Raw genomic sequence first — 72,089 nt, 5'->3', positions numbered from 1 at the left:
AACCCACGCAGACACAGGGAGAACACACCACACTCCTCACAGACAGTCACCCAGAGGAAACCCACACAGACACAGGGAGAACACACCACACTCCTCACAGACAGTCACCCGGAGGAAACCCACGCAGACACAGGGAGAACACACCACACTCCTCACAGACAGTCACCCGACACAGGGAGAACACACCACACTCCTCACAGACAGTCACCCGGAGGAAACCCACGCAGACACAGAGAGAACACACCACACTCCTCACAGACAGTCACCCGGAGCGGGAATCAAACCCACAACCTCCTGGTCCCTGGAGCTACAATACACTACCTGCTGCCCCACCATGCCACCCTAATAATAAAAATAATAAAAACATTTTATTTGGAACGATATTTACATTTAAAACAAATCTCAAAGATCATTTATCTCAAAGATAAAACATTTGTATTAGAAGAAAGAAAAATATCAATAGGTTGATTAAGAGTCAAACATTCTTCTAAATTGTTTTAAGTGCTTTTTTAAAATTCTCACTTGTCTGTGGTACCCTCGGATGGCCAGGGAATATGTTCCATAGTTGAGGGGCAGCAGAAATGAAGGCCTGGTCACTCATTGTGCTAGTCACTCATGGTGTAGTTTTGGGTGATGAGGTTAGTGTGGTGAGTAGTTATTGCAGGTAGGAAGGGACATTGCTATAAATGCACTGCTGAGTAAGGAGGGGAATATTGTAGACATTCCAGGCAAAGACAGGAAGCCAGTGAAGAGAATGGAGAATGGGAGATTGTCACACTCTTACCAAAATCCTAGCAGCACTTTTCTGAATGTACTGTAATTTCTGAAAACTCCTGCTAGGAATCCCGACGAGAAGTGCATTGCAATAGTCCAATCTGGAGGAGAAAAATAAATGGACCAGCTTTGGTTCCCATTAAAACTGGTATAAACACAGGCGGGTCCACTGGAGAGCACCAGGGTTCAAACACCCTAAATGCAATCTGTTCAAAATCCAGACTCATCAAAAAGGAATGTGTGCACAATGGAACTATTTTACTTTGCAGAATATTGATACACAAAATATTCATATTGTTCTGTCCTCTTTATCTTGAAATCTAACAATAAACAGCAATAACGGAACTGTGGTATAAACGCAGTACACTCGAGGTTCATGCTATAATGTCACTTCATGTCTTACCTATTTTTCATTTAAATTACAAACTGAGACAAGGCACTATTCCATAGCAATACCATTTGAAACCAAATGAGATATTCGTTTTTGCATTTTAAATGTTCAAAGCAGGGTGTTAAGCCAAAAAGTAATCCTTCTACTGACTCAAATCTTCTTCAACCAAAAACAAGCTTATATATATTTGTAAGTAGACTTTTGTAGTTATAGATGTTTAGGTCTTTCTTGTTGTTCTAAATAAAGAATTCCTCAGCAAGGCAAGGAAGCCAAGTTGAATTTCTGCCTTCATTACTTCATCTTACACTACAACAAAATGGGAGTTTTTAAATTAGCATTTTTATGGTAAGAATTGTGGCAAATCCTTGCGAAACAAAAGGCGTCTCTGTGGATTCTCGTGCTGTGTTTGGTGTGTGTTTGGTTTGAGGACGGGTGGTGCACTGGGTGCATGGGTGATGTGGGTAGAGTAATTGTAATATGCTTAAGCATGGTCTTCTGCAGACACACCCCTGTTTAAAAAAGTGGTCTCAGGGAAAGCCAGATGGCAGTCATTTGCTTGTCTAGGAGTTTTGATTTTTTCATTGTTTTCAGCAATAAGCTTTTCACCTGAAATTTACAGGCCCATGTCTACTTTATTAACATGTTAGCTGACTTTCATGATATATGACATTTCAAACAGAACTCCTCAACATTTAAGAAGGGCATGGTCTGGGTGCTATTACAGAAATTTGATCTGTGCGCAACAATCTGTTTTATGTTTATTCATAAAGCTGAAAAAAGTTATATTGATTAACAAGTACATTTTAACAGCTTAGTAATTGTTAGCTTCTGGGAAAGATCAAAATCCTTTATTTTTGCAAAAAATATACAGCAGCCTCATGCAACTACATTTACAAAATATGTCATGTTATGAAAAAACAGACACTGAAACCAGTCATTCTGATAAGGGATAATAATAAGGGCTGTGTTTTTTGATTCTTGAAGAATTGGTATAACATTCATTCATTCATCCATTATCTGTAACCCTTATCCAATTCAGGGTCGCGGTGGGTCCAGAGCCTACCTGGAATCATTGGGCGCAAGGCAGGAATACACCCTGGAGGGGGCGTGGTATAACATGTTTCTTTTAATATTAAAAGAATTCTAAGTGCCCACCTTCACAATATTTATTTTAAGTTAGTTTAACATGTCTTGCATTATTTTTTGATCAACACCTTTATCTTTGAGACTGAATATGGATACTGACTGGACATTTACACTCATCAGGTATCATATATGTGATGCAAATAATGCACTAATGAAATATAGATAGATAGATAGATAGATAGATAGATAGATAGATTTAATATCTGCAAATACCCATTGCCACATTTTTAGCCACTACCATGCCATTGATTCATTGACTGACTGACTGACTGACTCACTCACTCACTCACTCACTCACTCACTCACTCACTCACCATTGACTGCTTTCTAAGGAATAAGCTCTTGTTGATTTTCAAAATAAAATTTTCTGGTAACCAGACGTCTGGGGAAAGATTTAAAGGATTAACGCATGAGTGATTCCATCTTATACCTGCACTCTTTTGTAGATTATACCAGCAACAGGAGGTGAACAGGGGAGCTAAGGCTAGCCTGAGTAATTCACACACACACAGACACACACACACACACAGTAATCACAGAGTATAATCACATCCCACTCACAGTGTATGTTGTGGTTTGTGATTACAGAGTGAAGGTTTATCTGAGTAGTAGTTACTTGAAGAGATATGATCCCTCATTCTCTTCAAGCAACTACTATTCTCTCTCTCTCTCTCTCTCTCTCTCTCTCTCTCTCTCTCTCTCTCTCTCTCATGTCTATCCTGTGATTTGTGACTGAGTACAAAGGGAATGTAAATCAGTGAATATAATTAGTGATGAATATTGAAGATGGAAAAAGAAGCATGAGGGAGAGAATGAAGGATAATGAGTAATTCTAATGAAGGGCTGTTGACAAATGACACTCACTAAAGCTACAGTGCAGCCTTTTGAAAATTTATGAAACACTTAAAAAACACATTTTGCTCAGAGAACAAACTTATAAATAGTATTTAATGCATTTAAGTAGTAGATCACATTTTGGATACAATACATAAGCATTAGCCTTTTTTTTTTTGCATCTAAGCTTAGGCTTTTAGCTTTTAGATGTTTAGGATTAAAACAAATACATGTATGTATAATATTATGGACAATGTTATCAGTGATAATGTCAGTATTTTAGAGATAATGCTGGGTGGGCTAATATTGAATAAATGCATATGAGAATTATGAATTATATACACTTAAGAATTATGGTTCTAAAAAGTTGTCTATAGAACTCTGAAGGATCTTAAACTTCAACCACAAACAAGCTACAGTTTCTTTTCCAAGCATAAAGTTCTACTTTAAAATATTTTTTATTGTATAATATTAGTGCAACAATGTTTTGCTGTGAGAACAGTAGTTGTCTTGAGTGGCCTATGTTGCCTTTTAAGTATAAATATGAGTTGTTTCTCATACTTAGGATATCACATTGATGACAAACTGGTTATTATTATTAATATTGCGCCTACATGGAAAGTAATAGTTTTGTATTTCCATTATTAATTCTACATTATATAGGTTCTGGTTGACTAACACGCCTCTTGTACCTCCCACTTAGATTAAGTCTGTGTTTAATAATCCATCATAACACTTTATATCATCAGCAGTTCTAGCAGCTCCTTTCACAAAGACCTATTAACTTCTGAGCAGATGATAAAAGGAAAATAATTTCACCTGTCCATGGGTCATTATGGTTCAAATGGTTAACAGGAGGCCAGTGTGGGAGTGGTGATGAAGTCATTAGTGAAGACATAACTCTCATTCATTTTATCTTTGGCTGTTCACCTTTCACTTCCTGTAAGCACCATTAATTATAATTTTGTTAAAGAGGCCATGATCTATCATGTTCAGCTGCATGAACATGCAGTTGAATTTGCACCCCGTGAATTTAATGTAGTATTTAGTGGCATTATCTCGTCTTAATCCATTATAAATTATTCTGAGATTTCACTCTGTTGTGATTTCAAATTCGTTGGTAGCATTTTCATAGAAGTAGCTGTCCTTTTATATAATTTGAAATCTAACATAGTGTTTTGTTATTCTTGGTATATGCAATCTTAAAAATACAGTTGCTAAGAAGGTTTCATTGAGCAATGCCATAGAATAACCACTTGTGTTTCTTGAAAGAACGATGTTTGTTTAAGAGAAGTGAGCGCAAACATTTTAAAGGATAAAAATACATCACTCGATCTTACGTTCCTGTATTAGCAAATATGGTTCTTTATGTAACTAGTAGTGGTTCTTCTATGGCATCGCTCAAAGAACCATTTGCAGCAGGTAATGTTTTTTTTTCTATTTGTTAAATGTCATGTTCACAGGGTTTTTTCCCTGTGGAAAGGGAATGAGATACTTTCTCTCTTGCTACTCTAACTACAGGTGTCCCTTTCACAGAGGTGTATTTATGCTTCTCATTGCATAACCCTCAGCCATTATATAACCAAGAGGACCTGAGGGGAAACAGGGAGAACTGGTCTGGAGAGAGAGTGATAATCATCAAAAACTTATTCTTGCAAACTACAGAACACTAGATTTGGTTAATTAGTTTTTTCTTTATTATTATTATTATTATTATTATTATTATTATTATTATTATTATCAGCATTATTATGTGCCCATGAGTAAGGTACATAACCCTCAAATGTTCCCTGGGTCCTATGGCTGGTTGCTCCTTGCACATGTTGGAAGATGGATGGGCAGTGTGAAATTAACCACTGGTGTATGTGTGTGAGCGGATGTGTGGTGTGTGTTCCTGCCTTGCACCCAATGATACTTTGTGGGTTCTAGGCCTCACGCAGTGCTCAGACTCAGTGCTGAGATAGTAACACTGATGTTTGTCTGAAATTGAGCTAATTGCAGAAACTCAACCATTTCTCATTCAAGTCTTTAATTTTGATTTTGTAAATAAATGATCATTCTTGTGTGTTCACACAGTTTCTAAGGAAATTTCAGAGCATCTACAAAAAAACAACAAGCTAAATCAATCAATAAATAAATAAATTAATTAAAAAATATATATATAAAAACTTTCCTGACCCATCAACAATTTTCAGGGAAACAAACAAACAAAGCCCTGGCAAAGCAAAGTCCCAGGATAGACAAGAGTCAACAGAAATGCCAAAAAGGGTGTAGAGGGAACTTAATACACTGATTTGAGATCATGGTAATAAGGGAAGGACCACATTTTTAAAGTTTTTTGACATGGTCTACCTCACCACCTGTTATTGTTTGGCATAGTCAGCATGGTGGATGTTACAGCTTATTAACCATCCTATGATGTTTGTGTGTGTGTGTGTGTGTGTGTGTTTATGAGTGGAGGGTGGACGGAAACAGGGCTTCACAGGGCTGTAAAAGCCCTGGGAAAAGGAGTTAGTGAGTACACGTTAACTCAGCCAGGTTTCCATGACAACTACACTACTGGAAGCAGGGGGATAAGTGAGAGAGTGACAGAGAGGCATGCACACGAAGAGAAGGTGAGAACGATGGTGATGGTGGTGGTGGTGGTGGTGTGTGTGTGTGTGTGTAGGAGAAGGGAGGTGTTCAGTGAAAGAGTGTGTGCTCTTAGACATGAGTCAGGCTTTTGACTCTCTGATGGATAGGGTCTGTCAGATCTGAAAATGAGACAAAAAAAGGAATTCATTTAACAAAACAACAAATCCACTTTAATTAACTGAACTCATTCATTTAGACTAGATGAAAAAAGCTGCTTCATTTATTCTGACTGCATATCCTATGATAGTCCTGCTATCCTTATTTAATTGATTTATTCTGAAATGTAATGTAAGATGAGCTTTTTGGTATGTAAATGGTGGCTTCTGGCTTATTCACTGTACTGTCATTGTACATTGGAAATTTGCTCAATACATGAAAATACAACCAAGTTCTCAAGCAATCTGTTAAGACCACCCTCCAGTTCCTGCTGAGTCAGATAACAAATAGTTGTAGAATACTCATGAATTGTCCCTGAGGTGTCAAGTCTTGAACGGGAATACAAAAAAAAAAAAAAAAAAAAACTTGGAGTCTCTGATGATCTCAAATGAAAATCTCTGCTCTAAACAATAAAACTACACATTCACTAACTTTCAGATATTTATGCAGAACACATAATGACTGACTACTCCCAGGGAAGTTAAGGTCTTAAAAAAAAGCTGTAATTGTTCATTCACAGCAGTCTGGAATGTGTTCTCTTTTTCCTTTCTACTTATTTTAAAAACTATTTTTACTGCATTTGATGTGGAGCAGTTTATTAACCCTAATGTAACGTGCTTGGCTCTGTGCAGTGTTTTGGTGATTGTGTTCTCCTTGTCATATGATCTTCCTGTCCTTGTGTTACCTTGGTCATGTGGTCACACTTTCCTTCGTTTCTAGCGTCATGTGCATTGATTACTTCCCAGTTGTATCTTGTTAGAACATGTTAGTATGTGTAACCCTGAAAAGGACTGGCGCCCCCTCCAGGGTGTGTTCCCACCTTGCACCCAGTGATTCCAGGTAGGCTTTGGACCCACCGCGACCCTGAACTGGATAAGCACTTACAGATAATAAAGGAATGAGTGTATCTTGTTACATTTTATTACATTTCTCCAGCAAGTACCTCCACCTCTTCATACTCACTTGACAAAGGGAACACAACCAGGAACCAAAATAAAACACAAAACAGAAACAAGCACGTCACACCTAAACAATACAAATAAGACAAACGAAACACTACAGTAGTATGATAACTGTAACTTCTAGCATTTTTCTTTTTCTGTTGGTTCTAATGGCTGCCAATGCAACATCATTCATAGCTGAACAGACAGAATGCTAATTGTCTAATCCTTTATGTTAGCAAAAGGATGCCTTTATTAAATATCTTAGTACTGAGCAATGGGAGAGAGGGATTTAACCCACCCAGATAAACTGAGGGAGTTCGTAATCTCTTCCAACTCTTGGCCATGGATGGTAGTGGGATCACTAGAGATCACATCAGATCTTCTCATGACAAGTCCCTAAAATTTTGAGTTCTTCTTTTTTGGAACATAATAATAACTCATGGTCCGAATGACATGCTGAGAGTTAGCATTAAAATATAGCTGCTTTTGGATAATACCAAGAATGATACAATACAGGAATAAACAGAGACTGTGTGGGTAGGTGTGAGTAAACTGGAAACCAATTCATTATAACACCATTCGAAATGGCATTTAACAAATCTAATTGCACCAAAAAATGAAGCTATCCAGGGGTTTGAGGAGAAGTTATGTGTTAAAAACAGAGGCACTGGGCTTTTTGAGTTGAGGGTGTACATGTTTGTTCACTCTGCCATTTAATAATAATCATTGCGCTGCAAAGCTTTTGAGAGATGTAGCTCTTCAAGCACACAAACCAATTTTCAATTAGCAATTTCAATGTGTCATCACCATTTTTCTAATTCTGTTTTTACATCTTTTTTATATTTTTTGATGTTTGTTGACTTCAGTTACAGTGAATAGACCTCTGAAGCTGTGAATCCTTCGTAGTTGGCATCTTGTACAGCATTAAATAAATAAATAAATAAATAAATAAATAAATAAAAACAATATATGTCCCCATGCCCTTGCCATGGGTACTCATGCACCCCCAAACTATGACAGATGTTGGCTTTGGCACCTTTCACTGATAACAGTCTGGATGGTGCCTTTCATCTGACAGAGAGCTCAAAATCTGTTTTTCTCCTCTCCTCTGACCACAACACATGTTTCCACTATCTTTAAGACCATCTGAGATGAGACTGGGCCCAGAGAACTCTGCAGTGTTTCTGCATCAACTTGATGTATGACTTTCTTCTTGAGTAATGGAGTTTCATATTGCATTTCTTGAAGTAGCAGACAGTTTTCCAAAATACACTCGGGCCTATGTGAGGCTGGTGGATTCACCTTTTATTGCTTTAATGTTCACTTGTTATGTAATGTTTGAAAATGGTGAAACTTGAATATTTTATACATTTTTCATACTTAGTTTGCTCCCCCCCCACCCCCCACTGTTTTGTTGCATTTTACAGTGTCCCAGCTTTTCTGGGAATGGGTTGGTAGAACATTCAGTTCATTTTCTTAATTAATTATACTAGTAAAGAAAGGCTATTATGTGCTTTCCTCTATGTGCTATCTTACAGCTAGCTTTTGGTTTCAGTTTTGTAGCTTAGCTTACACATGGGACATGGGAAGTAAACGTTTGCTGGTAGTCTATGGCATTTATAACAGTTATAACAACGGTCCTTATTCAACTCATTTTCTAGAGGGTCACAGCATTACCCTGTTTTGGGTCAAGTGGTCAAGTTAAATCAACTGTGTTAAGGGAGGGAAATTATTATTAGAGTGTGTGGCTGTGCCATCCATAAAAACTAGAATTTGAGAAGCCCACTTTAAACCGTCAGGTGAAATAATAACTCTGGCAATTTATTCCTGCATTGTGTTGAAATTATGCAACTCAAAGGAACTGCTTTTCTTTTGGAGGATGAGACCGGACAGAGAGCAAGGGAGAGAGAGATAGAGAAAGTGTATGTAACAGTAGTAAATAAATAATAAAGACAGCAGTGTGTAAAGACTGGAGATGGAGCAGTTCTCATATCATGTAACTGCTGCTCTTATAAAAAAACCCAATACGAACCTGCCATCCACCTCTCTGCGTGTTTTTCTGATGATTTCTGATTCAGTTGCTGAAGGAGTGACTCATCTCTCCATATGAAGTGGTGGGCCTGGAATTGAATAAGAGAACTGAATCAGTTGAAAAGATGTTCATTATCAGCCTAGCTGGCTCTGCATGCATCCAGGGCCTATTTCAGCTTCCAAAGAGACTGAAATCTTAATAGGGTCACATTACTCAACTACAGAATTGTGATACTGGGAAAATATGTCAGAGGATACATGCTCAGAGAGGCGCTCCCATGCCTTATTGTGTGGGAAGTTATGTGAGCATTGTGTTAAGGTTGCAGTTAACATAGCTTTTAAAAGCAGTAACAGCTTCACACCTGGATTGGACCCTTGTTAATGCTGGTGTGTAATAGTACACAGCCTGAGTCCCTGTAATCTGGGCCACCAGAAAACCACAGAAATTACCAGACACCAAAATAGACCTAATTATGATGTCTAGAAGAAGAGTGTTATATTATGTTAAACTGTAGGTTTTTTTTAATGGAGTAAATTTCAAATAGCAGTTTGTCCATATTAATGTCAGGCAGGATGGGAGAATGTGAATGCATTTAAATTCAGAACAAACCAATGTTGTTACAAACATTAAAGGAGATGTTTACAATTTTAATCCAATACATTTTATAAAATAAAGATTAAAATGAAGGTTTTCTCTCATTTTGCTAGCTCTCCCGTCTTTTTGCATACTGGAAAAATGACGGCATTTAACCGGTGTTCTCTCTCTCAGTTATAGCAGAGAAATGGCATCTGAAGTCGTGTGGACAGTTAAAAGACCTGCAAAACCTGAAAATCATAAAAAGCGATGAGGATCTGGCTCTGTTCCTGCTCTATAGGTGGGTTAGTTGCATTACTTAAGGAGTCATTTCTAACTCCAAATTTGGGTTACTTCTAATTTCCTGTTAACTGCAGGAAAGTAAATCCATCCATCCATCCATTATCTTAACCGCTGTAATCGCGGGGGGTCCAGAGCCTACCTGGAATCATCGGGCACAAGGCGGGAATACACCCTGGAGGGGACGCCAGTCCTTCACAGGGCGACACAGACACACACACACTCACACCTACGGACACTTTCGAGTCGCCAATCCACCTGCAACGTGTGTTTTTGGACTGTGGGAGGAAACCGGAGCACCCGGAGGAAACCCACGTGGACACGGGGAGAACACACCAACTCCTCACAGACAGTCACCCGGAGCTGGAATCGAACCCACAACCTCCAGGCCCCTGGAGCTGTGTGACTGCGACACTACCTGCTGCGCCACCGTGCCGCCCCGGAAAGTAAATGCTGACCAAATATTCTTCAAAACTAAACAGCTAGAGCAGAAAATGAGCTTCTGTGGTAACTGTGAATAATAATTTACAGGAAAGTTCATCTTCAACCATAAACAATCTAAAATCAATTTTTAACTCAAATAAAACTTTCAAATGAAACATTAAAAGAGATGCACCAGATTACTTAAGTTGGAATTGTCTCCAATTCATGAGACTGTTAACTGCATAATATTACATGCAGAACTAAACAGCTACCGAAGAAATGACTTTCTGTGCCAATTCAAACACTGAATAAAATTTACAGGCAAGTTATACCAAAACACTACAAACGGCTTCTTACTCAAACATACCTTTCCACCTTAAGAGAGGCAGAGCTTCTGAATTACCACAAATATTAGAGGGAGTTTGGTTTGATTTGACATACGTTCTCCAGGATAAGTTACTTTGCCTTTAAGATCTATACAAATAATTTGATTAGCACTGTTTAAATGTATTTATTTATTTATTGTAGCTTTCATACTGCCCTTCTACTAGAATTTAATACTTCTTAATTCAAGTACTGTGGAGGCTAATAAATACAGCGCTTATTAGCAGCACTGTTAGATATCTGTCTTTCTTCTGCATTTCAAACAACCTACTTTAACTGGCTCCCACTTTCAAAATAGATTATCAGACTGAGCCCCTATATTTAAAAAGTTATTGTAGCACAATGATTAATGTAGAATGTACATATGTATTTTAGTACTAATACATATGGATTTTATAGGTTTATTAGCTGTAAGAGTACCTAACTGGCATCCATTTCAAACAGAACCCCCTCCAGATATTTGCCATAAAGTTGCATGACTAGTTTTCCTAATCTTAAAAACAGATATTAAATATTAAATATTTCAGACAGTTTCCCAGAACAAGCATGTATGAACATAAAAGGCATATGAATTCAGTTTGTGAACAAAAGTCTGCAGAATGTAACTGACAGATCTGAATCCCAAATATCTGAAAATAAAGCCTAAACTTAGTCTAAAAGGAATAAATGCTACATTTTTTACTAATTGTGTGCTATTTAGTACAAGACTAAGTTTTTATCTGCCCTTTGTATATATAGTCGATTTACTCAAGTACATGTACACTTCAATACTGATCCATTTGTACTTTCCAACATTTTCAAAACATTTACTTTTACTCATACCTAATACCTGGCAAAAAATGAATAAATACATACATTGCTTACTGTAATATTTTGTTGAACTGTTTTTAGCACTGATTGCAGGGGCATTCACAGTTAGTGCGGTTGTTTCAACAACTTTATGCCATCTCACATCATTTATTTCCATCCACAGATGCATTTTAGCCTACATCATTTCAAAAACGTTCACTGAAATTCAGGATCCTGTGGTGTTTATTTCATGTGTAAAAGTGATTCCTCGTGCACCCAGAACCACTGTTTCACAATTTAAGCCTAATGAATTTTGGCATTGCTTTCTTGTAATATGCCTGTGCTACCAGAGTGGGAAAAAATGCAGTAGGCACTATGCCCCACTTCATTTGCTTCCTTTCTCAACCTGATGTGACCTTTCTCTTGAATAGGGTAAATCTAGACTCATCAGCCTACATGACCTTTTTCCATTGCTCCAGAGTTCAATGTTTATTCTCCTTAGCAAACTGAAGCCTTTTTTCTGATTAGCCTCAACAACAAATAGCGTTTGTTAGTGAGGTTAATCAGAGCAGAGACTCAGTTTTGTATCAGTCAGAACTGCTGCATGCTGAAATATATTAATCACTGCAAAAATGATCCAATCATAGGCTCTTAAGGGTTTGCATATTTAAATGCCTATACCAACAATTTTGGCCAGGCAGTGTAAATAATCAAAATAAAAGACATTATTCAGTAAATAATCAAACATACTTTTTGATTCAGTTATATTTTAGCAATTAATATTATGCTACAAATTGCTTTTTATGTATTAAATTAATTTGTGTTTTGTTAGTGACAGCATGATGTTGCTTTGTGATCCACCAAATTTCTGACTTTGGAGCCAAACTAATCAAAAAGAGAGAAAAATATTCAGTTCCTATTCTGACAGCTGCTGCATGTAATCGGAATTTCAAGTATGTTAAAAAGTACAAATGTTTTAGATGCTATTTTTCAAAAATGTTTTCACTTTCATTCAGAATTACTCTGACTAATGCTCTTTTGGCTAAATGATGTCAAATCATCACAGAAAAATTCCAACATCTAAAGCCTTCTCAGTAGAGTAGAAGTTTTTACTGCTGCAACGGGGAACATACGTTTTTGTCCAATGAAAAACACATTTTTGTACATGTAGTTTACTATATTACTTAAATACAACAGCTGTGTTTCACATTGTGTTAAATTTTCAGGGTGAATGAACCAAGAGAAAGCTTTAAAATTACTTGAAATAATTTTTTTCCTTCTCCTATAAACACACACACACACACATTATATATATATATTAATAATTTTAATTTCAGAAGACATCCTCTATGATCAGGTATCCACAACCATTTACCTACATAGTGAATGTCGAAAGCTTATTGGAGGTAAACCACTCACAAAATATGCTCCTGTCATTTTAAAGGGAGAGTAATGTGGGCGGAAACGTGAGGGCGACATAAAAAACCGAGTATGGGCGGAGTCTAATTGAATATTCATGTGCCTGCCTGCTGCCTGGAGACGCTGATGAATGAAACAGATTGAGGAGCGTGTAGCTTTAATCCAAGTCGAAGCGATATCTGCAGAGAGCAGGAGGTTGCACTCTCAGAGGCTCGGATGAAGGCGACAACACAGAGCTGACCAGATTAGGCAGCTTAGGTTTTATATATGTATATATCTGTGTGTGTTTCTCTTAGCTTTTGGTGTCATATTTAATATTTGAGGTATTTTGAGACTTTTTTCGAGTCCAACTCGAATCCACCACCAGCATGGACACCATATTGGACAGTTTCGCCTCGGACAAACTTTTCCCGAATTCCAACCTGTTGGACCTCGAGGATCTGAACGAGAGCGACTTCCTCACAAATGTGGTACGTTATCCGTCCATTTTCTCTGAGAACTCAACGGCAGGGACGTGTTGTCATTGCCCACCATATGGAACAGCTGTTTTGTACGCAGGGCCTCACTCTCTCTTTATTTCTGAAAGAAAGTGGTATATTTTGCTAAACCTGGAGCTAATGCTTGTGTTAGGATGTGTATGTTTGCCTGTTGGCCTATATTATATTAAACCTTCTCAAATATCTATATAGGCGATATTTATACGATAAGGGCTCTAACGCTCTCTACCTCCCACATTCAGCTCGTCATCGTTCACTGACGCACACTTGTGTTTGCCCTACGTTTATCTGTCTAATGTCGTGTAAATGAAATCTAAACACACTCAGGACTTTCTCTAGCGGTGAAGTTTACTCAGCTGTGTGAGTACAAGCAGTAAGCAACAGCGCGAAGGGGCGGAGCGAATACATGAATGCCACGCCCACACCACACGCCCCCATCCTGCTCTATACTCGCATGCATCCGGCTGAGACTTGTATTGAAATGAAAGTCCACCGCTTTTCGAAATTTCATCATAACTCAGTTGTTAACTTGTAGACAAAAGTAATTCAGCTTGTACTGAGGGGGTTTGTTCCAGAGAAACATTCTCACTCTAACTCTTTCACAACCGCGAAGACATTTTTACCTAAAATAAGGTAGCAATGATATCTAAAACTAACTTTGAAACTCCATCAGCACTTTCAGGGTTTGTAGTACTGGTAATGGTAAAATAGTGTTAAATCAGCAACAATATGTTGTTTTTTATGAATATATTTGCCTTATTATGCTTAGCATATACCTCTCAGCCATGAGATAAATTTTCTGCAGTGGCCCTACAACAGCATGCAAAACAATCACAAAGTGTAGCAATGTAATCATTTTTTGGGGGATATTCATTACGCAGGTCATTCTGGAAAAACTGCATATTACATTAACATTAACATATGAATGTGTTTATTCTACAGAAATCACAAAATAATTATTTGTATGTGTTGTGGTTGGAATGATTGGAAATCTGAGAGTTGTTTTTGAAAACAAAAAGTAATTATCAGTGTCCAATTCACCAGTAAATGGGCTGGCAAGATTATTGCTGTACATGGCTACATTTAAAATTTGACTTGAACCAAAATGAACACAGAATATCCAAATATGTTTCTCTTTCAGCACTTTTTCACTGGGATGTATAGTACAGCTTAGCAGGTTTTAAATTCATGACCCCCCCCCCCCCCCCCCCCCCCCACCACCAACCCTTTTTTTTCTAATGCCAAGAGGTGTATACTGTACCAGAGTACACAAGCTGACTTCTATTATACAATGGGAAATAGACATAGATATTCAAACCTGCTGTGGATTCTGCGTTCAAATTACAGAACTGTGCCGCACTGCCCAGTGGAAAAATGCCATTTTTTGGCCTCTCTTTTTCCTATCTGTCTGTCTGTCTCCCTCTTTGTCCTTCCTAAATATTTGCGGGTCTCCATCCCAGCTGGTATAACAGTAATTAGCTGGGTTATGTTACAAGGCTGTTATTATTATGGAGTCTGGAATGGTTAAAAAAGTGAAGCATTGCAATGGAGTCTGGGTTTATGAGCAATGGAGAAGTTTAGTGACACCGTCCCATCTGCAAGAAATACATTAGGAACACGCCTAACCCCCCCTTCCCCCGTCTGGGTTTGGAACGTGACTCAGTCTCTCCTGCAGCAGCAGCTTTAATTCATGCAGGAGACTTTAAATTTGAATCTTCATGATGTTGTGAGCACAAAAACAAAGCAAATTATTTGCAGTATTGTGAGCTGATACCAAAAATATTGTGGATATCAGAGAGAGACAGAAAAGACAGAAAGTGAATAGCAGCCCATTTAAAATTACAGCGTCCCTCTGGCCTGCTACAATATGAGGTGAGTGTGTGAGATTCTTGCCCTGACAGGTTCAATGAATGACTGACTTTGTTCCCTCAGGGAGGAAGCAGCACTCAGTAACCCTGGTCTGCACACACACACACACACACACACACACACCCCACACCCTCCAGCATGGATAATAGAGTACATTTGTTTTACTCTGCCATTATGGGGTATAAGTGTAGGTGGGTCATTTCAGAGATTTATTTATAACCAGGAATTTCTCCGTACTGTGGTTGCGCGTGTCTGTATGTGTATGTGTGCAGATCCTGAGTCTAGGGTAATTGCATGGCTTGTGTTTATGGGTGGAAGTCATAGCCTAGCGTTTGTATAAGATCCCACAGGACTACACGGAACTTCGCACAGAGATTCTGTCCACAATTTAAAGGGTCCTGCTCTTTTCTGCCTAATATGTCATTTACTAAGCGGAGGGCCGTGCTCCTGCCATTCACTCCTACACTTTTAAGTTTATAATGCAGCACCCTCTAAGCCTAGACATATAAACTAAGAGTAATGAAGGAGAGATGGAAATAATACCAGCACACCTCCAAAACAGGCTATAACACTCTACTGACAGTTTCCTACTTTTGTAGTGGAGTTATGTTGATTGATATGAGGAGAGAGAGACACTTCATTATACATAATTCCAAAGTGGTTTCAGATGGAGGGTATTCATTTTTGGCCTTAAAATTTATCCTCTCCTTCATGATTATTTCACTGAACAGACATTGGTATTAGTCGTGGGTGTTAAATATGTATGCATCATTGATTCTCATATTTTACCACAGTTTGAATTTGGTTGGTTAATTTGATTGACATTTTATTTCCTTTCTCCCAAATTTCTCCTCACTTTTATTCTTGGTAAATTCCACCCTCTGGCTAAGACTCTCCCAGTCAAACAATGCCACCCAGTCTTGAGGGAGAATATTTCCTCCAAGATGCGAGAAGCCTGTCCCTGCTTTTTTTTCTCGATTAATAACAATAGACAGCTCAACACATTTAAAGGAGACCATAATTTCCAAGTTCTGTTATGGTGACTAACAGACACACATAAGGGAAGGCCATCCAGCCCATCAAGAGAGAGTGAGGTGAATTATTTTCAATGATAGGGCCAACTTTCAGACCCCTCTCAATTGCCTGAGAACTTTACTTAGGACCGGGCTGCTCAATTCTGGTCCTGGAGCAGTGGCGATTGCTCTAAGACTGCAAGGGAAGCTCAGCTTCCCCTAAAATGTAAAAAAATAAGTGATCAAATATATTCTGTTGTGTGTTCATTGAATAAATATACACTACAACACGCTCAACTTTTGTTCAGAATCAGCTTCTTATCTCTGGTAAAGATTCGGCTTTCCTCTCAGTCATTCCCGCAGCTTCACAGTGCTTTAAACAGTGAGGACACTGAGCGTCCACAGAGTTCAATAGCGAAGCAGCGAAACGAGACGAGTCATTGGATAAATGCTGGGCTTTGTCCCGCCCATCGGACGCTCAGCGTCTCTGGGGGTCTATGGGGCAGTGGGCTGGCCTCGGCTGGCCCGGACGCTCAGCTTCTGCATGATGATTGGATGATCTGTCTGAGGCTGAATCCCTTTTTGATTGACAGCGAAATGAGCGAATCAGCGATCCTTTGGTGTAAAGACGCCTTGTTGGTACGACAGGGTCACAGATCATTTTCTTGAAAAGGAACGGAGGGTAGAATTTACGTATAAATAAATCGACACATTTTATGATGTAGACCGAAAGTGAGCTTCCCCTCCTTGAAAGACCAGTATCGCCACTGTCCTGGAGATATATCACCCCCCGACAACGCAGGCCTGTGTTGGACCTGAGACCTCCAGGGTGGAAGATTCAAAATTCAGATTGATTCAACATATTTTTCACCCCTAATGTTAGTCATCTTGCTTCTGAAGGCTGTCGCTAGTCTTTGCTCCAGCGATGAAGAGTAAAGATTATCATTTTCAAAACTCGTTTGAATCCTTTTGAAACATAGAAAGGATGGAATCTACAGGTCGGGCCTGTCTCACCTGTCTTGAGCAGTACTTAGGCATTATAAGGTGTGTTCCTGATGTTCTGGGACAGATTCTGCCACTACATTATTATACTGAAAGGAAGGGCTTGGTGGTATGACAGCTTTTTTTCACACTGTCAATCTTACAACATTTTTCTCCATACCATTTTAATGCTACATGCCCCCCAAGACAAAAGCTCTGTGCTTTCATTTTTTTCAAATTTGTTATGATATTTAAATATAACCAGTCAACAATGATCTTTTTATACTGAATTTTCAATTGCTTTAATTTACATAGGAATATACCTATGTATAAATCGGTGATTTGATATGAATTTTTGAATGTGCTGGTGTATATAATAAGAAACTACCATCGTGCATCCTACAATAAAGGCAGTATCATGTTTTGTTCATTTAGTGGCAGAAAACAAACTAGCTTTTTGGTTCTTCTATGGCATCACCCCTAAGAACCTGTGGCAGGGATTGTACAAATGATGGCATCATGATGGATTGGCTTTTTTAAACTGAGAAATTGTAATGTTGTTGTGCAAGGAAAACTTGATCTACAAGTATAACAGGTCAAAAGTCACCAAGTGTTATTGTATCCATCAGTTAACATTAAGAGATTAAAGAGAATGCTAGTCTTAAAATAAGGGAGAGAGTCTGAAGGATCAGGGCTTTAGCCAGAGCTTCTTAGGGAGTGACAGTGAGAAGGATGAGGGGAAATGAATGGAGGAAAAGAGGATAGTCTGGATAAAGGAGAGGGGTGGAGGAAAGGAAGGACAAGTGCATTCTTTCACACCAGACTAGACCGAGACTCGACTGAGGACTGTAGAGTGATTAGACTGTGTCCAATATACACAGAGAGAGAAAGGAGTGTTAGGCCTCCATTATTCTTATGAATAAAAATATTATTGAGCTGAACTTTGTGGATGTAAATGAACACTGAGATTGAACTTAGGAAAATAGTGCAATACTGAAAAATGTAATTCTGTCAGACTCTGAAGCATATTCCCTTCACATCCATTCATTCACGTTCTATGAGGCTAGCTATGACATGAGTACAATTTTCCATCAATCTGGTCCAGTTTAGTGAGAGTGGCAAGAACGATGAACTTTAGCCAAAAGAAAACATGTCCACTATTTCACATGTGTTTTTTTTTTATAAACCAGAATGAGTTAATTTGGTTCTGGCTTTAAAAACGTTCTGCCTTATGATAGATTTGGGGAAAAGTTATTGATTAAGGTATAAATCAGTTATATGACACAATCCTGTACTGTTGAAGAAATAAATGACTGAATACACAAATGGGGCAGCACTTTGGCACAACAGTGTCGCTGTCACACAGCTCCAGGGTCCTGGAGTTGTGGGTTCGGACACTGCCTGTGAGGACTTTAGTGTTCTACCCATGTCAGTGTGGGTTTCCTCCGGGAGCTCTGGTTTACTTCCACAATCCAAAAACACATGCTGCTAGGTGGATTGGCTACTCAGAACTGTCCATAAATACGTCTGTCTGTGTGAGTGTGTGGTGCCCTGTAATAGACTGGCACCCTATCCATAATGGCTTCCTGAACAGAATAAACACAGAGAACCAGAACCAGGATTAAACAAGTCCTTGGAAATATAGAGCAGCTATCAGGTACTGCTAATGTGGTGAGCAGCTGCATTGTGTTTGTTGCTCTGGTCAAATTGTGCACTGTCCACCTTCATGCAAGGCTTTTGCTTTTATCACAATTTAAATTCTGTTTCACTTTATTGATAACAAAAGGGGGCAATCATGACAGGCCTTCGTATATAGACCTTATATATGTCCTTGAAATATTTGCAATAAACAATATTATTAATCATTTTATGCCACTGATATCATGATAATAATAAGGGCATAAATATGCAGTTACAGCCCTTTAAAGAGCAATGAAATTTTAGCAATATTTGGACAATAATGGCTCCAGAACTCAGAGACCAGTGGAAACCATAGAACAGAACACAGTGAGTGGCGAAAATACATGATGTTAATTCTCATGTAAACAAACACACCAGTAAACACAATGATATTGATATTGAGGTCAGCAAATATGATTGAAAAAGTGTCCATATATTGATCGATAAGGTATGTGACAGGCCTCTCTATATACCATTACTGGTTAGGGATAATTTTGTCTCAAAGCAAATCTACATAGACAATAAGTTATTAATGGCTGCTTCCATAGAATTCATGCATAGTTTGGAGGTGACTGCGATTTCACTGGTGATAAACATCTCTGTAGTGAGCTCAGTGCTGGCGTCAGAATTATCCTCTACACAATTCTTCCATCACGTTGCCATGGATTTACTCTTCAAAGGTTAAATATGCATATCAGTGTCGTCCTGCCTGCCATTCATGCTCCACCATATTAGTAGCAACAACAAAGGTGTGGACAGAGTGCGTAGTGAGGTGTGTTCACACACACACACCCCGTGTGCTCACAGCAGCATGTACAGCTACGTAATGGTTGGGGTGTGTTAATGTTACTTTAAAAACTCCTTTCATTTCATTCACTGCCTCTGGCTCTTTCTAATCTGTGGATGTTTCAAATAGTTCCATGATCATTTGTGAAATAGACAAGCACATGCTGAAGTCATTGCCCCAAACAGTAAAAAGTGCCAGTAACTGGTTAAACACCTGCTGGAAATGCATGCACCTTCTTATTGTAGAGTTATTCTAAAGTCAGTGATGTGAAGTTATGAAATAGAGAGACCACAGGTCAGTTAATAAGTAATGGTATCAGGATAATAGCAACAAAAAACCATAGTGAGTGTGATCCTGTAACAAATCTTGCCCAAATAGTATATACTCTTGCTGTGTGATGTCTTCTTGGCACACTCTCAGAAAAAAGGTACGATAGGGGTGCATTTATTAATCACTAAAGATACAAACAGTGGCAATGCACCTTTAAAAGTACATATTTGTTCATTAAAGGTATTTTACATTCTCTTGACCAGAAGAAGAGGTGAATATTTGTAAGCTTTCATTATAGAACTGTGTAAAATAAAATAATACATGTCCTGGAGATGAAATTTGCCATATGAAATCAACACAATTTTTAATTAATAATAGCACTTATTTCCTCTTGCTTTTTGTTACTGAAATATTTCCTATATTGCTTGTATCTTGAAATATTATAGTCTTAATCTCAAACAATTATAACTTTATCCAAATTGTCTTTATGCTTGAAATCTGTTTTTAACAATGTCCCAATAAGTCCATTTTCATACTGTAAAGAAAAAGTTTTGTAACTTCCAGATCTCCCTATTCCAGCGATTCCTGAGTGGATTGGGAAAAGTCTCTTTATTCAAGTCTGCTATTCCACTGCTGGGTTACGTAACATAGCCTACTAAGGGCTTTTTTGGGGCTTGGGGTGGGGCTTTAAATGCATTGCTCCCAGGCAGATTTAGAGTCAGATAAAGGCAATCTGCGTATCTCCAGCGGGTTCGGGCAGATCCAGTCACCTGCATCAAGGTGCTCTTTTGCTTTCAGACCCTGGAGGTGAAAGCTAAGGTTATTTTGGAGTTTTTGAGTGGGGTAGAAAGGGATGTTGTGGTACATTTGTATAGTGTGTAACCACATAGCTGGTACCCTAAAACCCCTATTCTGGTACTCTTAAAATGTCCCACAAAAGCATATTAATAAAAATGAGTAAATATCAGAAAAACGTCAGTATTACTGTACAGTTCTTAAATGTTTTTTCATAAACTTTTTCTATAGAAGGGAACACAAACTGCAGAGAAATGTGACAGAGGTGCAGTTCCAGTACGTAGTAGACGGTGCTGGATTTATAAGACCCTTTCTACTTAAATCACATACACACACACACACACACGTCTCTCTGATTCAGACTTCTCAGCCAAACACTTGGGGGGTGGGGAGAGGGAGGGGGTTGAAACTGGAGCACACTGATAGGATGGTGCAGGCTCTACAGCACACTGGGCTTAAGAGAACGTAGACCTACTGAAATTTTAGTTCAGTCAGACAACATTCCAGCTGCTCAATTATGTGTTTAGCTCTGGAGAATACACTAAGTGGCTTTTACTTTTATAACTGCTGAAGCTCTCCCACTGCACTGGGCTTTGTAAAAGCAATTACGGACACTTCACTGATCTGGAGCTCTTGCTGTCATAATACGTAAAGGCCTGCAGAGACAGACAGTTTCCTTTCTCTGCTGGATCGCATTCAGTTCCCTCAGTGCCCTCGGTGCTCTACTGCATTATAAGGGAGAGCCTGCTAAACTATCGCATAGAACAGCAGAGCCAATCGACTGGGATGCTGAAGCAGCTACACATGAGCCTAAGGTCACCATGCTCAATGCCATGTGTTGGCTACAGAGGTCTAAAGCACTCCAGCACTGAGCAGTCGAGCAGTAATTCAAAGGCATTCAGTGAATTTGGGATGATCATCCATCACCAATACCTTACCTCACTTATGATCTTGTGGGTAAACACCATCAATCCTCACCTCAGTGATTCAACATCAACGTTAAAGACTTTCCAGAGGCTGGTATCAACTGCAACAAGGGGCTCCCTATTAATAGCCTTAATCTGAGTTTTGAACATGTTAAAACATGGTGATCAAAAGATGTTTTACTTGCAGACTAAAGTCATTACACTGGTTATTTTCTGGAAATGAATGATAATTTGGTTTTTTTTTAACTTTAATGACCGAACACAAATTTCACTGCTGCAAGATATGGATTATATGTGTTTATGCCACTTCTATAACAATAGGGCTCATAGAATGCTATGGAGAATATTAAATGAGAAGAATTTGTCTGTACTTAATGGAACACTATATGAGATTTGGTATTTTAGCACAACCCTGAAATCAAGGTGAATGGAGGAAGGAAGGTGGTGGTTTTCTACCCTCCTCCAAAGAAACAAAGTGAAGTTTCTGCAGTGATGAGCCCAGAGTAACAATGACAGAGGCTCTGTTCTCTCTATTCCAGGTCAGTGAAGCATCACAATAATTCTGAATCTGTAATTTTAAGGTAAAAATACAACCTACTGTTTCTTTAATACAAGCCATACCAATCAGTTAAAATGAGCCTTGATCTGCTCTGCTATCTTTCAAATCAGATCAGGGCATCCTTAGGAAGTTTAAAATTCCCTGTTCTCTCACAGCTGTCTCTTTGAGCCTTGTGGGTGTTCAAGCCCAGAGTAAACATGGTAGGCAGGTGCCATCGTTTGCAGAAGTGTGTCTGCAGTTTTCTTTGAGGTCATACACAAACAGATCCCCGTTTTCCCATGCATTCCGGCCTTCCCTGAGAAACATGCATAGGGCACTTAAAGTCTTTGTATGCATTGTATGTCCAAAAGTTTGAGGACACTAAGGATCATTTTTGAACAACATTCCTTGATGGTAACTGAGGCGTTTCATTGATTTAATTGTGCATATTTCTTTTATTATAAGTCCAAATAGGTTATAAAGCTTTTTTTTTTTTTTTTTTTTTTTTGCTGCATAATATAATAGATATTCAGAATCTTTTGTCATGTAACCATAAGTGTTGAATAGTATTTAAAAATGACAATTGTCATTATATTCAACAAAAACATTATCTAAAAATTACGTAGTTTGAAAATGGCAAGGAAGAAGGATTTATTCATCACTGCATTTGTTATAAGTGCCATCAAGGAAAAAGTCCTGCAAAGCATGTGCATTGATCTGTTCTGGTATTGGGGATAATATTGTGTCCAAAAGTACCTGTGAGATTTGGTTTAGATGATTTAAAGATGATTCTGTGTCAGCAGTCATGAACACAGCATATTAATATTTAATTAAGTATATTTTTATTTATTTATTTAATAAATTGACAAATGTCATGTTTAATACTATGCAACATTTATCATAAAATGTCAGAATTGCAGGGGAATATTTGAATTTTGGATTGCAATTATACCTTACACAAAAATGCTTTAAAACTTTATTTGTACATGTGATATATAGTGGGGTATGTGTTTGAGGGATATAGAGTCCCCCCAGCATCGCCTCTGGAACAGTTGAATAGGGCTCCATCCAAAAGTGAGAAGAATTGGAGTGTTGTTCATGATACAGAATACAGAACTATTTCTCTAACATCACCTGACCTCACTGATGTTGTTGTGGCTGGATGCATTGAAATCCTCATAGCAATGTTCCAGCATTGGATTTAAGGGACGTTAGTGCAGCAAAGGGAGAACTAACGTCCTATTAATACTCTGTCTCAAAAGTGAATATGGTTGATTAGGTCTCTGCAGATGGGTACGTTGAGGAAAGTTAGTGATGTTCCATGCGATGTTCATTATAGAACATATTTGATGTGTGAATATCCAATTCCTAACAAACTGCATTTTTCTCAGTAGGGATAATATATCACAACCGTTATAGGAATGTAGAATATGACAATCAAATATTTATTGTCTACTAACCAAGCTTTTGGTTCTTCCTGGAGGGGCCTGTTCAGACTGCATTAAAGAGTAGAAAAGAGAAGGCAAGAGGAGCACATCTGGCAACCACTTGGAAATAATCACCCCTAGTCTTTCTTGACCGCACATTGTAAAACAGTAGCAAGCAGAAGATATGGAGGTCCATAGGAAACCTTAAATATTAATTTCAGACACAAAACCTAATATTGAATGAAAGATAACAGTCGTTAACTGCTGGAATAGGTCATTTATTTTTGGGATAGTTTTGTTATATTTGTTATAAAACCAATCAATACCAATAAATTAAATGCTCTTACAATAAAAAGAAGAAGAAAAAAATGCTAATTGTGGAAGCCGCAGAACTATTAAAACTTTTTGAACCATTTGAAATGACTGGATGATTATGTCTGTCTGTATAACTACCTCATGGCCTGCCCATATGCATGCATCCTGCCTGTACTCATCCGTGCATGCGCAGAGTTCTTCACAGAGCTCTACACACACAGGATCAAGCTTAAAAACTTTGAGCTAGTTGCACAAGAGTGGCACAGAGTTAAACCACAAGCAACAACAGTGTATAGAGAGTGCATAAACGGCATAACAAGTAGCTGATTGAATGTCAACAGATTACACCATTCTATTTCTGTTTTCAGTGTTATTTGATTTTTCCTTCAGATTTTTTATTTTTTTTTTGTGGCCAAGGATATTTTAATGCACAGCTGATTCTTCCGATTAAGACATTACCATAAAAATAATAACTTTGCAAAGCTTATGCAATATTTTCTATACATTTTATTTAGTTAGTTTTTTTGCAATGTATTAATCCAGCTAATTATTAGAAAATGTAAAATGTAAATATTTAAATTTGTTCCTTGTGTAACTTGGCTTAACCAGGTTTGCCTTTCATTTTCATATGACTATATGTATTTAGTGCACATCAAGAAAATTCCTTCACTATTGTGGCATTATATTTCCACTATATCTGATCATCTTAGTTCAAAGTGTGACTGTGCATGATGCTGCTGGGCCTTGGTGGTTGGTGTGTGTGTGTGTGTGTGTTTGGGGTGGGGGGTGGGGGGGGAGGAAGCAGCGGCCCATGACACTGTCTGCCTAACTGTTTCGCTGCCTTACTGTCTGCTGTGGTTGTGGTTCTCCTGCTCTGTGGCTGACTGCAGAACTAAAGAAAGACCAAAAGTTGGAATTAGAAAACCAGCAGCAGAGCAACAGGAGCAAGGGAAGGAGGAGGCGAGAATGAGTGAGTGAGTAAGTGACTGAGCGGAATCCTAGGAGGTACAGCTTCGGCTCAGAAGGGAGAGCCAGGACTCCAGAATAAACGATTAGCCCTAGCACTGCTTGGTGTAACTAAATGCTGATTCTTCCACACAGACCTGTGCTCACCTGTTGACTCTGCCTCATTGCTAACACAACATTAATCATAAGGAGCGTGCCTTTATAACGAGGCATCACCCTCAATGAACTGGAGCCCTGACAGTGAGTTTGATCTCTCTCAGCTGGGCCTGTTGCCATGACAACAGTAATATGACTCTCTGACTGTGGAGTGCCTTTAAAAGCACAGATGTGCGAGTCTGGAATGAAGAGTGCGAGACAAGAGATTGAGAGTCAGTCACATATTCTGCAAGCATTCCCGCAAAGGAAAGAATGTGTCTGATTTTTAGGTCAAAGCTAAACACTCTAGCTGACTGGAAAGACATTGATTCCAGTCTTGAGAACATAAGATCTTGTGATTGGGGGGGGCAATATTTTTAAGAATATTCTAGTATTATTTACACTTGTGGGATTTTGCATTAAGTCTTGCAACATTTAACAGTTTGTTCTAATGGGTGTAATATAACATTCATTCATTCATTCATTATCTGTAACCGTTTATCCAGTACAGGGTGTCAATATTACAAAAATAATCATTTTCAAGATATTCAGAAGATGGAAAAATTCCTTCTGAGTATATAACTATAAATATATTTCAGAAAGATGAATGAGTTATATTTTTAAAAGTTTATATTTCAGAGTATAGTGTGGGTTGAATTTCAAAAGTTATTGTAGACAACCTTTTTTTAAGAACTAAGTTTTTGGAATAGATTTTAAACAAGAAATATCAATGCTGTATTATGATTAATAACTTTCATAAGTCTTTTACTTGAGCTGTTATTCTTTTAAAATATTCAGATAAAGCACTGGAATGGTATGAAACAAGCAAAAACCTGTTGTCTATGTGATACATACTTATATTAAGGTTCTAACCTGAAACAGAAGCTCAAGGTGTTGTGAAGTACAGTTTATCTGAGTTGAAGGTGTCTTTTACCTTTATTTACACATTTGGGGCATAATTAAGAACATTTCCTTGCCATGTATTCATGAATGAACATAAAACCATCTGACCTGAGTCACCTTCATATTTGTTTTCTGCACACATTGTTGGCCTTTTATCTGAACACCACCTCATCCCCTGTTCAGACTAGAAGGTGGCAATTTGTAGCTGTGATTTGGTGGCAGGTGGCAAATGACAGTGAGGGAGCTACAAGTGACAATATGAGTTGAGAGATTATGCCCATGAGTTATGATGCAGTGACGTGACAAAACAAAATGATTGGTTCTGAGAAATTCCTTTGACCGAGAAACACTGAAACACTGGCCAAGGTCTCTAACGACATCACGTCTGGCTCTGAACTACAATAGACAAACGTGGGCCATCATGAGTGTTTAGTCACCTTCTACTGTGAATGCAGGGTCAGACTTTGTCTGAAATTGTGTCTATTTTGTAGCAGTGTCCGAAAGAGTGGTGTGGAATATTCAGTGCACTGTAACAATGTGGACAAGTATGGCATCAAATTCAGCTTCCCTTCAAATTTGCATTTCTTTTAAGAAGTCAAATCCTCAGGGGTTCATGCGTGTTCACGACAAAGAAATTAGTGCTGGGACTAAAAGGAAGAGGTTCAAGATTTTAAGATTTTATGGCTGCATTTGTCAAGCCTTTCGGCATGGAACAGAATAAAAAATGGATGAGGAATATGGTTTATTTTAAAAAATTTATTCAGTTTTTAAATTTTTTTTTTTTTTACCTGAAATATTTGCTGTGCCACATTTAACTTAGCATCCTATCCCATAAAATATCAGCACTCAAATTGTTTTGATTTTGTCATAAGAAATTAACAATAAAAGTTGTTTTATTGACTGAAAGAAGCTGATTATTTCTGGCCAAAACACTGGACAGGTAACTGCTGCAAGCTGGTAAATGAGATGGTTACAGGGAGTACTTTTTAAAAAGTGGAGGGGACAAAATCAGGAAGTTCAGTAATTTGCACTGTATAGTGATCCACACTTTCAGATAGGACATGGTGAATGTGACACAGCCCAACCTCAGAGTCTAAAAAAATCTCCCGTTCCCATTTTTTTCTCAGAGAAATGAGTTTTCTCTCACTTGTCTGACTGAAGTACTCAGGGAAGACTTGACCGTCTCTGTTGTCTCCCTCTCCGAGTCTTCTCGCTGTTTATCGGCCGTTTACTATGATTTTTTCCCTTCTTTAGTGAATCATTCTCCTCTGACTCCATCTTCTTCTTCTCGATTCTCCATGCGCGCCCTGCACTCCTGCTCGCTACAGGGGAAAAAAAGAATCCCCGCCTCATTTGCATGACGCGCTCTGATTGGCCGCGACGCCGGCACGTGTCGGAGGCGTGCCTCAGAGAGCAAGCGCGAGGAAAGTAGGACAGGGGCGTGTATACTCGTGCGGCCATTTCCACTCAGAAAGGGAAAAGGCCGCAGAGGCTTTTACAGGAAAAAAACAAGCCCACAAATGCTTTAAATTACATTAATTGCAGGGAATGTCTGCAAACCGGCCGTGTTTAGGAGGAAAACAAAATGTTCTTTTTTTATTATTTAACAGGGTCTAGTGCACAGGAGCCCAAACCTTTGTCCATGGTGACAGTGTGGTGTAGTCTATGGCCAGTGAAAACAGTGAAAAATACTGAATGTAGATGTGTTTTAGAATATTTACACTATTTACTTACAAATGCAGTTTGAAAAGGGCAATATTAAATACAATATTTAAAACATCCTTTATGTATAGGAATACATTTGTTTATTCATTGAGGAAAGGGTTAAGTTATGGTGAATTTGTGCCAGGCCAAATCAGGGGCCAAGATTGGTCTCTCACTATCTCTAAAATGTGTATAAAAATGATATTCAGAGACATTCTAATAATATATTGCTTTTAAACCTATTGATCATAAGTATAACGAGGACATTTTGGCCTGGACCACGTTCAGATTCATTCACTTCAGACCTCTGCACTCACCTTTAGCTAAGACTAAGATATAAGTGAGGGACAATTTGTCACAGTAGATATTTTATGAAAAAGTGACTTTTAGGCCATGGGCCTAAGTAAACTGGAGGAGCAAGCCTGAATAATTATTTTGTTTAATCAAACAAAACTCTAGAGGATCTTCCTGATAGTTCTAAATTCATTCTCTCTCTCTCTCTCTCTCGCTCTCGCTCTCTCGCTCTCTCACTCACACACACACACGCACACGTTACAGTTTAGATAAAATCAAAGGTTACACAAAGCTAAACCACAACTATAGCCATGAGCAAACATGCTGGGGGAAGAGTGAGAAAGCACCAACTGTGTACCACTGCACTTCTTGGACCAAGTGGAGGTTGCACATGTGCATAAAAGATGCTTTCTCCTTGTCTACACTGCTTGTGGTCTTTTGTTTTTTCATAAATTCACATAAAATATGTATAAAAAGAATGGTAAATTGGGGAAAAAAGAATGTGCATTTACATGCATCTTTAAACAGTGACTGAAAACATAGTAAAACATTGGAAGGTCGGATGTAAACATTGAATCAAATGATTTTACTTTTGTCAATGGGTGCATACATGTGGGGAAATGTGTTAGGCTGACATTTTTGAGTACTGGCAATGTTCACAATTTTCTCAGAAAAGTATTTTAGAACATCAAAGTAAATAACTCCGTATTTCCCACACCAATATTCTGAGCATTGCTTCTATTGTACTGGCAGATTGTTTTGTGTTTAGTATGTGTTTTTGCATGTGTGTGTGTGTGTGTGTGTGCATGTGTGTTATCTGCATGTGTTGTGTGTTTGTGAGATACTGATTATCTCTAAGACAGCCAGGTGCCCCATCTGCACACACACTGAACATGCTGTGAGCAGAACCAGCTGGAAAACACACACACACACACAAACACTCAGATATCACTGCCATCCTTGGAGCACAGTGGAGTATTGGAGCGCCAGTGTCTCATCCTGGTCAGACAACCCATTATTTTCCCAAAGCATGTAATGCAGGTAATACTGCAATTCACTGCCTCGCTCTGTCTCCTTTGAACGGATCTTACCTGGAAATACAGCAGTCTCCATTTGATCAGCATTCTCAGACAGCTAGTCGCTCACGCTAACCACGTAATTTCGTGTTAGATTTAATTGTATGTAAAATATTTTACTTTGTGTTTTGAACTAATGCACCAAAAATTACTATGATTCTTTATACTTCAAACATAGTTCAATGCCTCTCTGCTGATAGTTACAGCAACACCATAATCAGTGAAGTTAAAGCAGATATTTTCTTGTGATGTAACACTGGAGAGAGAGAGAGAGAGAGAGAGAGAGAGAGAGACAGAGAGACTCTTATTTTAACTTCTTGACCTGAACTGTGGAAGACGATGCTAAGGCCATCGGAAGGTTACACACACACACACATCTTGCACCCTTGGGACAATCATTACTGTTTGTGCCAACTTGGAATCTCTCTCGCTCTTTCTCTCTTTCTCCTCTCTTTCTGTTTTTCTCTCTCTAAACTCCAGATGTGGAATTTCAGAGCTCTTGCATCAGCAGTTTTGCTCTTGCATCATCTAGGCCAGACTGAGGCCAGAGAGAGGAGTTTAAGGGACACTGGACATCAGGCCTCTGTAGAAGACTTCTTAGGCCCTTCCACTTTCTTTGCACTATGTATTGAATCTCCAATAACAACCAAAAGTGTTCTGAAGATGCATTTGTCTGAGCAGACTGCAAGTAATGAATATTATACCTACTTATAGTGAACAACTGATAGTACACACATAGAACACAAGACAATCTGTATATGCAAAAGTTAGTAAACAACACTTAAAAGTAGTGAAAACGGCTACTTTCAGCTGCACCATTGTGGGTGCAGATCATTTGTGCAACCACAGCTTATATAAGCTCTACAGAATTTCATGAAACAAAACCCTTAGGAGCAGCTGCACATGAGCCTAACCAAGGGAGAGGTTTAGGCTGCTGGAGTGTAATGTAATGCTACCCATGTAATGAAGTTACATAAAGCTTTTCTTTAAGTGTCTGATCTGTTGCTTCATTTTATTAGACCACAAGAAAAAATGATTCAGTTTTATTCCTCTGATTGATGCTTACCATTTAATAACAATGTCCGCATTGCTCATTTAGATGAAGCACTATAAACTGCAGTTCTGCTCCTCTAGTTAAGTCTGGATTACCGAGGTCCATGGACATATCCGCCCCACAAACCAGCAACAGGAAGCTCCTGTCGCACATCAAAGCTGCAGGGCGGGCCTGTTTACAGTCAAGCACTCAGCCATAGTGATTAGTCTATGCTTCTGACGACAGAGGCACTTGTGTCGATAAAAGCCCCCCATGCTCAGGGTTTTCCCAGGGTGGCTTTTTTAAAATGCTCCTTTATGTTGAGAGTTAGTTTGCTGATTGTCTGTCTCAAAGATTTGCATGTTTTCCAGGAAAGTAGATAAATCCTAGTTTAGAATTTAGCAAACCTGCCATGGAAATGATCCTGGTATTACCTATAAATGAGCCTATGGTTATGATACTTAATACCAAGCATCAGCTTGAGTGTTTAATGCATTTAAGTATTGGTAAGGGCAGTGATGGAACTACATTCTTTGGAGTAATGAGTTTGAGTGGCATTAGTAATACAGAGCTTATCATCCAACACCAGTACCTGACTAATATTCATGTGGCTGGATGTTACCAGATCTTCACAGCAGTGTTCATATATACAATGTAGCACCATGCTAAAGCCATTTGAACATATGCACTTGTGGTCCTTTCACATATGTAGAGAACAGAGGGAAATTTTCTGTCAACTGGAAATGTTCCGAATACTTTAGGCATTGTGCAGCATCTGTGCAGCGCATGCAGGAGTTACAGAGCAATTCCCCTGAATATTAGCGGCTCTATTCACATATGCACTAACTTGGACAATACTCAAACTTTGTGCTAGGGGGCGCAGAGAGGATAATTCTGGGTTATGTCCAGGACAAATGTTACAATTTTCTGGGTTACTGTGCATGTGTGAATGTGCTTTCAAAGTGTAAAGGCTGTTACTGTAGTGAAGAAGGGTCAACAACAAAATTGATCTCCAACGACTTTTGGTTTTAGAGTGCATTTTACTTGTCTAAAATATAGAGGAAGAAATTAAGTCCCGGTCACTTGCAATGAGAGGGGAAAATACGGGGGAAATATTTTCACAGGTCAGCCCTACAATTATGACAACCTCCTTGTTTCTACACTCACTTTCCGTTCTCACACCCCCACTGACCATATAGGTGCATTTTATAGTTCTACAATTACAGTCCATCTGTTTCTCTGCATACATTTCTATCCTTCTTTCATCCTATTCTTCAATGGTCAGGACTCCAACAGGGCAGGATTTGTTTAGCTGGTGGATCCAAAATATCCAGCCAACAGCCTCCTGTGGGCAGCATCGTTTGACCTGTGATGAAGAACTAGAGAATGACCAACACAAACTGTGCAGCATCAGATTGCTGTCTCTGGATTCACCACTACAAAGTGGAAACAATATTAAGGAATAAAAGGTGTACACATACACATAGGATGGATATACAAAACGTTAAAATGGCAGGATTTTACAATGTAAAAAACAAGATAAATAATGTGACCAAATTTAATGTGACATATGTGTGCAATTCAATTGAAACACAAACTGAAATCAGTTAGGATTTTCCTGACACTTAGCTGCATCTTACAGCAAAAGCCAAGGGCCACAGAGTTTGCAAAGCATCAGAGGGATATCACTTGAAAGTATCAGAAGACGAGATGGTTACGATAAAATTTCCAAAGCATTAGACATATCATGGAACACATATTTATTATACACACTTACTATACACATACACTGGGTTGTACTTAGCAGTTTGCTGTTACACTCTGAAGAAATTTAGATTGAATTTCACAATGGACCTTTTTGTTTGACTAATTTATCCCAGATTTTGATGAATCAATAAGGTAATTATTAAGGCCAGCATATGGAGTCCAGTTTAGTCCTCATTTGTTACCCAGCCCCTGACATCATGTCATATTTGCCCTCAAATAAAAGGTGTGTTATAATAAAAATAGAATCTGTGTGTGTAAATGATGAAAGTGTGTGCACTTGGATGTGTGGGTAATAGTGAGAAAGGCATTTAAGCAAATGTGCGTATTTGCTAAGAAAGGGTGTAACGAAGGTGTATGAGGACCTGACAGTGTTTACATCCTGGTGAACAGGTGTGTGAGTGACGCACCTGTAGAGTGCTGAGAACACAGAAAATATACAATTGTCACACTAACACACACCATAGTTACACATTTTCACCAGATACAAAACACAAACTTCCCATCTGTGTGTTCCCACAGAAACTCTTGACCTTAGGAAGCCAAAGGAAAAGTAAGAGAAGTTGGGCAAATATCGCTATAGTAATGTCAAACAAGAGTTGATAGTTACTGATATTATGACATATTATTTCACAGTAACGATTAGAATATATATGCAATCAAATATCAGTCTAATCTGCAAGTTTTGCTGTTTGCGAATGATGGAGTAATGTATGATCCATGCTATTAGCCTTTTCAATTGAGGAGTTAAGACCTTGAATGCCTAGTATTATTCTGCTGCTGTTAAATAAATTACATAGTTTTCAGACACAGCAATATATTTATAATGCTCTGATTAACATTAGTAAACAGAAGTGATAAAAGCCAGAATGAGCAATGTAAAACTTTTGAAATGCCTGATTCTTTTTTTAAACATTTCTTTTTTTGTGTCCCTTAGCATTTCACAGAACAGATGGAGGACTTCTCCAATGAACTATTTAGCAGCTTTTTTGATGAGCACCTGCTGGCAGAGAGGACGCCGCTGCTGGATGTAGAGCTAGAGTCCCCCAACCCTGACATCCAGCAAGAACACAGTTATTCCCTCAGTGGAGATTCTGCTCCTCAGAGCCCTTCCATGCCCATCAAATCAGACGATGATGAAGGTGAAAGTCTTTTGCAGTACCACATAAAACACACGCAAACATATAGAACTCACAATGATTCAATTTGATCAAGATTCCTTAGGAATGGATTGTGAAATATCACGTCAAAATCATTAGAATATTTTGGTATGATAACAAATAGTTTTGGACTTAATATGCAAATGAAAGTGGAGGAATTATTTGCACAGTGGAATTGATGCTAAATTCATCATGGAACGAACTAACTAACTCACTCACTCACTCACTCACAAGTTAATAAGGCACTTTAACAGAATATTCCACAATGAGTGTTTCGCGTGACATTTGCTTTCTTGGTAATAAACAAACCAGGGCCGTCATGATTAGGGGGCTAAGCTTTAATCAGGGGGGGGTCTAATTGTAATTGCCTCATAGCAGAATTTTTTTTTGATGAAGTACAGATGAAGCAAAGCCGCAATATTACTTACAGTAACAGATCCCACATATGCTCAGATACTGAGAAAATAGATTGGTAAAATCAGTGTGCATTTGTCCTATAGTTGTAGTTCAGTTTAATTACCTGGATGCCTGAATGTGACATTTGACCGCAGAAATAGTTTCTTAATTTAATTTTTATTTATTTTCACATAAGGAAATATTACAAATCATTTTTTAAAATCAATTTTATTTTTTATTATCTTAGTTTTATTATTAGGTTTTTCTTTTTTAAATAAGAGCCAATTAAAACTAATTTGAATGATTTCTTTAAACTTTAAAAAATCCTCTCATCTGACTGGCCATTGGAAGAAAATGTTCAGAATATCCACCTACAGGTAGAAGAACAAAACTGAGTTGTAAACTATTAGATCATATTATATTTTACATTATATACAGGTACATAAACATCAATTCTGTCTGCCCTAAATACTGCAGTGTTTAATGCATGAACATTGTAGCTGGCTTTATTTTTCAGCAGCTGTTGCTATGTGCATCAGTGGCTTTACATTTTGGTTAATTAAAGATTGTAACAGACATTCAATTAATGTTTTTTCTTTACTTTTGTCTTGAAATTACCAAAAAAAAAATGCTGAATAGTTAATAGAATATTCCAATGTGGCCTACAGTGCCCTTTGGGAGGACACACAAAATGGCAAATCAGTAGTACACAAATAGTGTGAAGCACTTTACATAAGTCTGCATCACGTATGTGCAAGGAGCACCCAAACAGAAATGAATGCTAAGTAAGAAAATATACAATTCTGGGAAAAAGACAGACACACAGACTGGAATTAAATATGTAATTCCCTGAGCTTTTATATTCTTCTATCCTTCTGCTGTATCCACGTGGTCTGTAATGAACTCTTTGTATCTCTGTCAAAGTAGAACACATAGCAGAAGTAAAACTCATCCTCATGGATTGCACTAGCTCCCCTATTTCTTTCTGTCTCTCTTTCACTCCATCTGCCCTTTCTCCTGGAGCTCCCGTGCAGCACAGGGTTCCCTGATGGAGTCGCAGCCAAACCCTCAGAAAGCAGAGCTGGGGATTCCAGGCAGACAGCCAATACACACATTTCCCTGTCTCTCTCTCTCTCTCTCTCTCTCTCTCTCTCTCTCTCTCTGAGGCCAAGGAAAAAGCAGCCATCAACAAACTAAAGACAAAATCTGCTTTCCAGATTTTTTTTCAGCTGCCGAGCAGAGAAAGGTGAAAGTGAGCTGAGGGCAGGCTTTTCGTGGGGGATGGTGGGGGTGAGATGGGGGATGTAGGCCTGTGGAAAAAATGTTCTGGCTGGTCTGGAGTGTTGCATCATCCTTATAAGTTGAGTTGTGTGTGAGTAACCTCAGTGTCTTGGGCCGTAGTATAATCATGGAGCTTCAGGGAGGCCCATCAGGCAGCACCTAAACTATTAACTCTTTCGGATCCAGCTATAGCTTCAAGGGAAGTGGCGTTTATATTTTAATGCCTGTTGTTTACAGAAAAACAACTACACAACTAAACCTCTCACTCCCATAAGGAATGGTAAAATCCAAAGCAAATGCGAAAAAATATTTGTAATGTTGTAATTAAAATTTGTAATGTTGTAAAAATGTTTTAAACATTTCAAAGATTAAAAAAAACTGCAAAAGACCAAGAGACCACCAAACCTGTTCAGACAATGCAAGCAACGTCTAAAGTTTATAGAATATTCCTTTTAAAAATCTGAAAGGAGATTGTCCTGAAAATAAGTTGCAATAAATATGGCGTGAATTTGGGAAAAATATTAAAAAACACTACCAAAATAATTTTTGAATTCAAAGAATGTATGGGACAGGGCTTAGGACAGAGAATGCACATTTATTTTCTTTACCAATGTACAGTGTTCCAAATATAAATAATTTAAATACAGTCATTCCAGATTCATATTTAACACAGCAGTCTTTCCTGTCATATCTAACTTCTGCTGGGTTGTAGTAGCAGGCTGTTAAACATTGTTTTTATTGCTCCCATTCTGCCTGCTTCTAAACAGCTAATGAGCATCTCCCCCCATCTCTGCCACAGTGGATTGTGCTCAGTATAATACCTGGTGCAGCTTGAACTTCAAAGCCTATCTGATGTTCCCTCATGCCCCAGGTAGTAAAGCCTTAGGAGGTGGGGCATTTTTTTTATATAGGGATGGAAATTTTGTCAGCATATCCATTGGGGGTCTGAGTGTTTTTGCATGCTAAATTGGCATAATTATAGGCTGATTTAGTAAATCTGTGGTGTAGGGTGCTAAAAGACACACCCGAGTTGGCACATGGGGTTCAACTGAGGACAGCTCAAAGTGGATCTCAGCAAGCTCTTTTCCTCATGCTTTCCTGTGGTGGAGTGTGTATTTTGGGATCCAGTTATGTTTTCATGGTGACTCATTCAATTTTTTTGTGCAGGTACTGAAAGAGGAATATTTAGTACTCCATTATGGAACCAGCGATTAGAGTGGACTCGCATTGGCTTTTGAGTCACTTTCATCTAGCCTGATTAGCCCTGAACAAGTTAAGTGGGTCCAGGATTGACCCCTGATGCACAGTAGCAGTACCATTCAAGAGCTTGTTTTCTTAGGGGTTCTGTTTGATTCAGAAGGGCTCACAGGAATTAATCCACTGTATAAATGACTTTCCCCAGGGCTTCCCTGCAGGAGCCTGAAGCTGAGGCTGCTCCTCAGAGTTGGAGAAACCAGAGAGAAAGCTTTCCTCTCCCGCTGTAATCACACTCCTGCTGCTTGCCTTCCCTTACAGAGGCCAACATCAAAAACAGCTTTCCTGCTTTTACAAGGCCGCATAATGTTTTATCGATCCTGCCATTGAGGGTACAAACAAATGCTCTAGAGGTAACGAGCACCCCTGGTTCGGAGCGTGCGCATTTCCTCTTTAAGGGCTCCACAGAGGCAGCGTTTCCCTCAAACCCCCTGCCTGCTCTATTCTGCTTATGAGGGGAAATGGCCACTATGATCACGCTCCTCCTGCCTGGGACTCATTTGGGCAGAATAAAGAGGAACTGTTTTGCATTAGCCTCCAGGTCATAAACACAAGTTGCAGTGGGCATGCGCCTCTCCAGGTACCAACGCACTGTGGGTTTTCAGAGTTTTAGTCTAGCTATAGTCTGTTGCTTATTGTATTTTTAGTAACCCTTTAATTTACAGTTTCCACCCACAGACTTAAACGCTTCAAACTTCCCAAGTCTTATACAGATGTTTGCTAACACCTGTGTAAACAAGCATAGGCAATATTACATTTGGATGTTGTCATAGGCATACATACATAGGGCTTATGGGCAATTTCTTTTACAAAGCCTTTACAGAATTATTTTACCATGCTAGCAAGTGTCTTTAGACTAATACAGTAATGGTTGAAAGTGTTGGCATCCCTGAATTTTTTTTCCAGAAAATGATTGCAATTACACGTTTTGTTGTACACATGTTTATTTCCTTTGTGTGTATTGGAACAACACAAAAAGAAAACAAAAAGAAAAAAAGGAAAAAGCAAAAGGAAGAGGAAAAAAAAGCCAAAATTGATATAATTTCATGAAAAACTCAACAAAAAGTGGCTGGACAGAATTATTGGCACCTTTTTAAATCTGTGTAAGTAACTTTTAATCATTTCAAGCATGTGATGCTTGTTTAAACTCACCTGTGGCAAGTAACACGTGTGGGCAATATAAAAATCACACCTGAAACCAGATAAAAATGAGTTGACTCAATCTTTGCATTGTGTGTCTCTGTGTGCCACACTAAGCCTAGAGAACAGAAAGAGGAGAAGTGAACTGTCTGATAAGCTGGGGATAAGCAGCCCCAATCAAGTTCCAAAGAAATTCAAGCTGTCCTGCAGGCACTGGGTGCATCAGTGTCAGGGTGAACTATCCGTCGACATTTGAATGAAAAGAAACGCTATGGCAGGAGACCCAGGAGGACCCCACTGTTGACACAGGGACATAAAAAAGCTAGACTGCAGTTTGCCAAAATGTACTTGAGTAAGCCAAAATCCTTCTGGGAAAACGTCTTGTGGACAGATGAGACCAAGATAGAGCTTTTTGGTAAAGCACATCATTCTACTGTTTACCGAAAATGGAATGAGGCCTACAAAGACAAGAACACAGTACCTACAGTCAAATATGGTGGAGGTTCAAAGATGTTTTGGGGTTGTTTTGCTGCCTCTGGCACTGGGTGCCTTGACTGTGTGCACGGCATCATGAAATTGGGAGATTACCAAAGAATTTTGCGTCAAAATGTAGGGCCCAATGTCAGAAAGCTGGGTTGTTGTCCTAGGTCATGGGTCTTACAGCAGGACAATGACCCCAAACATACTTCAAAAAGCACCCAGAATTGGATGGAGACAATGCACTGGAAATTTCTGAAGTAGCCAGCAATGAGTCCGGATCTAAAGCCCATTGAATGCCTGTGGAGATCTTAAAATTGTTGTTAGGAGAAGGCACCCTTCAAATATGGAGCAGTTTGCAAAAGAAGGGTGGTCCAAAAATCCAGTTGAGAGGTATAAGGAGCTTGTTAATGGTTATAGGAAGCGACTGTTATTTTTTTCCAAAGGTTGTACAACCAAATATTAAGTTAAGGGTGCCAATCATTTTGCCTGGTGTTGTTCCAATACACACAACGGAAATAAACATGTATTTATCTGAAAAAGATTCTTCACTGAAGGTTTTCCACTGTCCTGTTTCTTGGCTCTTCATCACTGTATTTGTTTCTCCTGATCCAGAGGGCATGTGGGCATTCAGTCAGGACTTGACAGCCATCCTGGTGAAACAAGAACCAAACCTGTTGTCTGAACCATCCCCTGTCACAGCACCACCCCTGGCCACCACCAGCACTGCCACTCAGCCCCTCACTCTCGCAGCACCTCCACAGAGACACCACAGTCATGAAAAGGTAAGAGTTGATGCATTACACTGAAGTGCCAGGAATGAGAAATAGTGTTCAAATATGGCTAGGTTTCTTATATTTAGGTGTAGTTGACTGAATTACAATGTGAGAGACTTTCAGCATAAAAATCTTCAAAGAAGCAGTAAAATATTTTTACTCAAATAATTAGAGATAGCTCCCTCCAGGGTGTATTCCCTTGTGCCCAATGATTCCAGGTAGGCTCTGGACCCACCGCGACCCTGAATTGGATAAGGGTTACAGATAATGAATGAATGAATGAATGAATGATAATTAGAGATAACTCTGCAGAGCTGTATGCCTTCTTTTTAAAAATGTTTTTTTTTTTGGTTAATCTGAGTTGTGCACTGTCCTGGTATTGAATATACTGAATTAGCTTGAATAACATGTGAAAATCATTTTCACATGAATTGGATGAAACAACACAACCTGGCAATGGCTGTGTTGATGTACGACTCCAAATTAGAAATAACTGGAAAGTGCAAACATAAAGACAATGAGTGATTTCTAAATTCACTTTGATTTGTAATTCATCACAGACACTGTAAGAAGTGTGAGGAATTTCATGTTTTCCTTGGTCAGCATTATAGCGTTTGTAAATCTGCATCCATTCTGTGGTGGCAAGGTGTAATTTTGCACTGATAATGATGTAAAACCGAGAAATAATTATGTAATTTGGAACTGGTGATGTTGCGGTTTTAATCATAATTTGGTACAAAAGCAGCATCCAGGAACGGCGTAGTCCTTTAGGAGCACAAACGGGCTGAGGATCACCCCTTTGCCAGCACATTTGTGGAAATTACAGAAACAGTGTTGCTCAAATAAATTCAGGAAGGGATTTGGATATTTTACTGTCTACTGTGCAAAACATAATCAAGATGTTCAAGGATTCTAGAGGAAATTCAGTGTGTAAAGAGTCAGAATGCAATCCTACACTGAATAACCATGATCTCCGATCCCTCAGATAGCACTGTATAAAATCATCATTCATTTTGTATTCAGTATAAGCATATGGACTCAGGATTACTTTGGCAATCATTTCTCAAGCACTACAATATGTAGTTACATCCACAAAAGCCAGTTAAAACATTACTATGCCAAAAGGAACACTTATGTTCAGCACTATTTAGTTCTCTGGGCTCTAAAGCATCTGGGATGGACAATTGTGCAGCGGTTACATGAATCAATATTTTTTAAAAAATGTTTTTGGTTTTTTTTTAATTAAAGACAATGACTCTCTGTGCGTATGACCACAGAATGAAGATGTAGATGAACATTCAGACTAGCAACAAGTCTGAAAGTCAGAGGTTTTTTTTTGGGTTTGTGTGGGTAGCGTCAAAAAATGTTACAATTCCGTGATGGGAACTTTAAGGCTTAAAGCTTAAATATAAATAAACCGCACGTGCCACATTCAGGGTGATGTCTTTTCCAGGATGTTAATAATTCAACAAGACAATGGAAATGACATATTTTGCAAATACTAGAAAGGGATGGTTGTGGAAATAGATGGTGCAAGTTCAGGGCTGACCTGCCTGTAGATACTGTCCCCAACAGTGAATGTGCAGCACCTTGTGAAACGCAAAATGTGACAACTAAGACCCTGCACTGTTTTGTTTTACACCTTAGGACTTATTTGGAAGAAGAATAAGACAAAACTACTCATTATTTTATGTCTCAGTTTTGAAACGTATTTACGCTGCTGTGGTGAAACATAACGGCAACATTACAACGTGGTAATTTTTTACTCTTTACGTTTTTTTTTAAATATGTTGCAAGAATTATAATGTAACACTGAGCAAATAAAATTTGTAGCTTTCGATTTATTTGTATTTTTGGGGTTATAATACGTTTTATTGATGTGGAAGTGACGTAGTGATATACAGTAATACCTTCGTTCTGTGACCGAATTCGTAACTCAATTTGCTCGTATATCAAATTATTTGAAATACAATTAATCCGTTCCAGCCCCCACCAATCACAACACTTTTTTGTTACGTGTTTTTCAATAAGAAAAAAGATATGTATAAAAATAATAATATATAATAAAAGATAATGTAAAGAAATAAACTGGTTCTATTAAGTGTATTTACCCTGAAGATCAAATGAAACTGCTGGCGGAGGAAGTTAGGAGTTTTTATTTTCTTGCTCTGTAGCTTAACTTAACTTATTCGCTACACACTTAATGCTACAATGCTACAAAGAAACGGTGATACGACAGAGATGCACGGCAAGGTAACCAAGTGAACTGAACGCTCGATGTGCTAGTGGTGGGTGGCGTGAGCTCGCTCTCAGATCTCGGAAAATTCGGAAAATTGATTCACTCGTAGGTCAAGGTTTCACTGTACTTTACATCATCCATCCATCCATTATCTGTAACCCTTATCCAATTTAGGGTCGCGGGGGGTCCAGAGCCTACCTGGAATCATCGGGCGCAAGGCGGGAATACACCCTGGAGGGGACGCCAGTCCTTCACAGGGCAAGGACACTTTCGAGTCGCCAATCCACCTGCAACGTGTGTTTTTGGACTGTGGGAGGAAACCGGAGCACCCGGAGGAAACCCACGCGGACACGGGGAGAACACACCAACTCCTCACAGACAGTCACCCGGAGCGGGAATCGAACCCACAACCTCCAGGCCCCTGGAGCTATGTGACTGCGACACTACCTGCTGCGCCACCGTGCCGCCCGTACTTTACATCAGATAAACTCATTATCTTTTTTCAGTGCATCGGGTTCCTAAAATCTTTGCTTAATAGACTATTGTCAGTCACAGAAGTAAAGTTTGTAGTATTTAGGGTGATCATATTTGAGTTTTTTTAAAAAGAGGACACCTGGGGCAGGTTGGCAGCACAAATGCTTCCATAACCATGCAACTCTGCTACATAAACTCTAATACATAAACAGATACTCTTTAACAAGATTAAAAACAAATGCCTTTTTGAACAAATTCCTTTCCATTCAACATTTGGCCCTAAGCAAAAATAATAAAATAATATTTTTTTGTCATTTCTTGACAGTTTATTATCATTGAAACCTGTTATTTTCTGTTTAAACCAAACTTTAGAACTGAAGCCCTGTATTAAAGCGAATTGTTTACATCAGAAAATTCATGATCATAACAGAAACGGACAAGTTTGCCTTGTGCGATGTGTGAACTGTGTTTTTTAATCGTTACTAAAAGCAAGCACCACATTTTATCAACCAGAAGTAATATAGACTTGATAAATAAAAACTGTGGGGAAAACTGTGAACTGCAAAATCCCAGACAGTTTTGGAACCCCGACCAGACGCATTTTTAGGTTCCGAAATGAGGACATGTCCGGCGAAAAGAAGACGTGTGGTCACCCTAGTAGTATTAGATCTAGGGGTGGTTTCCTTGACAGGGATTTAGCCTAGTCCTGCACTGTATCCCTGTATCACAAATCAAAATGCTATGGAGTCCAGGACTAGGCTTAATCTCTGTCTGGGAAACCACCCCCTAGAGTTGCAGTGGATGAAAGCTGAATGAATAGAAAAGCTGATAAACCTTACACACACTGAGAACCAGAGGGACCGCCACTGCATTTGGAAGGGAATGAAACGCACACACACACACACACACAGAATTGTTCTCATAGTCAACTGGCAGCTTGTTCTACAGCTCTGCCCCGGGAACATGTTCTCTTGCTCTGTGTATGTGTTAGGAGTTGAGCTCAGTGAAATCAAGGCCTGAACTCCAGCTGTTACAGTGTTGGGTCTGGTTCCATTGAGGCTGGCTGTGTGATCCTGCATCAGTGTTTGCTGAAAAAAAAAACACCTCTGCTTGTTCTGAATACTCACACACCCAGACCAGTATCCTCATCTGTGCCTAATAAAAGTCTGCTCTTTCTTGCTTGCTGACTCGCTTGCTCACACACACACACACACACATGCACTTTCTCTCACTGTCTCTCTGGAGCACTACGTTAGCAGGTGTTTGCTGCTTGCCTGCCAATATATACAAACACACAGTACAAGAGCACTGACATTCTTGGCGTCCTCTTTACTGCGTAGCTTCTGGCTCTGTTAGTAGCTGTGGCTGATGTTGCTCTTTATTCCAGTAGAAGAAGCAGAGTTTCAGCACTTCAGAAATAGATGGTCATTAAGACAAGAAAGCAAAGGTGTGTGTGTGTGGTGGGGGGATTAGGATGAATCAAAGTGTTCTGGAGAGACAGCAGTCCAAGATATTTTTCCACTTTTTTTTTTTTTTTTTTTTTTTTGCTATATATTGATGCCCAAAAATGCTTTTTTCTTTTTAAACAGCCATATCATTTGCTTACCAGTTTCTACTAGTTGTAATACGTCTAAAGAAAAAGACGCAACATATTGTATTGATTGTATTCAATTTTACAAAGTTTACTCTGAATTTCCAACCACAGTACATATGTAACCTCAGCAAAGGTCACTTCTGGCTGTTTGAGGCAATATATGTTCATTCACATGTAAAGGATGTACATATTTGAAGTACTTTCAGTGCATTACATCTGTCAGTCTGCTGAGATAAAAAGAGTCAGAGAGAGAAAGACATAGGCACAATCACAGACAGAGACTTAGGAAAATGACAGGACATTATAAAATGACATCCAGTAATTACTATAATTCAGAAGCAGCTTTATATAATTGTTGATGTCCGTAAGAGAAGTTTCTGTCCTGAAAAGTTCTGTGGGAAGTCTAGATTCAGCTCACATGTCAATCAAAAAACAGCTCAATTCATTATACTCTTTTATTTCCCTTACATTTAATAAAGCACGTTATTGCTGTAAAATAATTTAATCAGATGCAGAATTTTGATCTACAAACCAGTGGAGGGTCTCTGATTTGAGTGCATAGCGAACTTTAAACATTTGCCAAACATAAATGAAAAGATTCAGAACAATACATTTGGGTGTAAAAGGAACATCCAAGAAAGGCTCCATCTTTGTAAGCAAAGCTGTGTCCTGACTCAGCACTTTGTGCCAAACTTCCTGAGAGTATTACGAAAGGGTTCAAAAAGAACATTTCTTGGCACAAGATTACAAAGGATATAGGTAATTTCCCATCTCCTGTACAAAATGTGAAAAGATTGAGGGAATCCAGTGAAAGCTCAGCCTGTGTGTGCTGTCAGATGGCATTGCAACCATAGTGGTATCATTTCATGGTATTTATATTGATAAATACGTCAGTGTGGACTCATGAGTACTACGGAAAATTGTTGTCACTTAAATGTCTGTTGCTGCATGAGGAAATATAATACCATCCAGGCTTATTCTTTTTCTCGTAAGTCCATGGTTATTTCAGCCAGAGAGTACCAGGCCTCATTCTGCATGTGCTACAACAGCGTGGCTTTGAAGACAGTGTGTGTGTGTGATTGACTGGCTTGCTACAGTTCAGATCTGTCTCCTATTGAATATGTATTGGGACATGAAAAGAGGAGAATTAGTAATCCGTGTGACCACGGACTGTGGAGCAACCGCCATGTGTCAAGCAAAAATGGGCAGAAATTCCATATGCAAAAGTACAATAATTAGAATCAAGTGCTCCACAACAGGGACGGCACAGTGGAGCAGCAGGTAGTGTCACAGTCACACAGCTCCAGGGTCCTGGAGGTTGTGGGTTTGAAACCCGCTGAGGGTGACTGTCCATGTGGGTTTCCTCCGGGTGCTCTGGTTTCCTCCCACGGTCCGAAACCACACATGTTGGTAGATCTTTTTTTTGTATGTTCATCGGTTAAGTAAATGTTCAAGAGAATAAAGAAATCACAAATTCTTATTTTAAATATATATTATGCAATTTTCCAAATTTGTGTGATTAAAATTAAACAAAAAACACACGATGAGGGCAAATCATTCCTGATATAAACATTTCTGAGTACAGTTCTAATACAGGCTGCAACTAATGATTATTGTGATTTTCGATTAATCGATTATTAATCGGATAAAAAGGAAGACAAAGCCAAATTTGGTTTCCTGTCTGTTACTCGCATATTCAGGATACCATCAGTGAGAACAGCTGCTTGCTGTGGTGTGTAGATCTTCTTCAAAACATAGTCAGCAATGCTGGGCTGTTTTTATCTGAGGTGAGAGAGAAAGTGTAGATATGAACACACACCTTTTTTAAGTTAATAATTACTGATCTAAAATGCAGACAACAATGCAGGCAAATTGAAATTACAGAAATGGATATTGGGTGATGATGCCATGTGCTAAGAATAAAAGGGAAATTAATCTAAAACATATGATCAGCACCGCGACCCTGAAATGGAGAAGCGGAAAAGAAAATGATGATGATGATGATGACAAATGATCAGATATGGTTAAGATATTTAAGATTTTAGAGAACTAATATTGTAATTGTATAAGGAACACACAACCTACTATTATTAAAAATTAGTGTTTACATGAAGAATTAACCCAACCGTTACATTAATTTTATTTTTGTCCATATTTAACACAGTGTATGTAACGTAATATACACTTATAATGTAAAAAAAACTTGGCCAGTCAGAAAAGACCTTGAAAAAGGCTTTAATTATATTATGTAAAAATGTTTGGATTTTTTTTAAACTCTGACTGTAACTGCCGCCACATTTAAGGTGGATCGGAAAACTCGCTGAATACAAGAGTGATATAAATTTACTAAAAATGAGACATCTTGTTTAACTACTCTAGCAGGCTCTAGTGACATTGAGTGAGAGAAAAAACTAACATTGCTAACGTTAGCTTGACTAAAACTACGGCTTGTTGTGGAACTGCTGGTCAAGCATTGACACATTTAATGTGGAAGAGAAAACTCGGGGGGAAGCTAAGGCTTGTTCGCTAAACGCGAGTGTAATATCAATGTACTAACAAAAACAAATGTTGTTTAACTACTCTAGCAGGCTCTAGTAACATTTTAGTGAGAGAAAAAGTATAATTAACTTACTATACCTAATCTCTTTCACACATAGCTCCAACAGGCTTCATTTTCAGATGCTCATGCAGTGATGTTGTGCTGCCGTGCCATGCGAGATCAGCTGTGCACATTTTGCACCTAACGCTGTTCCTTGAAGGCGTTAATTTAAAGTGTTCCCATACTTTTGATGACTTGGGTCGTACATTTTTCTCTCTGCTTGTGCTAACATTATCCTCTGCTGTGACCGCCTCCGCCATTTTTCAAACGCTTCTTCCACAGTCCGTCACGTGAGTTGTGCAAGGCATGGCATTGGTTCCCTGCTTTTATGGCGGTCGGCATCCAGCTTAATGGTGCTTTACTGCCACGACTTTGGTTGGCTTACTGCCACATATTAGGGTGTAGCAACTGTACCTATGTGTATAATAACTTAGACCCAACTAATCGATTATTAAATTAGTTGCCAACTATTTTAACACTGGATTTTAATCAATTTAATCGATTAGTTATTGCAGCCCTAGTTCTATTGAATTCTGTATTAATGCAGTCAGTTTAAGCAGGTATGTGTAATACATCCTAATCAAGAACCCAGCTTTGTTTACATTTATATACTAACTAAAAAAAGAATATGAAAACTTATATACATGACATATACACACACTGCTTTTATAATTATTAAAAACACAAAACAAAAGGTAAAGCTTTACATGAAAATAAGGTCACCATGCTCAATGCCAAATATTATTTTCTATGTAAAAGTTACGTACACATTTAAATGAATGAATTCAGTGAATGAAATTATGTTTGTGTGTGTACTTCCATCTTCATTTCTGTTTACTGTCTGACTCCTTTATATCTGAGCACTTTTAAAGATATGCTACTGACAACAGGCAAATGCCATTTGCCATAGTTTGCACATCACATACAGCCACTCACAGTTAGGGACCATTAAGGGATTCTGCTTTACAAACTGAAGTAATAATTAATGCAAAGTTATTCAAATGTCACAGAAACTGACGAAGTCTTATGGTTAAAAAGATAAATTAGATTGCTAACTAAATTCCACTGTCTGCCGTAGCTAGATGACAGATTGTGGAAACTATCCTGGGGCTTTCTGGAAAATGCTTGTTTCTGTACTCCCAGCCATCTGATTCGACCCATAAAGCATAATTAGCTGATGACTTGAGTCAGGTCTTTTAAAGCGAAGAAATGACTATAAGTGTGGCGTACGGTCTGTAGCTCACTGGGGAGTTTCAGAATCTTGCTCTGATTGTTTTTTCCAAGCTTCCAGAAATCTTACTACATTTGGTTCCATTCGGTTTATTTGTACAACACTTTTTATCAGCAGCCCTCATCCCAAGGCAGCCATACAGCAGTCTAGGTCCAGACTTGTAATGATGATGAAGAGGCACATGGATCATAGATAGGAACCATCTGAGAAAATGATGAAAGTCTGTCAGATACAGTCGTGTGCAGATGGTCAATTTGCATTTTAGTTGATCTTGTGGAAATACATTCATCTTCATGGGGAGCAAACTTAAATATTGTACATTTTTATGCATACAGATCAGTCTGGTTTTCCTAAAAATAATGATAATTCTGAATTAAATGTTTACTTAATTTCATGTAGAAAATGTACCAAATATATCAAAATAAATATTTTGCTTATGCATTTGCATATTGCACATATGTGCTTGACTACAGATTTTCTCAGTCACAATTGGATGTTTATGAGAATATATTAGGTGAAAAAATTCTGTGTAAATGCAAGGAAATAATTAGTTCATTAGTTCTAAGGGTTGGCAGTAATGACGCTGATTAAAAATCATAACTTAAATGAAATGTAGCCAGATTCCCACCTAGGTATATTTAATTTTGTTATTAATTTTATTTCTGTCTAAAATCCATTTAAAAAAAGTTGCAAAGTTGAGTTCAGTAGCGGAGGCAGTATGAAATCAGATTTTTTTATTATAAGAATAGAATGAAAATGTTTAATTTTACAGATACATTAATCTTAGAATTTATACCTGAGTAATGCGAAATTTATTTTACTCTGTCTTTTGTTTTTTGTTTTTCAGGGAAGCCGAGAACAGAATGCTAACACAGTACCCACTATCAAAGCAGAACCAAGAGACGCTAACCAATTCTTGAGTGTCCCTACAGGTGAACACACACCCACACACACAAAATTAAACAGGAATAAATATAAAACAGTGTAATAGTTTAGGCTTTTAAGTTTTATCATGGGATAGCTTCCAGCATTTGCTGTCTGCTAGAGAAAAGACCCTTTGTCATTAAGCTTAAGTCTTCATGAATGATGTTTTTTCTGTAATTAAGATCATTAGCACTTTCTTACACCTAGCTGTGTAATGTATCTTGAGTAGCATCTACATGATTGTCTACAAAAAATGAAGACTTAAGTGCATACAATATTGAAATCTGATTTCTCAGACCATTTCAAAGTGGGCTGTGAAGCATATTTTGACCACATGATGACTTATATTAATGTCCGCAATGTTTATTCACTAATACAAAATGCAAAAATAGAGTTTTAGTGATCTAACATTGCACAGTACAATGAAAGCCAAGCAAAAATGGTGAAAATGAGAACAGAGAAATAAGTTTGCTGTATGTTGAACAAAGCATGCCACAGGTATTTCTTAATGGCCCCAGGTAACTGTGTTAATTGTAGATATGGGGTATAATAGGTCTCCTTTGATACTTTGATTCAGACCTCCATTGAAATTCTGAACCCTTCCAAAGCCAAAGCCAAAGTTACAAACTTGGTGGTCCATCGCTCTTTTAAATATAATGGTTATAAAGTATATTAAGTATATTTACGTAAACTTTTCATTTTGCCCACTTTTAATGCAACCAACAGTTGTAAACCAGGTCTTTGTGGCTTTTATGTACTTCTTATTTCTGAGTAAATGATAACGCAATAATTATAAAAATTTAAACATAAACCTGAAACATTCAGCTGTGAATGGCTGCATTCAGAGCTCCAGCAAGAAGACATTCTTTATAACTGGGCCACTGTGTCTCACTCTCTGTGCTCATTTCTGTCTTCCTGTTTCTCCTCTTTTTCTCCCACACCAATCTGCTTCACTCCTTGGTTATAAATACACCCTTTCTGGGGTTTGTGAAGGGTTCCGATTAAATGTGGCATGTGCTACCTGTAAGATCACTCCAATCTCGCTCTGCTTCAGTTCATTGTGAATGGCTCATTGATGGTAACAGTGTCTAATTTTAATTCATAAACAGTGCATTGTGCGTGTGTTTGAGTCTAGGGTGAGCAGTACCACCTGTACACTTCTCATGAAGCTTTTTTTTTTCCTAACAAGTGGTATGTTAAAGGGCTCTGAGCCTTTTCACATCTGGCTACATTCATGCAATTATATTTATATAAAAAATTACAAGATGACGAATACCTCACAGAAGGAAAATAAAGTCCTAATCGACTAATTATAACAGGACTTTGTGCGTGACTCTGTGGCATGAAATCTGAATTTCCAGTGGTTTAAGTCATTAAATTTAATCCTGCATAATGAGCTCAGAATCAAGTTAGGGCAGCTGGCCTGTGTTCTCTGGATTTATGAATATATGCTGTCATATAACATTAAAGGACCCATACCATTCATTCATTCATTATCTGTAACAGCCTCTCCAGTTCAGGGTCGCAGTGGGTCCGGAGCCTACTCGGAATCACTGGGCACAAGCCAGGAACACACCCTGGAGGGGGCACCAGTCCTTCCCAAGGCGACACACACTCACACCTATGGACACTTTTGACTCGCCAATCCACCTACCAACGTGTGTTTTTGGACTGTGGGAGGAAACCGGAGCACCCGGAGGAAACCCATGCAGACACAGGGAGAACACAACAAACTCCTCACAGACAGTCACCCGGAGTGGGACTCAAACCCACAACCTCCAGCATCCTGGAGCTGTGTGACTGCGACACTATCTGCTGCGACATTTTATTAATGTTTATTCAACTACTTCAATATTTACTCACTGTGGGCATATTCAGCACATTACATCTTTCTAGACTCACAATGCCTAATGGCCGGCGTTAGCTAGCATTATGCTGTGAAGTAGTAGAAATGTGTTATTATTCTATCCCAGTGGTTTTCAAACTTCAAACACTCAACAGATAAATATAATATTGTACCTACTAGACTCTTGCCAATAACACAGTAGTTATTACCTTCATTTGGAAGAACTGTTAAGTTAATGATAAACAACTCCTGTTGATTGGAACGTTTGACAGTGTATTGACAATGAAGATCTAGTATCTGATGGGCTGTAGTTGAAAAATGATCAATATATATCTCAGTCACTGCCCCCTCCCAGTGGTGCAACATATTGTTGCTGTCCAATGAAAAACATGATCTCTAAAATGTATCTGTAACTTCACAGAAGGAAAATGAAGTTCATGTTCCAAGCTAATTTAGGAGCATTTTACAATGTGAAGGAGAGCTGTGTTCAAATAATGTAGTAAATTGATTGTCAAAAACAGAGATACACGTTTTTCAATGGGCAACAACAATATATATCCATATGCTATTATCCAGCTCACAGTATTAAACATGGACCAGTGGCTCGCAAATTTGAAAAATTACGTTCTGAAAAATATATGGGCTAAGAAAGGTTTTTTTGAGCGATGCCACAGAAGAACCACTTTTGTTCCCAAAAGTAAGAATTCTTTTGTTTAAATGTGTAAAAAACATTAAGATCAAGTGATGGATTTGATTCTTTATGGAGCTAAAGTAGTTTTTCTCTGACATCGCTCAAGGAACCTTTTTCAGCACCTTTATTTTTAAGAGTGCTAAAAGTGAATATAAATTGGTTGAAGTGAGTGGCAGAAAGACTGTATTATTTTTGTGTGGGGGTCATTGTAAAGGGGTACACTCTGTAAAAATGAACCCACAGCAAAGAGTGTGTCATGCATGCCACAGTGAAAAATGTCTCAAGCAATGTTTCTGTACAGCACAGAGCTGTGGCTCAAGACAGTTTCACAGTGGCACTGCCCCGTTGCTGCCCGACAGTGCCTCCTGACACTAGGAACTGATGTACAACCCAGTCTTTCCTGTGGGTTAGTGAGACATGACAGTAGCAACAGTGGCTTTCTGCCCACACTGACCGGGCTCATTCGGGCATTCAGGCTTTAACGCTCAGAGTTTTATATACAGAATAGAAGTTCCACTTGATTTTTCAAGCTTGTGTATCTTATTGTATAAACTCTCTACTGATATCCTTAAGATCAAAATGAATTTTGGATGAACAGGTATAATAGCTTCTCTAACAATGACATTCTTTAGGCTCACTGTCATTTGTTTTATCATTATAATTAATATTGTCCTATTATATTTCACCAGAGGAGCATCTGCAGCTCCCACCCACTCCTCCTAGCAGCCATGGCAGTGACAGTGACGGATCACAGAGTCCTCGTTCACTGCCTCCATCCAGCCCTGCTCGTATGCAGAGTCCTCATTCACTGCCCCCTTCGAGCCCTGCCCGCCTTCAGGCTCGCTCCTCTGTGGCCATCTCCTCTTCTCCATTGCTGACTGCTCCACATGTGAGTTGGCAGATAAAATGCAATGCTACAAACATGAATACATATACATCTATATATACTTCTTTATGTTTATGTGAATTACGTTCTCTATCAGAGCCATACGTTGTAGGGTTTAGTATATTCATTCATTCATTCATAGTCTGTAACTGCTTATCCAGTTCAGGGTCGCTGTGGGTCCAGAGCCCACCCAGAATCACTAGGCACAAGGTGGGAACACACCCTGGAGGGTGCGCCAGTCCTACACAGGGTGACACACACCCATACATTCACTCGCTCACTCACACCTACCAATTTTTGAATCACCAATCCACCTACCAACGTGTGTTTTTGGACCATGGGAGGAAACCGGAGCACCTGGAGGAAAGCCACGTAGACACAGGGAGAACACACCACACTCCTCACAGACAGTCACCCGGAGCGGGACTTGAACCCACAACCTCCAGGTCCCTGGAGCTGTGTGACAGTGACACTACTCATCAATCTTTAAAAAAGATATGAAGACATGGAAAAGCCCCAGGCAGACTTCTAATATGCTCAAAAATGACCTCCAATTACAAAGTATACACAAAAGCACAATGACCAAACAACAATACTCAACAAAATATCGCATTTTACTGGTGGTGCAGGGCATGTTGGTTTGCATGCTTGCAACCATGAATAGTCTCTTATGGACCAGGGACCATATGGTGTCAGCACACTATTAACACAAAGAAAAATGGCTCTTACCATCTACTTGAATGTCTAGTTGTAGCCATTTTTTATTAAGTCCAGGGACAATTCATTCGTGGTCAGCTTCACCTACAAATATCTTTCCAAAAGCAGGTCTGTGGTCAGAAAACAGTACAAAAGCACACTGTCAGTATACCCTCATATGTACTGCAATGATCTTATGGTGTCTTAAAATATACTATATACACTGTTTCTGTGGAAATGTGCATATTAGTACATGTACATAGCATGCCATTTTATATGGGAAAAAAATAAAAACAAAGAAGAAAACAACAACAAAAAAAATAAGCCTGTAGGGAATATGGACATTGGGGTGTTGGGATACCACCCATCAACTGTTTAGTAAATTTTCCTTCCTTCTGAGGAAGGGTTAGCCGTTTCTAATACAGTGCCTGTCCACCATTTTTGCTGAACATGGTAAAAACCTGCTGATTCACTTAAGAGGTCTCAGAAGTTAAGGTCAAAATAACGAAAAGCATATTAAGACAGAAAAATGAAGAATACCACAAATCCCAAAAAAAACCAAATCTCAACATTTATTTGGTTTACTGTTTCATCTTGAGCTTCATTCTGCTGAGCTGGCACTCTCCTGTTTTTGGTTAAATCGCTGATGTGTGCTATTTGCTAACTGTGTTTGTTTTGTTTATTGTGCACAGAAGTTGCAGGGGACATCAGGCCCACTGATGCTGACAGAAGAAGAGAAGCGGACGCTGATGGCCGAGGGCTATCCTGTCCCCAACAAATTGCCCCTGACCAAGACAGAGGAAAAAGCTCTTAAACGAGTGCGCAGAAAAATCAAGAACAAGGTAGTTGGAATGGCCGAACCTACAAAATCTTGACACATACCAGATTTAAACCTGCCTCTTGTTTATATTAAACATCTGATGTGTTACATCACATTGACATCCAGCTTTAGGAAAATTAAAACCATTTTAATAACTTAACTGGAGCTTTTTCTGACATAATTTCTATGACTATCGTATCGTATTAATTTTTTATTATTTATTTATTAAAAAAAAAATTATTTCTTTGCTCCTCTTCAGATCTCTGCACAAGAGAGCCGTCGTAAAAAGAAGGAGTATGTGGAGTGTCTGGAGAAAAAGTATGACTTACATCTCTCTCTCTCTCTCTCTCTCTCTCACACATATTACACCGTTTTTTTCAGTGTTCATCCTTCACTCTGTCCTCTCTTTGCTCCTCATCATTCTCTCCCTTCTCTCCACCTCAAGCATTTATTCTCTTCTCTCATCCTGGCACACACATCACTGTCTCTCTCTCTCTCACACACACACACTCACACACACACACACTTTTCACACATGTCCTGTTCATTGTTTTTATGTTTATTTTTCTGGCTGATTGTTTCTGTGTGGAGGCCAGTGGCAGTAGTTCACAAGTTTCTTTTAAGTGTGTGTGTCTGTGTGTCTCTGTGAGTCATTTTAGCCCATTGCTGCTTTTTTAGGCTCTCAGGGTTTAGAGAATACACTGGAGAGACTGGAATTACATTGAACACACACACGTGCACTCACATACAATATACTATGCATTACACATTTATCCGCAATAATCATTAAAGTCACCTCCATGTTTTTACACTGTTTGTGCATTTTATCAGCTCCACAAAGGTGTCCATTTTAGTTCCGCAATTACAGACTGTAGTCCATCTGTTGCTCTGCATACTTTGCTAGCCATGGCATTTGCACCCTGTTCTTCAATGGTCATGATCCAAACAGGACCACCATAGAGCAGGTACTACAGGGCAGTGGATGATTCTCAGCACTGCAGTAACACTGACATGGTGGTAGTGTGTTAGCGTGTGTTAGGTTAGTATGTTCCAATCGTAACAGACACAGCAGTGCTGCTGTGTTTTTAAACACCCTCTTTTTGCACCCTCTTGTTGGCCACTGTTTTAGACACACCTACCTTGGACACACAGGACCTTATAGATGCAAAGTCACAGAAAATAGATTGACTGATGCACAAAAATCAAATGTGGAAATCAAATCTTTCTTTAGCTGTCAAATTATGCTCCCCACTGGATGCAAAGTTACTTAAAGCGTTGAGCAACACTGCTTTGTAAGATCCATGTGTACCAGTGATACACTTTTAATGCACTTCCACCACTTCAATGTTACTGCATTCTGTGTTGAGAGTGAACCAATACCTAAATAAGTCCACACCAATGATATGTGGAGCTGAAAAATGGACTATTAATGTAGTGACTGATCTTTGTATGTCTAAAGGTTTATGGACACCCTTTATAATAAGTTAAGTTGGCTACATTAAGCTAAACTTTGTGGACACAAACGTTCAACAGTTCACATACAGCATAAATAATCTCTGTAGATAAATTTAGTCGTGCTCTGGAGTAGCAGTGCACAAGCCTAATGTCAGCACATGCAATGGGCAAGAGGAGAGTAAAACCCACCAGCACTGGCCTGGAGGAAATGTGGTTGGAATGATGCCACTCAATTCAGTAGATTTGAGATCAGTTTCTGTGCTCTGTGTTACAAAATGAATCATAAAACCTGACCTTAGCTACTGAATACCATCTAAGCTTATCTAGGGTTAATCCTTCATACTTCAGTGAACATATTCCAAAGAAATGAGTAGATGTCCATAAACATTTGGCCATTTAGTGTACATGCTAGAGTTTGTTTCATAAACAAGGCATTGAATATGTTATGTAATATTTTATTCTTAAAGTGTCTTATCTGCTGAATCATTTAATAACTTTTTTCTTTGCAAAGTCCTAAGTACTGCTGTTGTCAGTGTCAATGAAGGCTGTAGTAGGGTGTATAATATGCATTTGCATAATCAGTATGTATCTGTGTGTGTGTGTGTGTGTGTGCGTGTGCGCATGAAGGGTGGAGAACTACACTTCTGAGAATAACGAACTGTGGAAGAAGGTGGAGACTCTTGAAAGTGCCAACAGGTGAGAAATAAGTGTGTAAGTGTGTGTGTGTGTGTGTGTTTACATCTTGTTTTGAGTGGCATCCTACAGATGTAAAATATATTTTATTACTATTACTCATACTATATAAAATAATTCTAGAATTATATGAACGAGGGAGATCGTTCTAGAACAATGTGTATGTGGGAGAAAGGTTCTATAATAGTGTAAATATAGGAGACAATTTAAGAAAATTGGGAGTGGTAGAGAAAATTCTAGAACATTGTGAATGAGGTAGAAGATTCTTGGTTAGTGTGATTAAGGAAGAACATCCTACAACACTGAATGGGAAGAAGATTTTACAGCAATGTGAATGAAGTACAAGATTATAGAACCATTATAATGGGGAGAACATGTTACACACTGAAAAACAATGGTTCTACAAGGGTACTTTTATAAAGAAAATGGCAGTGTATAGAACCCTGTACTCTTGAATATCCTTTTGCATGATTAAAGCTTTGTGCTATTGAGGATGTGCTATAGATGGTTATATATAGCAACTTTCCGAAAACAATTCCTCTATTGTCACAAGCTTAACATCGTAACAATATTTTTCGGTAAATGTGCTATATAGATCCATCTGTAGCACATTCTCCATCAAGCTGAAGAACCTCTTTTAATCAGGGAAAGAGCTCTTTAAGTGCTCATGGTTCTATCCTAGTTCGAGAAATGTTTCATTTTATAATGGATGAATGGAGGATACGTTTCTAGAGCAGTGTGAATGCAGGACATTAGACGTTTGTTAATACAGCAAATGTCCCTAGATGAATGAGATTGAGAGAGAAGATTCTAAAATAGTGTGAAAGAAGGAGACAATTCTAGTGCAGTCTTAAAGATAGAGATTTTGTGGAGACTCTTGTTCATATATATTGGTGTTTATTTAAAGACTTTGGGCTGAAGTGCTTTGATTTCAGAACAGGCCCTCCAAGTTCTGGGTTTCTGTACTCTACAGGAGTTCATGGTGCAGTTTAGACCCATGGCACCATCCTACCATTATAACAGTTCACACCTTCATCAACGCTCAGCATGGAGCCTGCTTACTCCTCATTATACTGTACAATAAAGAACATGTGTATGTGTGTGTATATGTTGGCTCTGGAATGAGGAGAGATCCTTCTGACTCACCTACTGAAGTTCAAAGAAACCATGCTGTGTGAGGGGGCTAAGATTGTGTGTGTGTATATGTGTGTGTGTGTGTGTGTGTGTGTCTGTAAGTGAGTCAGATTACTGACCATCAAATATCAACTGTACTCTAGATGTGAAAGCTGAACTAATTGTTTTTTCTGAGCCATGAGTGTGTTGGTGTGATTCCGCTGTCTTTCGTTCCATGTTGTAGACTTTTTTTTTGTAACCACGTGTCACTGTTTACAGGGGTTTCTTTAGTTTTGAGCATTTCTGCTTTAAACTTAGTGTGTCTGGAGCCCCTGGATCACACGGGGACACTGGCCTGACTGAACTGGACTTTTTGTTAAAGAGTGAAGGATTGAGATTTGGACTGAGTTAAGATATGAGTGAAGCAGTGAGGGAAGAAATGAGGGAATTAACAAAGGACCGAAAGACTAAGCAGCAGTGACTGGTAGAGGGAGGGAGTGAGTTAGTGACACGGTGAGTGAGGAGAAGGAAAAAAAGTAAGTTAGAAGAGAGTGAGGAAGTGCGTGAAATACTAGTGCATAGGGTCAAGGAAGTGACAGACTGGGTGAAGGATGGGCTGTTAGCGAGGGAGGGAGTGAAGGAAGCAGTTAATTAGGAATTGAAGGAAAAGGGTGATGATTCATTATGAAGGGTGTGAATGAAAGTGATTAAGGCGATAAGTGAAAGAGTAAATAAGGGAATGAAAGGATTAAAAAATGTTACTCGTAGGAGAGAATATGGTAATGAGTCAGGCGAGAGAGCGACAGAAAAAATGAAGAACTAATAAAGAATGAATGAATGGATGAACTGATAGATGTTCCGACGAATTGAGTCTGAGAAGCAGCGAGTGACCTCTAGTGGCCAAGACGCGTTACTAAGAGTATATCGCATAATGTTTGTTGATGAGACGTAAGGCGAACTAAAATTAAGAGAAGAACAAGAATATTTTTATTTATTTAAAAAGAATTAACCAGAGATTTATGTAAAAAAAAACAACAACAAATTTGTTTACAATGTGAATTGTGGATATTATTATTGGACAATTCAAATATCTCTCTCCTAATATTGGAGATGCAGAAAAATAAAATGAATGTGCAACTAAGCATATGTTTACACTCAACCCCCATCCCCAACAGATTTTTAAAAAATCAATATGTAAATAACAAAAGGAAGCAAGGGGAACAGGGCAGACTGATTTTTTATTATTAAATGGTACAGTAAAATTTACCAAAGCACTTACCACAGTCACTACTGTCCCACATTGTCTTTGCTGAGTCCTAATGCTCCTTTTGCAAAGCCATTTGTCTTACGATGGTGAAAGAATGAAACTAGTCTCCTCTTAGCACAACGAACACTTATCCCCTTCAGACAATATAGGAGGGGGTGAGGGGGTATATGGATTCTTCTTCATTTGGTCATTTACTCCTTAACCATGATGGAGTGGTGTGGACACTAGAGAGTGCTGATACTCTGTGTGCACTTGGAATGGTTTTCAGACTGAAATAATGGGCACAGATTTTGTTCTGGGGCTGTAAAATTACAGGTAAGAGAATGATGTGCCAGTTGATGCAAGCTAGTCTCTGTAGGTGTGTATATATATGTGTGTGTGTGTGTGTGTGTGTGTGTTTGTGCATCTGTGCATGTGTATGAGTAGGTGGGTGGATGTGGGCATCTGCAGAGTGGATAAACTCAAAGAGGGGTTGGATATAAAAAGTTTGGCTTATGCAATGCACCACTTTTCCAGCAGTGTTCTCCTCATTTGATCTCAGCAACTCCGAGAAGTTCCTAAAGAGTCTGTATCATTTCAGATTTGATCTTATAGATGAACTAGACTAATAACATTCAGGACTTGCAACATTATACACAATATGTACAAAGGATCCCTTATAACTGGTTAATTCAACTACTTCGAGGTGCAGATTCTCCATTGTGTACACACATATTGGGTTAAACTCCGTAGATAAACACGAAACCCGAAAGCTTTAGCGTGGCTGTACATGAGCCTAAGGACTCTCAATACCAAGTATAGGCTAGAAATAAAGTCCCCAGAACTGAGCTGCCCAACTGAACTGTTTTGGGATCAAAAACTAATCATGCAACTTTAGTACCTGACTTCATTCTCTCTTTTGTCTTTCTGTAGGTCTTTGCTGCAGCAGTTGCAGAAACTTCAGGCTCTAGTTAGTGGTAAAGTGCCTCGCTCCTGCAAGATGGCCTCCACACAGACTGGTACCTGCCTCATGGTATGCCCTCTCGCTCCTTTTCTCCATCCTTCTCTCTGTTTCTAACTCTGTCTATGTTCCTATCTCAGACACATACACACACACACAAGTTTACACTAACTAGTAATTAATCCCTTAAACACAATTGCTCATTATGTTGCACATAAACAAGCATATTATATGAATGAAATGGGTAGACTCAAACAATAATAATAGTACACAGAGATACCAGCTTTTAGGAATTAGGTTACTAGAGTCTCTGTAGTGTATCTGTTTGTACTGTAGAGAGAGCGTCTATGGGTTAATTGACCACATACTGGCATATATGTGTTTCAGCACTGATTTTTATATGCCCCAGCTAAATTGTCCTAGACATATTCCTCTTTAAGGCCATCCTAATACTGTATTGGTTCAAGTGAAGTTTGAAAGCCTCTTGAAGGGGTGAGTGATCAACCCAATTTAAATGTAGACAGAAGCGTATCTATGTCCCCTGGGTCCTATGTCCTTAGTGTTCTATGTTCCCTTGCTTAGTATTCTATAAACACCCATATGTGGTATTAATTTATTCATTTATTTTTTCATGAACCAGTTAAAAGAAGTATAAATGATTTAAATTGTATTGTTGGAGCATCTTCACAGGTCTTAAATAACAGCAAAATAAACGCAAAAACATTCCTTTCTAGTCAAACCTTTCTTAGTCAAAAACAGGGCAAAATAGTGTGCGTCATTCTAGTATAAAATTTTAGACAAAAATAATAATTTTATCATGCAAGTTAAATAAATGACAAGGCATGAAGGTGTCTGTTGTTACAGGTCTGTTACAATAGACTGGTGATTACAGCAGCCTACCCCGTGCCTTTCATCTTTTTTGTTTTGTGGCGCAAACTCCAGAATGTGTATACGACTAGTAGTTTCTGTCATATAAGAAATAAAACAGAAGGTGGGTGGTGGTGGGGGGGTGGGGTGGAATATTTAGTTGCATGAATGGTTGGCAAGGGGAGCTAAGACAACTTGGTGAGCTTTATAAGCTATGCCCAATTAGAGAGCCTTGCCTGGGAGCACTGTGAGTGTTGTGACATGTTGAAGTGGAGCTAGTGCACAGGGATGCAGGCTAGACCAAAGGCTAACTCAAGGAAACTGGCTGTTCCAATGGTTGTGCTAGTTTTCATATCCTTTATAAATTAACTGGATTATATCAGACGTTAAGCATCTCGGTGAAGTTATGTGTCTTTGTATTCCCTTATGTAAACAATTTCCAGGGTTTTTCTCACTTCTGCTCACCGTAGGTAAAGTGTATAATTGTTAAAAGCCAATCCACCTTTTTGCCATGGGGTAGTGTGCAATAACAATAAAAGACATCAAGAAAAAGGTACAATGATACCTAAGTTCATGTTAAAACCTGATCTTATTCCCCCATTGTCTAAGTCACACGCACTGTGAACCTGAAACATAGGCTGCCGGGTTGGAATCAGGCCTATTGGTTCAAGTCTGTTATATAAATACAAGCATGCTCATACACAATAGCTCATGGTCGTATAAGCAAATATAGAGTTGGAGAACATATTTCTCAGGTTCAAATTGTATGCTGTAAAAACTGGGGAGTATAGGACCTTTTGTCATGTTCCTATTCTGTGCCATATAGCGGGAGAACGTTGGTCCCTTTCAACATAGGAATGCCCCCAACGCAGAAATCCGCAGCAGCAATTAACATGAACATGCTTTTATTGTCTTTGCACAGCTGTACAATGAAAGTGTGTCTCCGCATTTAACCCATTTTGGCATTAAGCACACACACACTGCCATTAGGGGCAGTGAGCACACAAACACACACCTGGAGTAGTGAACAGCCAACCACAAGCAAAACGTAAAAACAATAAAATAGAATAAAATAAGTAACGATAATAATTACATGGCAGAAGCAGACATGAAGCAGACTAGGTGACTGGGAAATTGGTTAAACTAGCTAACCTTGGTGTGAGCAAAATTGGATAAGTTATCTTAGCTCACTGAGGGTAGAACTGTATAGTTAATATACCCATGTACTGCATTAAAATAGTTGTCTAATATATTTATTGTGCAAAGATGCGTTTAATGTGGGTGTGTTGTTGTGCAAACTGTGCATTTGCTTTGAAAAAATATCATATCAGAATCATATGTGTTATATTTGACCAGTGCTTTAAAACATTATTTGATGATGTGTATATTGTAGCGCAGAATGTTTAAACAATGCAGGACTGTGCAGGACAGGAATGTGTATTTAAATTTTTCCTCACCTTTCTAAACCTATATAGATGTTGTTAATCCACATAGATAAAGGCCCAATTTTTACTTTTTATATGCATACGTATTCGCATCTGCAATTATGCACATAAAAATTTTGGATATCACCATAGATTAACTTGGTTGACAAGGGCACGTTATACGCAGTAATAAAACAGGATACCAATTTATTTAACACATGTTAAACTACAGCATATGGAAACTTATTTAAAGGTGGAGGTAAGACTGTTTTATATGTGCATGCTGTCAAACTGGCTCCACATCAGTTCGTGCGGCAGAGCGGTGGTCTCACCGTGTGTGTGTGGTTCCTCCTCCCGGCCAGGTGGTGGCGCTGTGTTTTGTGCTGGTTTTGGGCTCACTGGCTCCCTGCATGCCCGAGCTCTCCCTCTACTCTTCCTCATCATCCTCACCCTCACACACGGTGAAGTCCACCCCGCTTCCCTCGGCTGACCTCTACACCACCAGCCAGGGTATGTCTCTCATGTGCTCCCTGAGCTTTAATCTTTTCCCTGTCAACAGTGTGATGCAGCATTCAGACAGATTTATTAAAGGAATTCTTCAGTTTAAAAAAAAAATCACATTTATCATCATTTTTCTAATATGCTCGTTTCACTCGGCTGCGATCTTAAAATTGCAAACAAGGCTGAATTTTGAAAAAGCTACAAAAAGATGATATGCTGGACTATGAATAATAGACTACTGACTGTTGCAAAACTGTACAATAAGTAAGGTAGAAAAATTGGCATAAAACACACACATATATATATATATATATATAATAGTATATTTTAGTTTTGTAGATAAGGGGGCACAAATCGTCTGTCACATTTGCATAATCTTCTAACTGTTGCAAAGAAAGTATATAAAATTTTGTTTGCTAAGAATTTTTTTAAAATAGGTTTTTCCTGCAGGTTTCTTCTGGAATTTTATAATAGATGACATTAGGTCTTGCCAAAGAATCGCCAGAGTTGACACTTTACGTCAGTGCTGTAGACACTGGGTTGCGACATTGTTGTCAACGTGATGATACACCTTTAAAGCTCTGATACTGTGTTGGAAATTGCGTCAGAATAGCAGAAAATGTTGTATTTACCACTGTTAAATTCAGAATTCTAGATGATATACAAGTTTACGAGACGTGACCTCACGACCTTCTCCTGGAGAAAACAGCCAGTTTGCTTCTGAAATATTTCTTTATATCATCGTTGTCCAATTAAAAACATGTATCACCATGTTTGTGAATTTTTAGTTTTCTACATCATTTAAAAACAGCAGCTGTCCTTCACACTCTGAAAAATTCATTATGAATAGACCATTAGAAATGCTCCAAATTTACTGTTTTATTTTTCAGCAGTGCTTTTGCTGTTCTCTCTTTATATGATTCTGATTCTGTTCACTCCTCAGCCTCGCTTTTGATTTGAAAATGGCAGCCATCTTGAAGCAGTTGCCGCTTCAAGTACTCATGTTTTCTGCCTAATTAGCGTTGTAGCTCATGGCCAGAAAAGTCAAAGAGAACAAAATATGCAAAACTTGGGGAACTAATTTGAGAGATAAAAGGGTAAACAAGTGTAAATGTGATTTTTCACTGAGTTATTCCTTAATTGTCTGTATGACTACGTTGTTTATTTTAACCTACAGACTTATCTTACAACATTATTCTGAATGTCTGTTCGAATCAGTGTCAATCAGGCTAATTATGCAACCCACTGATGAAGCAATTGTATGAATCAACCTAATCCACCTAGAAAGCTACACTCTTTCTATTTCTGTAGAAACTGATGAAGCATGAGCTACTTGTTCTCTCTTCCTGTTCCTCTTTTCTTTTCTCTGGACATATATTGCTGAGGTATTAAGACGTCTTGGTAGAATAGGACTCTTTTTTCACTCTCTGATTGCTGTTAGATAGCTCACACAGCCTGAGATATCATATCATTATTCCCACCTGCACAGACCTCGCAGCCTCCTCTGTCACCTATCTAGCTTACACAGGCACACACGCATATCTGAACATTGTCTGTATCCCCTCTTCTAAAAATCATTCCTTTTCCATTTTGAGGAGGGCCCTATGGAGGCTGCCATTGGCTGAGCTAGCTAGGTTGCCATAGTAACCCTAGATCATTGCAGCTTGAGTTAATGCATTCTAGTTCCCAAGAGATGGTCTAGACTCACATCCAGAACTATAAATAACACATTAATACATATCAATTTGATAAGTCATGATTACTGCGTGATCAGTAGTCAGTCAGGTCTTGAATTATGAATTGTTTTCTAAGCCCATAAATAGTGTAGGCGGGTTAAAAAAAAACATACTAGTTCTAAAAGTTTTTTTTTACAAAGGCTTCACATCAGAGCTCATAATAGTAACAGCAGCTCTACTATTGTGTTTGTGTTTGTGCAGTCCGCTCCCGTAGCCTGCTCTTCTATGAGGAGGGTTCCCCGCTGGAGGCCAGCCACGGGAGCATGCTGAGTGTGGAGAGGGGTGAGGGGGCACCACGCAGATACACACAGGACCTGAAAGAGACCCGTGCTGCCCATCTCAGCAGGTACCTGAGTCCAGCCCAGCCAGACAGCAACAGCAGTGCAGCCCCCCTCCTCCCCCGAGAGCAACACTACCACACACGGTGAGTGAAAACAGACATTCAGGTTTCTGTTACAGAGCCTTTTATTAGAAGTTACACAAAAATTTACAAATAAACAATGATTCATTTTGGCTTGGCTATCAGTCTCACCTCTTTTTTTTTTTTTTACCTTTGTGTTTTTTTTGTTCTTAAATAATTAGCCCCCTGGAACATAAAATAAATTATGGAAATTATTTGTAATAGAAAAAACATTCTTTAAAAATGACAAAATCTGAGAATTCGTGTGTGGCCTTAATATTCCAGTGTGTATGTTTGAATGACAGCCCGAAGCATTTAGTTTATAATGTGGCAAACGAGAGCATTTTTAGAAAGCTTTTAAAGCTATAAAAAACTCTGTTTTATTTACACACGTGTGTACATTTAAATGTATGTAAAGTGTACAAAAGTACAAAAGAGTGGGCCTGTCATTATTACTTTCATTGCTCATGCACAAATCTTTTGGATAACTTTGCCATTGCAGTGCATACTAGTCTAGTGGGATGGTGAGGTGAGCCATGTCAACCTTGTGATTGGTCTGCGTTATCATGTAATAGGAATTTTTTATTATTAACTGTAGCAACTTTTGAATGTTACCATGCAATCCTAGAATCTGCATGAATTTATGATATCATATATCCATGGAGATTTTAGTTAGAACTGATCATTAAAATGAATGAATGTATCTTTTCTTTTTACTGTAGTGCTAATCATACATAGTGGCATTAATTGTCTCTCTCTGTTCTTTTAGAGAGCGTGATCCTGATGAAGGGTCAGAGTATTTCTAACCCCTCTTAGCGGAGCTGCCTACAACTTGCAGGCCTCCGCTGACCCCTGGACCCTGAGGTCATCCTATGCTCAGTGGCACCCCCTAGTGTTACCACTCCCCACCTTACAGAACCCACACATGATCACCACTCTCAGATGTGCTCTTCTTCAGAGGATGGACAGAAAAATGCAGAAGTGAGGAGAAGAGTGGGAGAGAAAGCATCCACCATATGTTATAGACTCTGAATGAATGAATGAGTGTATGAATGAAAGAGTCAGTGCTGTTTTAACATGTTATTTTGATATGCAGAATCTGCAGCATGCCACACATAGATGGGTATGGGGATTTTTTATTTTTTTGCTTTCTTTCTCTGATACCACACCACTGTCACACCAATCTGGTTTTCTTCCTCCTTCAAATATTTCTCTTTATTCTCACTATTTTTTACAGTGTTTTCCAATACTGGTGTAATCACAGGTGCCTGATATTCCTAGCATTTTCCTTTTTTTAGCTTTAGTTCAATACATTCAATAGCATTTTTATTCTTCCTTTTCAAGATACCATATGAACTCTCTCTAATTTGTTAAAGCTGGACTGCACTTGTTTTGCACTAGGAAAACAAATTGATTTAAGTGCCTTCAAATATTTTTTTCCCTCCCTATGTAGTCATATTTAAAACAAGCTAGTTTTTGTAGATTGTTCTCCTCTCTTGTATGTTCTTTTTTGCTTACACTTAGTGAGAACTCAGAATTTTTTTTGTTTTTGTACTATTTTAAATTTTAAAAAAGTAGATGCATTTGTACTGAATTTAAAAGTATCCATAATATATTATAGTATTGTCAGCATTCCAAAAAGAGCATATTTATTTTATGCACAAAAAAAGAAAAGAATTGTTCTTTTTTATATATAATTGCTAAGGATGATGTAAAGTTTACATGATCTTGTTCATAACTGTTAAACAGTTTTTGTGTTATCTTTATTCTGTATAAAGAAAAGAACGTTTTGTATATAGGGGGGTTTAAACCAGGACAATCAGCTGTAAGACCTACAAAAATATCTGGCCGAAAAATTGCAAAAAAATATGTTGGAAATATCATTTTTATTATAACTATTCTTAACATAAAAATTACACTGCACAAGATAAAGTCTGAAAATCTGGATGCTACAGATGTGAAGATATATTAATGCAATGTTTTAAATTATATGGAAAGTAAAATCCAATATATTCACTTTAACATTTCACATATCTTTTACTAATGTTTACCTTTGAACCATATATTCAGAAGAAATAGATCATCTTCATTCCAGTAAATTGAAACATTGTCTTAGCAGTACAGTGTAATTCTTAACTCTTACTGTGAAAGTTTCTTATTGGTTGATATTTGGTTTTAGAACCACATCAAACTGAAGGTGGGCAGAATGGAGGAAATTAAGTAAAATCACAAGATTTCAAAAAATGTTCACAATACATATTCACATACAATAGTTATTCACTTATTCATGGACATATTTCCACAATGCTTACTTAGAACTGGTCGCATTAGAGTTTAGCGTTGATGGACACACTTGTTCTCACAAAGCAATGCAAAATGGGAAGAGAAATTTTGCTCAACTATTTTATAAAATGGCAGAAAACACTATTACTATACTATTATAATGTGTTATATTTCACCACTTTACAAAGAAAAACACATATCTCCAGTTCTGTGGATTTTAGTTTACCACATCATTTGAACACAGCAGCTGTCCTTCACATTGAGCGAAAAGTCCATGATGAATGGACCAATAGAAATGCTCCAAAATTACTTGGAATAAATTTTTTTACCTTGACTTCCATTGAAAGTTAAGAAGGTTATTTTCTTTCTCCTATATAAAGTTACTATTTTGGACATATGTTTTTCTTTGTTGAGCGATTAAATACATTACAATATCTGTGTATAGTACTCAAGTGGGAAGCACCCAAGGTCCAGTTTTGCTCCCTTTGCAATGAAACATGTTGATGATGTGTCCTTGCAGGTCAGAGAAGAGCATACTCTAATGTAATTTAACACAACAACAGTGAACGTTGTCATATTGCCCAGGTCTACATCAAGCTACTCATTTAAGACATAATTTGTTGTGCTGTGCTGCATTTTCAACACATTATGAATCACAGGATTGTAAATCACCCTGTGTCTAATGGTTCAAAATTGGATTATGAGCCCTATGTGTAAAGTTATGACCTGAGACTTTGTAACGACCAAGTGAAGCCCCTCGAGACGAAAGCCTGGTCATTCAGCTCTGTCCTGTGTTCTGGAACTTGATTCAGAATTCTAGAATTGGCTTGGAGTTCTAAATGTTGTCTCCAGTTTTTACAATTTGAGCCAAGTCAGTCTCAACTGGTGCAGAATGCAGACTGTAGCAATGATGTATCTGCTGTATTCTGCATTTTGGAATAAAGTTAGCTGGAGAGAAATTGCTTTTGATGTTAAACTCCTGATGTAATTTGTTATTGGTGCCGCCTGTGTTCTTGTCCATTTTGTGGCCTTTTGTATATATGACATTAATGCTCAGTGCTAGCTGTAAATATGGAGGATGTATTTTTATATTTCTGATGCATTTTCGTATTCACTTTGCGCCTTTGGGGGAGGTGGTGGGGTGGGGGTGGGGGGGGGGGGGGGGGTTGTGGACCTCATTGTGGACCTCTGGCACTGTTTTGGTATCTCTCTGCATGTTCTTCTGTGCTTGGAACTTCTCTGCCAGCCTCTCTATTTCTGTCCGTATTATTAAAGTAGAGTTAGAATGAAGCAAAATACAAAAATTTGCAGAAGCAAACCATTGTCTCTGTGGTATTTTCTCCCTCTCACATGTAATAGCACCGTATCAGCAAAATACACCTCATTCAGCATCACCTCTTCCAACACTCCTTATGAAATTAATAATCAGTCTGTCCCCACAGGCTTCTGGGAGACTTTAGAATAGATAATGTTACATTTCTGTGAGAATTGATTGCATTCAGCCACCAGAATGCAGCAAGATCAGATGCTCATATTGGATCATGATATTTGTACTATAACTGCATTGCAAGTCCAACACTCCAACCCATCTAAAAGGAGTTTTCCAGAGCTTCAGTACCCTAGCAAACAAAGCTTCCTGGCTCCAAATGATGAGGGATTTTATAACTCTCTAGCCCATGATTGCTATTGGGCATGGTGACCTTAACTTGGTTTGCCGCTGCTTCAAACTGAACTCATTCATTTCAGTTTTTTCTCTAGATTTTATAGGAGCTGAGTGTGCACAATTTAATGTATGTGTCTTCCATAGATGAACTCACTAATTATGAACATTTGGATGTATAATTAATTCATATTTTTATGTCAGACCACAGAGAAAAACATCTACAGTTTAGAATTTGATTATTATAATGACTGAAATAACTTACAATATCCCTTTCTACTCCATGGATTTTTTGCTGGACCTGGAATTCTAAATAGTAAGATATGCAGACTCATTATTAAGAAAATGAAAAATCAAACTCAGCATTAATCAAGGAGAGCATGGACTTTCGTAAAATTGAAAATTTGAAATTATATTCTTCAGGAAATTTCTAAAAATGTATTTCACAAAAGGCCTTCAAAACAAGACTCAACACAAAACAGCCCCTCTGTTGTGTCAAGGTAAAATTTGACCATATTTATTAAACTTTAATCCAGTTTTCATTTATTGGAAAAAACGTATAAAAACAGCCACTATATGTGAATCAGTAGTTATAATGTTATTTGGTTTTGAAGGTCTCTTAAGTATGTTTTGCCCGCAGGTAACATAATGCAGTTTCTACAGAGTTGAGCCTGGAGTAGAAACAAAGATCTGTTTTCCCAGTCAGTGGAGCACCACAATGATTGTGAAGCTGCAACTGAAATAAAAATATAATTTTAAATATTTTACATAGCTTTAAAAGAACACTAGGTAAGATTTGGGATTTATTTACAGGGCCACTAGTGTAGTTCAGTTTTACAGCACTGTACTGAAATCAGTTGGCAGGTGGAAGGAGGGGGTTTTATCCTCATCACAATGATTTTTAAGCTAAAAAAATAGTGTTCCTGACTCACCCTTTGTAGTGCACTGAAAAATTTGTAGTGAACATTTTGTGCTTAAAAGCCATATTTCATGCCAAAATTACAAGATATAGCAGCGAGGGAGTCATTTTATGGCAGTTATCCACTTCACTACTTGATTCTTCTCAGCTTTGGTATGTATTTGGTATGTAGTACCTGGAACCGCTTACTTATTCAATACCTTCTCACTGGTGGTTCCATGTCCCTGGTGAGCTAGGGACTAATCTGTGATGTGCAGAGCCCTGATTGACCAGAGGGATTCATCATTGTACAAGGCACAATGCAAAACCCCAGACTACTAAAGAGACCACATTTGTTTTTTTCCGACTCACAACGGCAGCTCATAAAATAATGCGGTCTTTTTGACCACATTTGGTCTTTTTGGTCATACCTGGGATTGATGGTCAAAGAAAGAGCTGAGCAAGAGCTGGACAGAGCAACAACAAAAACTACACTGATCTGTCTGAACTGAGGTGCAGTGCCAAACAACAACAACCACAACAACATGTAAATACACAATGAACAAACAACGCTTAACGTGACCACAACCGTTGCTGTGTTGCCCACTGTTCCTGTTAGAGACGGTGTTTTGCGATGTCACTGGTTAAACTGTTGGGGAGGATGTGGTAGAGTAAATCGAACCATGTGAAAAATAGTGAGGAGAGCCGAGTAGAATAGTATCATGCAGTTTTTTTTCCTCAGCTGTTTCCAGTTTAGTTGATGACAGTTATATTTAAGATCTGTCCTCACAAGTTAATTTGGTTACTTCGCTACCATTGAGAATGTTTTTTAAGTCTTCTCTAATGGCCTAAGAGATATATATACTGTCGAAAACAAAATCTAACACAAAATAGTGTAGGCCTACTCAAGCTTATTTTCACACAATGTAGTATTGTTGTATCGTCACCAGGGGGCGTCATTGTCATTAGAGACCAACAACACAAGTTATCAAAGCCATAAGACTTATTTAAATATTTAAGTTTTTAAACTCACATAAACCTGTAAACATACTCTAAAATACCACCTCAAATAACATGGACCTTTTTAAATGAAACAAGCTTTTTGGCAGGTTTGGTTTGATCAAATTATTTTTTATGGCGAGATCAATGCTCCAGGCTAAGGAGAGTTCACATTTATGGTGCTCTTGTTTGTTCCCGCATGGTGCCTATGACTCAGAAGCAATAATAAAACCCCTTCCCAAACACGCGCTATCAGACCCTGCACTCTTCACCCGGCATTGACCCTGTGAAAACATTACTGCTGATTCTAAATCCAGCTCCAGCTCCAGCTCCAGCTTCATCTTCATCTAGGCCTGCAGGCAGTACTTCAGCCAGACTCTACATCAGCATCATGCTGAAGAAAAAAATCATTACACTCACTTCCTGTAAAATCAGAGCGAGCATGGCAGACTCATTCAAACGGTTTAGACTCTGGTGGAGCTGGGGCATATGAGGTTTCTGCACCTGATTAAAAAAAACAGAAAAACGATTGATTTTCATGAATGTGTGGACATGATTCCAGGGAGTATACATCACTATTAACGCCTGATTATTTCTTAATACTTTAAAAAATATTTATTCATTCTGCTTTTATTTAAACTTCACAAGTGTTGTATTCCTTTAGAGTCATCATAAAACTACATATGTTAAATTTGTTATGTGCAATGTGTTTTAACACATTTAAAAATAGACATTATATTATTTAAAAGACATTATATTGCTTCTTTAGACCATATCCGAGCTTGCTGAAGGGAAGGAACCAACATCATTGTGCCTAGAAAGAAGCCACGCATCTCCTATAACACAGTTAAAAATGAACCTGTGTAGGTTTAAAGTCTTCTGCTCCAGTGTCCAGTAAACCAGGGAATCAGAAACCACATAGAGATGGTAATAATTTTTCCCCTGCTGATGCTATTACATATTTGCTCTATTGGTGTATTGTTGAAGCCTTAACCTCAGTCTACCCTTTCATGTATCTTCACTTGATTCAGCCTTTATAGCCAGACAGCCTGACCTTATTATTCATAAATTAAACAATAGGTTTCATTTCTAAGAAGGACACAGAATCTGAATGAATTGTCTTAAGTCTCTACATTTTAACCAGTCAGAAAATATTCCTCAGTCTCCTGTTCTTGCATGTGTCTTTTTATTGAAGTTCTAATATGTCATATATGCCCCACTGGGGTGACTGCAGTTAAGTCATTCTGATTGGTTATGAAGCTTTGGGGAAGACTCTGTATTAAGCCTAATCCTGATATAAAAGGAATGACCACGTTAAGTTACTTTAACAATCAGGATGCAATTTTGTACCTAAAGTGTTAATTCATGTTTAAAAAGAGTATGGACAGTGAAAAGCAGGTTTTAAAGTAATACTAGGTAATATTTTTACCTTTAAATTCTACTTTCACAATCCCTGTAATGATTGACTGACCTGTAATATGCAGAAAAGAGCCTCTGGCAACTCTAGGCTCAGCACTGCAGACCGTGCACTATGTGTCTTATTAAGGAGAGTAGGCATCCCATTTCATAGCTTACTAACTGCAGATGTGAGTCATGTACAATGTTGCGATAAGACAGAAATGAATGAAAATATCTTTGATATCACGATATCAAAGGCGATGTACACGATTGTAATGATAATAATAATGTAAAAAACACTTTTTATAAAATTCAGTAGATGTTTTGTCAACATTTGCTAGCTTTCCAGTTTGTTTAAATGCTAAAAACTGGTCTAATGTGTTTACAAAAAAAATAATAAAAAATGTGGCTTGGACATGCTAGGATTTCTTTCTCTCTACTTATGGTGGAGAAACAATAAAGAGCCCTATATTTGGGAGACTTCTAATTGCAAGAAAGTAAACACAGACCAAAAATTCTACAAAACTAAACAACTCGAGTTACAAATGAGATTCTGTGGTAATTCAAACAGTGAATAAAAACTTACAATTTAACTTAATTCAACAGAAAATATTTGCTGTTTCCCACAATTGTAGATGTTTCATTTAAATAACTTGATCTTTTTGATTAGTAGTCCAGTAGGCTTAGGTTATAATGTACATTTTCACAAAAGATTATCTTCTGATTTATCACAATAGACAATAATATTGTGATTAAAATTAAATGTTAATTACTGAGTACCTCTTCTGAGCATTACTAATTTTTATGATATGGCTCATCATGGACTGCATCCCAAACCGAACATTTCTTTAATTCTTTTATTTAGTTGTGCTGTGGGTTCTTCTTGTTCTTACTCTGAAAAATGTGTTTCCTTTGTTTTCAACAGGTGTCTTTGGTTTCTTCTCAAGATGCTTCCATCCTGTGCTTGGTCCATGTTTGACCTTGTCTTGCCATGACTCTTAAGAACAACAGCTGAAAACCAATTCTTCTCTGCCTTAACTTAACTGTGTCTTACATTTCTGTCAAAGTATTGTTTCTGTTGTCTGGCCTTGAAATTCTTCATCACACGTTTGTACATTTTCAGACACTGATTCAGACGCAGATCACTACACAGTGATGTATTTCTGTATTCAGGGAGTGCTATCTATCGATCTCCTTGGCTTTCTTGTGTAAATTCTTCACTGTTTGGATAACAGTTCAAAGTGGCAGTTAAATTTTGGATAACCTGTGCTTGAAAATTAAATATTTAAATTCCCATTTCTTCTGCAAACTTCTTGAATTGCTCACTGGCAAATTGTGATTCATTGTCTGCCACTCTTTCAGGTATACTGTTTCCCATGCTGGCTAATAGTTTGTGTCAGTTTGAAAACTTCTGGTTACTTGGAGTAATAGTCAACACATATTAAGTAATCACTCTCTTCAAAATGGAACTAATCTATTCCAACTTTAGTCTATGCTCTGTCTGGAATATCATTGCTAAATAATTGTTATTTAACATTACTCTTCCTCAAGGATTCACACACTGTAAAAAAATCCCTGTAAATGAACAATAATAAATTTCTTTTTACAATTAATTACAATTACAGCACATTGTTGTAATCCAAAATTACAAGTTATTATTGTATTTATTAATTTTACAGCAAAATATTATTTATGTACAGTTAAACATTCTTAAATACAGCTAAACACTCTAAGTCCATAATATACTCTATAGTATGTAACAGATAAATCATATGCTAAAATATCAAATAAAACCACCCAAGACTCAAATGAAATATGCATAGTGTCACGCCCTCGTCCTCTCATGTCTGTTTTCCCTGCCATGTGCTCTCTCTCAGCACATGGCTCTGTTTGTTGTTGCCCTAGTCCCGCCTTTGTTCCGCCTCCTCGTCTCTGTCTCATTTGTTACCCTGCCCCCTCGTTATCTGTCTCAGGTGCGTCTCGTCTGTGTTTTGTATTTAAGTCCCCTTCTCTCACTTCCTCTTGTCAGACATTTTCACCTTGGTTGTGTCGTATCCAGTTGTTTCATTTCTAAATGTCATAGTCGTATCGCTCCCTTCAGTTTGTCTGTTCCTCGTTTTGTCTCGTCCGTGCCTCGCTTCGTTTCCTCTGTCATTGTTTTGTTTCTCCGTCGTCATAGAGTCTCAAGTTTGTCTGTTT

At 38.3% G+C, this 72,089-nt stretch overlaps 1 protein-coding gene across 1 annotated transcript; it reads left to right on the top strand.

The window, feature by feature from the left end:
• Positions 1-13,041: 13,041 nt before the first annotated feature.
• Positions 13,042-62,680, top strand: LOC136677112 (cyclic AMP-responsive element-binding protein 3-like protein 1). Its single transcript, XM_066654529.1, has 11 exons — positions 13,042-13,269; positions 32,710-32,914; positions 38,096-38,265; positions 47,241-47,325; positions 50,544-50,743; positions 52,129-52,278; positions 52,516-52,574; positions 54,339-54,407; positions 57,697-57,796; positions 60,378-60,525; positions 62,454-62,680. The coding sequence occupies exons 1-11, from the start codon at positions 13,168-13,170 to the stop codon at positions 62,678-62,680; spliced, it is 1,515 nt and encodes a 504-aa protein (XP_066510626.1). The 5' UTR covers positions 13,042-13,167.
• Positions 62,681-72,089: the final 9,409 nt, after the last annotated feature.

The sequence above is a fragment of the Hoplias malabaricus genome, chromosome X2 (assembly GCF_029633855.1).
Source record: "Hoplias malabaricus isolate fHopMal1 chromosome X2, fHopMal1.hap1, whole genome shotgun sequence".
Lineage (NCBI taxonomy): Eukaryota > Metazoa > Chordata > Actinopteri > Characiformes > Erythrinidae > Hoplias > Hoplias malabaricus.
Note: the sequence above shows the minus strand (reverse complement) of the source record. Positions and strands in the feature narration are given on the sequence as shown.

Bases quoted from the DNA above. Each gene is read 5' to 3' on its own strand.
- LOC136677112 (XM_066654529.1), top strand. From the start codon at position 13,168: ATGGACACCATATTGGACAGTTTCGCCTCGGACAAACTTTTCCCGAAT. The intron at 47,326-50,543 runs GTGAACACACAC...ATATTTCACCAG, and splicing joins ATTCTTGAGTGTCCCTACAG to AGGAGCATCTGCAGCTCCCA. The intron at 60,526-62,453 runs GTATGTCTCTCA...GTGTTTGTGCAG, and splicing joins CCTCTACACCACCAGCCAGG to TCCGCTCCCGTAGCCTGCTC.